Here is a 72,089-nt window from a genome sequence, read left to right on the forward strand (position 1 = left end):
TTACTGATTTAACATAAGACCAGAACTTCCTAGGATTTTCTGTCAAGTCGGTACATAGAATTTTACTTTCGAATTCACTGAACGTTTCACGCATAGCCCTCCTTACGCTAACTTTGACATCGTTTAGCTTCTGTTTGTCTGAGAGGTTTTGGCTGTGTTTAAACTTGGAGTGAAGCTCTCTTTGCTTTTGCAGTAGTTTCCTAACTTTGTTGTTGAACCACAGTGGGTTTTTCCCATCCCTCACAGTTTTACTCGGCACATACCTGTCTAAAACGCATTTTACGATTGCCTTGAACTTTTTCCATAAACAATCAACATTGTCAGTGTCGGAACAGAAATTTTCGTTTTGATCTGTTAGGTAGTCTGAAATCTGCCATCTATTACTCTTGCTAAACAGATAAACCTTCCTCCCTTTTTTTATATTCCTATTAACTTCCATGTTCAGGGATGCTTCAACGGCCTTATGATCACTGATTCCCTGTTCTGCACTTACAGAGTCGAAAAGTTCGGGTCTGTTTGTTATCAGTAGGTCCAAGATGTTATCTCCACGGGTCGGTTCTCTGTTTAACTGCTCGAAGTAATTTTCGGATAGTGCACTCAGTATATGTCACTTGATGCTTTGTCCCAACCACCCGTCCTAAACATCTGAGTGTCCCAGTCTATATCTGGTAAATTGAAATCTCCACCTAAGACTATAACATGCTGAGAAAATTTATGTGAAATGTATTCCAAATTTTCTCTCAGTTGTTCTGCCATTATGCTTCTGAGTCGGGAGGTCGGTAAAAGGAGCCAACTATTAACCTAGCTCGGTTGTCGAGTGTAACCTCCACCCATAATAATTCACAGGAACTATCCACTTCTATTTCACTACAGGATAAACTACTACTAACAGCGACGAACACTCCACCACCGGTTGCATGCAATCTATCCTTTCTAAACACCGTCTGTACCTTTGTAAAAATTTCGGCAGAATTTATCTCTGGCTTCAACCAGCATTCTGTACCTATAACGATTTCAGCTTCGGTGCTTTCTATCAGCGCTTGAAGTTCCGGTACTTTACCAATGCAGCTTCGACAGCTTACAATTACAATACCGATTGCTGCTTGGTCTCTGCATGTCCTGACTTTGCCCCGCACCCTTTGAGGCTGTAGCCCTTTCTGTACTTGCCCGAGGCCATCTAACGTAAAAAACCGCCCAGTCCACAACACAACCCCTGCTACCCGTGTAGCCGCTTGCTGCGTGTAGTGGACTCCTGACCTATCCAGCAGAACCCGAAACCCCACCATCCTATGGCACAAGTTGAGGAATCTGCAGCCCACACGGTCACAGAAGCGTCTCTGCCTCTGATTCAGACCCTCCACTCGGCTCTGTACCAAAGGTCCGCAGTCAGTCCTGCCATTGATGCTGCAGATGGTAGGCTCTGCTTTCATCCCGCTAGCGAGACTGGCAGTCTTCACCAAATCAGATAGCCGCCGGAATCCAGAGAGGATTTCCTCCGATCCATAGCGACACACATCATTGGTGCCGACATGAGCGACCACCTGCAGATGGGTGCACCCTGTACCCTTCATGGCATCCGGAAGGACCCTTTCCACATCCGGAATGACTCCCCCTGGTATGCACACGGAGTGCACATTGGTTTTCTTCCCCTCTCTTGTTGCCATATCGCTAAGGGGCCCCATTACGCACCTGACGTTGGAGCTCCCAACTACCAGTAAGCCCACCCTCTGCGACCACCCGGATCTTGCAGACTGAGGGGCAACCTCTGGAACAGGACAAGCAGCCGTGTCCGGCCGAAGATCAGTATCAGCCTGAGACACAGCCTGAAACCGGTTCGTCAGACAAACTGGAGAGGCCTTCCGTTCAGCCCTCCAGAATGTCTTTCACCCCCTGCCACACCTCGAGACGACCTCCCACTCTACCACAGGTCAGGGATCAGCCGCAATGTGGGCAGTATCCTGGGCAGCCACAGTCGTAGTCCGATCGGGGGATGCGTGGGACAGGCTGGCCGTCCCCGACAAACCCCAATTCGGACCCCCACAGTGATGCCCATTGGCAACAGCCTAAAGCTGTGTGACCGAGGCCAACACTGCCTGAAGCTGGGAGTGAAAGGATGCCAACTCAGCCTGCATCCGAACACAGCAGTTGCAGTCCCTATCCATGCTAAAAACTGTTGTGCAAAGAATGTCTGAACTACTCTACAGAGAGCACAAACAAATTGATACAAAATTTAAATGGTTATTAAAATACAAGATTGCCTAGTAAATGCAGTAATTCTGCTACTTGCGCACTGCTGACACACTGCTCGGCAGCGGAAGGAGACTACGTGATTTTACACTATTCGGGTACTAAAACGCGATTCTACAACTCTCAAATACTATAATACATGCAGTCCTTCACAAATCCCCACATGAAGAAATCAAGCAGCATAATGTGGGGTGAACGTGGTGGCCAGACAATGGTTCCACTATGTCCACTCCAACGATTTCGAAATTTCCTATCCAGGACCTAGGAAACAGCCATTGACCAATGCTGTAGAGCTCTATCTTGTTGAAAAATGATGCTGAGTTACAAGTCTTGTATCTGAGGGTATACAAACTGCTCCAACATGTCCAGATACACTGACTCATTCACTGTTTGTTCTGCAAAGAAGAACGGTCCAACAATCCTGTCGTGCATTATCCCGCACCAGACATTTAGTTTAGGGCTATCACGAACATGTTCTATGACAATGTGCAGGTTTTGCGAATGCCAGATCCAAACATTATGCCTATTAGTTCTTCCTCATAGATGAAAGGTTGCCTCATCTGCGAATAAACATCTTTCCAGGAAGCTGGCACCCATATCAATACGCTGCAGTGTATCCACAGCAAATTGTTGTTGGCATGGTTTGTCATTCGGTGTCAGATGTTGCAGAATGTGCACTTTATAAGCTTACATACATAGATGCTGGTGAACTACATGATGAAATGTTGATGAGGTACATCAAGCTGCCTAGATGCTTGACGAATTGACTTACATGGGCTTCTGAGAAACGTTTGTCTGATGTCCTCCACTGTCTCTTCTGAAACCCTATAATGTGCACTGCCAGAATGTTTCAGAACACTTCCTATTGCCAGAAACTTCTTATACCATTCCTTAATTGTTTTCACATCAGGTGGATCACATTCCTACACACAACGACAATTTTTTTGCAGACTAATGGGCAATTTAGTTTCTGCAAACCACACTACTGCTGTGGAGTCACCATTTTCACTTCATGTGATCATACTGCACTTTTTGGCACAGGAATATAAATTCTTTGAGATGCTCTACAATGTGGTGCATTTTTCATTGTCAAATCTACTGTGGTTTTTCTTTACTGGGCCCTTGAAATCGAGGAGGTTTGAGTGGGACACCCTGTTCTTTGTTCACGAAATGCAGGAGGATGAGATATACTTGTAAAAGGGCAGGAGATACATGAAGACTTCAGTTAGATTACATCATGGTCAGGCAGAGATTCCAAAATCAGATACTGGCTTGTAAGGCGTACCCAGGAGCAGATATGGATTCAGATCACTATTTAGGAGTAATGAAGAGTAAGCTGAAGTTTAGGAGACTAGTCAGAAAGACTCAATATGCAAAGAAGTGGGATACAAAGTACTAAGAGATGAAGATCATCCCAGATTGTTGTTGTTGTGGTGGTCTTCAGTTCAGAGACTGGTTTGATGCAGCTCTCCATGCTACTCTATCCTGTGCAAGCTTCTTCATCTCCCAGTACCTACTGCAACCTACATCCTTCTGAATCTGTTTAGTGTATTCGTCTCTTGGTCTCTCCACCGAGCGAGGTGGCACAGTGGTTAGCACACTGGACTCACATTCGGGAGGACGACAGTTCAATCCCGCGTCCAGCCATCCTGATTTAGGTTTTCCGTGATTTCCCTTAATCGCTCCAGGCAAATGCCGGGATGGTTCCTTTGAAAGGGCATGGCTGACTTCCTTCCCCGTCCTTCCCTAATCCGATGAGACCGATGACCTTGCTGTTTGGTCTCTTCCCCCAAAAACACCAACCCAACACTTGGTCTCCCTCTGTATGATTTTTACCCTCCGTGCTGCCCTCCAATACTAAATTGGTGATCCCTTTATTCCTCAGAATATGTCCTATCAACCAATCCCTTCTTCTAGTCAAGTTGTGCCACAAATTTCTCTTCTCCCCAATTCTATTCAATACCTCTTCATTAGTTATGTGATCTACTCATCTAATCTTCAGCATTCTTCTGTAGCACCACATTTCGAAAGCTTCTATTCTCTTCTTGTCCAAACTATTTATCGTCCATGTTTCACTTCCATACATGGCTACACTCCATACAAATACTTTCAGAAACGACTTCCTGACACTTAAATCTATACTCGACGTTAACAAATTTCTCTTCTTCAGAAACGCTTTTCTTGCCATTGCCAGTCTACATTTTATATCCTCTCTACTTCGACCATCATCAGCTATTTTCGTCCCCAAATAGCAAAATTCCTTTACTACTTTAAGTATCTCATTTGCTAATCTAATTCCCACAGCATCACCCGACTTAATTCGACTACTTTCCATTATCCTCGTTTTGCTTTTGTTGATGTTCATCTTATATCCTTCTTTCAAGACACCATCCATTCTGTTCAACTGCTCTTCCAAGTCCTTTGCTGTCTCTGACAAAATTACAATGTCATTGGCGAACCTTAAAGTTTTTATTTCTTCTCGATGGATTTTAATTCCTACTCCAAATTTTTCTTTTGTTTTCTTCACTGCATGCTCAATATACAGATTGAATAACATCGGGGATAGGCTACAATCCTGTCTCACTCCCTTCCGAACCACTGCTTCCGTTTCGTGCCCCTCGACTCTTATAACTGCCACCTGGTTTCTGTACAAATTGTAATTAGCCTTTCGCTCCCTGTATTTTACCCCTGCCACCTTCAGAATTTGAAAGAGAGTATTCCAGTCAACACTGTCAAAAGCTTCCTCTAAGTCTACAAATGCTAGAAATGTAGGTTTGCCTTTCCTTAATCTATTTTCTAAGATAAGTCGTAGGGTCAGTATTGCCACATGTGTTCCAACATTTCTACAGAATCCAAACTGATCTTCCCTGAGGTTGGCTTCTACCAGTTTTTCCATTCGTCTGTAAAGAGTTTGTGTTACTATTTTGCAACCGTGACTTATTAAACTGGTAGTTCAGTAATTTTCACATCTGTCAACACCTGCTTTCTTTGGGATTGGAATTATTATATTCTTCTTGAAGTCTGAGGGTATATCACCTGTCGCATACATCTTGCTCACCAGATGGTATCTTTTTGTCAGGGCTGGCTCTCCCAAGGCTATCAGTAGTTCTAATGGAATGTTGTCTACTCCTGGGGCCTTGATTCAACTTAGGTCTTTCAGTGCTCTGTCAAACTCTTCACACAGTATCGTATCTCCCATTTCACCTTCATCTACATCCTCTTCCATTTCCATAATATTGTCCTCAAGAACATCGCCCTTGTGTAGACCCTCCATATACTCCTTCCACCTTTCCATCTGAGCTCTTGATATTCATGCAAGTGGTTCTCTTTTCTCCAAAGGTGTGTTTAATTTTCCTGTTGGCAATATCTATCTTACCCCTAGTGATATACGCCTCTACATCCTTACATTTGTTCTCTAGCCATCCCTGCTTAGCCATTTTGCACTTCCTGTCAATCTCATTTTTGAGACGTTTGTATTCCTTTTTGCCTGCTTCATTTACTGCATTTTTGTATTTTCTCCTTTCATCAATTAAATTCAGTATCTCTTCTGTTACCCAAGGATTTCTATTAGCCCTTGTCTTTTTACCTATCTGATCCTCTGCTGCCAGATAATATGTTAGTTTCGCATGTTCAAGGTCTAGCCTGATCTGCTTGAAATGAGATCTTAATTGTGGCCTGGTGGTATGAGTGTGCCATGGTGCTCTTAAAAGACAGACAGAATACTACTGCCATGGCGCAAAAAGGTAAAAAGGGAATACGTGCACACGTGCACTGCACAGCATGGGGAATGCAAACAAGATGTTCTCGCCTCACCACTGCAAAGGCAGGCTGCCCCTAGATCTCAGGTGTAAATATCATCATATCTTTTTGTGGTATCATAGACTAGACTGATACCACCCCACTGACGTTTTAAAGCTGGCAATGGAATTGCATTTTTCCATTAGATGCCAATAGCAGTCACGCGGTTCTTTCAGACCCAATGGTGTGTGCCCACTGAGCCGTGCCTCCAGTGGCTCCCTACCATGTGCTCCTTCTGCTGCCACAATATAGGACAGCCTACAGCCACCAGACAGTCCACTCACACTTAGAGCCACTTCTTTATTTGATGCTGTGCACATGTCACCTAGTTGCAGCTCTGTCTCTATCAATTGTGCTTTAGTTCAGAGAGCCTCATCCTTGTTGCTGTTGTATGAACTGGATTCTATCTCTTTCTGCATTATTTGTAATGAGTCTTTGCACACTTGGAGAAATATAAGTTAAGTAAATCTTCTGTTTGTTGTGTTAATTTGTTTGCTAATCATTCCTGCTCCTGTACAGCTTTCGTATGATGATAGTTGACACAATACTCTGTCGTGAAGCTCTCCTTATCATTGTGTATGAATTCATACACAACAGTTTGACGATAAGTGCAGCTGGGGTACTGAGCCAAATGCTTTTCAGAAATCAAGAAACATTCCACCTACCTGACTACCTTAATCCAAAGCTTTCAGTATGTCATATGAGAAAAATGAGAATTGAGTTTCACATGATTGATGTTTTCAGAATCCATAATGGTTGGCATGGAGGTCATTCTGTTCAAGAAATCTCATTTTTATGTTTGAGCTCAGCATATGTTGCAAGATTCTATAGCAAATTGATATTATGGATGATACTTTTGGGCACCATTCCTATTACCCTTCTTGCATTAGTATATGACCTGTGCTTTCTTCCAACTAAGAGGCACAGTTTTTTGTTCACGGGATTTACAATGGATTATAGCAAATACAGTACAGAATGTGACAGAAATTTCATCAGGACTCGGAGCTTTGTTCATTTTTAATGATTTTGACTGTTCCTCAATCCCACTCACACTAACATTTAGTTTACTCATCTTTTCAGCATTATGAGGATTAAATTGGTGCAAGTCTCCTGAGTTTTCCTTTGTAAATTAACACTGAAAAACACAGTAGAGCATTTCAGCTTTTGCTTTGCTACTCTCAGTTTCGGTTCCTGTCTCATTTGCTAGGGACCGTACACTAACTTTGGTGTCACTAACAGTCTTTGCATATGACCAGAATTTCTTTGGGTTTTGTGAAAGATCATTTGACAGTATTCTGCTATGGTAATCACTGAAGGTTTCATGCATTGCTCTCTTGACAGCCAAATGCATGTTATTCAGCATCTCTCTACCTGTAGTCCTATGCTTTGTTATACATGTATTATGTGCTAGTCTGTGTTTCTTTAGATGTTTCTTTATAGTGACTGTATACCATGGAGTTTCCCTCCCATTATGAACTGTTCTACTGTATATATATGTATCCAGTTCATGGTCAATTTTTTTTAAACTTGAGCCATAGTTCCTCAACTTGAGCCTCCCTTGTGCTGAAAGTTTCAAGATCCTCATTAAGATATAACTAGTTTTAGTTGTCCTTTGCACTTTGGTAATCATCGTTGTCATTGAAATGAGTTTTGATATGCACATCCTCAAGTGTATTTATTGTCACTAGATCAAGCATATTTCCGTCATGAATGGAGTTCCAAACTATTAGTTATGTCTCACAGCACATCTTGTCTGCTCACCACTAACAAAACTATAATTTTCCCATTTGATTGTCGGGTGATTAAAGTCTCCACCAATGATAACCGTATGATTGCTAATGTACAGGCAAAGCTGAGATTTTCTTAAAAGATTTTGGTTACATCAGGAGATGAATCTGGTGGGAAATAGAAGGAACCCAATTGCCGTTTTATGCCCACCCCTGATACTGAGTCTTGCCCAAACAATCTTGCATGCAGCTTCTGTTTCTATCTCAGAGGATTTGAGTTGCTTGTCTACTGTGACAAATACACCACTTTGATTGCCCGTCAAGTATATATTCTCTTGATATATACTTAATGTTCCCCAAAAATCACACTGTTATCAATTTCAGGTTTCAACTAGCTTTATGCACCTTACATTACTTGAGCTTCACTGCCTTTCAGGAGAACTTCAAACTGTTGCACTTTATTGTGAATGCTTCTGCAGTTACCTGTTAGGAGTTCAATACTCTCACTATTGGGGGCATTCTTTTGGATCTTACACTTACAATTCTAGATCTCCTACAGCTCTCATTATCTGGACTGGATGAAGAGTTGCCTAATCTAAAAAACCCTAGTATGCAGACCACACACAGTCAGCTGCTTGGGTAGCAGCCTTGATGTGTAGTGCACACCTGATCCATTTATGGGGACTCTACTGCTCTCAATCCTATGGCACAAGAACAGGAAGTCACAGCCTAGCTAGTTATAGAACGTTTAAAGTCTCTGGTTCAGTCCTTCCACTCAACACAGACTCAGGGACCATAATCCATTCTGGAAGTAAAGTTGCAAATTGTGAGCTTCATTGAAACTTCATGTATAAGGCTGTTTTCAACCTTCTTTGCCAGTCACTGAAATGATCCAAGTATGGTCTTGGAGCCAAGACAACAGGCATCATCTGCCGCAAAGTGCACCACAATCTGCAGTTGGTTACTCCCTGTTCCCTCAGTAGCTGCAAGAACATCTCTTCAACATGTTGGATGATGGCTGCAAGCATACACGCATGCACCTGGTGTTGTTTCCTGCCCCTTGCTGTCATTTCCCTAGGAGGTACCATTACTCATGTTTGAACTGCAGGTGATTAATAAACCCTTACCCTTATGCATCTGAGTCCTCCTGACACAGGACATAACAGGTTTCCTCAAAACAGATGAAGTGAGTCTCACTGGTACAGTTTCAGTTTCAGTGACAGATGGCATCTCGAACTTGTTCATTACGGGGATCAGTATAACACCCTGAGTCTTCCCTGGTCACTGTCTGCCCTGCACAGGATGCCTAGATCTACCACTGACACACCACTAGCAGTAAGAGGACAAGTAATGACAGATCCTGTAATTCCTGCAGAAGAAACGTAATCCACAGCAGAGAATAGTACTAGAGGTACCTTTTGTACCAGTACTACAGGTAGCCTACATGACTCTTGAGAACTCTTCCAACACATTGTTTCACAACAGTTGTTAATCATTTGACTGATAACAAAGGATTAAGCAGGTTTTGATCTATATTTGGCAGGAATTATAGAAGTAATTTAAAGCTGCTTGAGTCTCGTCTGTTTGGTATGAAACTAACTTGCCAGGTTGCAGAACAAAATACTGTACCTCACAGATTTAATAAGGGGATGAAAATGGCCAGCTAGGACTGGCTGAAAGGATCTTAGCCATTGCGTCCTGACTTATCGTTTAGGAAGCAGGGAGCTACTCTTTGGCTCATGTGATGGGATTCAACAAAGACTAAATTGACAAATTTTAGCTGGCATATGGAAATATCCTCAATAAAGGGGGAATATCACTTACACATATTCATAATATGGGTGAATCTGCATTTTAGACTGCATATAACCCTCACACAATTTTTGCGCTATATGGGAAAAAACAGGTGGGGGCATTTAAAAGTACTGAAAGGGTGTTGCAATTTAAGATGGTTGTGTCTATGAATCATATAGGTAACTTTGTACCTCCAGCTTTAATCTTCCTCAGGAAAAACTGGAAAAAGGAATTAACTGGTGGAGTACCTATGGGAACTCCACATATAGTGCAAGAAAATGGCTCGATAACTGGAAAATTTTTCTCACATGACTGCATCATTTATTACTTTTGTTAAGGCAAACAAAGAGGATAAAGCATTGCTCATTGTTGATGGCCACTCAAGTCACAAACACGTTGAGGTGCTGAAATGTGCCAAAGAAAATGGAATTTTTCTATTTTGCATACTGCCCATATGTCCTCACTGACTTCAAATATTAAGCATGTCCATTTTTTGGGCTCATGAAGACCTATTACAATGAAGAAGTTTCAAAGTCCCTGAAAACAAATAGTTACCCAGTGGCAAATAAGTGAGCTCTTTGCTAATGTATATGGTAAAGCAGCATGTACGGCTAATGCGAACAGTGGATTTGCTAAGGCAGATCTTCGGCAATTAAATGTGGATGCTACTGAGCAACATCTGTTTGCTCTTAGACCAACAGGTCTAAGCCTGCACAGTCCGGACAAAATTCACCTACAGCTAGATGCAATAATGAATGTCAAGAGCAGAATTTTTGTGGATGTTCATACATGTTTTGGGACGTTTTGCTATCCGAAGAGGAAATTGTTTCCACAACCAGCTTTCAAAGCTCTAAAAGAGATATCCCTAAAACACTCAACATATCAGTTGACAAAATGTTTCCATTTCCTTCAGAAGACTTATGCTCATCAAGGAAATACAAAACAACTCAGGTTTCTTCAGGCTTTCTGAACACCAATCCCAAAATCAGGCTTCTAGAAGAGAAAGTGCACCAGAAAAAAAAAAAAAAAAAAAAAAATTATCTGAGAAACATTAGTCATCTAGACAAGCTCAGAAAAGAATGAAGTTTAGCATTGCAGATGCCTATAAATCAGATATCAGTGCAATTGAAGACGTGTGTTTTTGTATATACTGGAATGATATAGCTTTCCATTCAAGGCCAGGGGAATCATGGATTAAGTGTACTACACATAAGATGTGCACTCATAGTTAGTGAGCTGATGTCACAGCAAGGGTTAAGGATTTTATGTGAGATCTTTCTAAACCATAGAAACATATGCAAGAATATATATTACACATTCAAGTGGTTTTTGCTTAGTGCATTCACATTTTTTCTGCAAACTGCAGACAGCGTCATTTTATAATCATAGTACAATGATGTATTGGCATAGTTTCTTTTCTTATTTTTTCTTAATGATGCAGTTTAATGTTTTAATGATTTCTAATTATTTTTGAGCACATATCTTCTGAGATTTTAGAAACATGTGCATAATAAAAATAATGATGAAAGTTTTATACAAAGAAAAGGTATGCCATTTTACGCAATTTTCTACGGCTAGTGTCTGAACGTTCTCAAAAGTAAACTATTGCTTATGTAATTATGCATTGAAATTAGAAAATGATTATTCTGAACAGGGACAGGCTTACTATTCTCAAAAATTTTAAAAGAGCACAAAAAGTTCAACATTACAATTCACAATAAATGTGTGATAAAATCAATGAAATATTACACAGAAGTGAGGTGAATAGTACAATATCTGAATGTAGAGTTTCAAATTAGCTCATGAATCTGGTACATGCAATCTCACACAAAGGAAAATTCTGACATCAGCTTTTACAAATAAATTTAATTAATGAAGACGTCGGCTGTGAAAGCTTACATGTTATGATTAGCTGATGTCGTAATGACTTCTACATTGGTGTGCCTAAGATGAATACTGCAGTGTCAGTTTATCTAAGTAAAAATCATGCACCAGCAGCAAAGCACATCTTCTGTCTGGAGCAGCTAACAATGCAATCATCAGAAAATGTAGTGGTGGCTAATAAATCTCAGATTAAGAAAAAGTAGAAAAGTTCTACAGAGTGCACCAGGGAATTTTATTTAGAAGAATACAAGAGAATTCACAAAATTGAAAAATTTTTAGGCTTCAAAAGTGTGTAGATACTTTGATGGATTAAACTCATTTAAGGTGTGTGCATGTAAGATCGAGAAAATGTTTAGAGAAACTGGTGTACTAGCCGTAGTAAACACATACATTCTAAAAGCGATATTATCTGTTAAAAGACTGCAGCCCAACATTTGTTCTGATTTGTATCAGTACAGTACCAGAAATAAAGAAAAATTTTACATCAGTAGCCACAGAATAGCGCTCTATGAAAAGGGTCCACAATATGCAGGTTTAAAGTTAGCCAACACACTGCCTAGTAAAGTTATGACCCTACCCAAAATGAAGCTTAAATTTCATCTAAAGAAATTTTTGTTTCAAAATCCATTTTAAACATTAGAATAATACCACACCTACATGCAGAATAAGAAGTGCTTCGAAAAAACATGCAATTAGTGTTAAGCAAAACCATTTTTATTTGTAATTTAAACATTTTGTTTATCAATGATGTATTCAGAAGAATGTATTATTGTGCTATGTATCAAGAATTGTATCCTGTTTTTATACACATGCAATGAATCATTTAATGTTAAATAGAGCATTATTATTATTATCTTCTTTCCTTTCTCAGACCCTAGGTCTGGTTAAAAATGGAAAGTGACGCGGACCTTGATCAAGCGTGACTTCCTTTTAACTGTACGGTATATGTTACATTGCATTTAGGAACTTTCGGGTAATTGAACATGCATCAATAATTACAGATTTCTGTAGTCGTATTTATACGTTTGGATGTAGCTGTATTGCATTGGTGTACTCGTGGATATTGTGTGGTATGACTCCTGTAGTTGATAGTATAATTGGTATAATGTCAACTTTATCCTGATGCCACATGTCCTTGACTTACTCAGCCAGTTGGATGTATTTTTCAATTTTTTCTCCTGTTTTCTTCTGTATATTTGTTGTATTGGGTATGGATATTTCGATTAGTTGTGTTAATTTCTTCTTTTTATTGGTGAGTATGATGTCAGGTTTGTTATGTGGTGTTGTTTTATCTGTTATAATGTTTCTGTTCCAGTATAATTTGTATTCATCATTCTCCAGTACATTTTGTGGTGCATACTTGTATGTGGGAACGTGTTTTATTAGTTTATGTTGTATGTCAAGTTGTTGATGTATTGTTTTTGCTACATTGTCATGTCTTCTGGGGTATTCTGTGTTTGCTAGTATTGTACATCAGCTTGTGATGTGATCTACTGTTTCTATTTGTTGTTTGCAAAGTCTGCATTTATCTGTTGTGGTATTGGGATCTTTAATAATATGCTTGCTGTAATATCTGGTGTTTATTGTTTGATCCTGTATTGCAATCATGAATCCTCCCGTCTCACTGTATATATTGCCTTTTCTTAGCCATGTGTTGGATGCGTCTTGATCGATGTGTGGCTGTGGTAGATGATATGGGTGCTTGCCATGTAGTATTTTCTTTTTCCAATTTACTTTCTTTGTATCTGTTGATGTTATGTGGTCTAAAGGGTTGTAGAAGTGGTTATGAAATTGCAATGGTGTAGCTGATGTATTTATATGAGTGATTGCTTTGTGTATTTTGGTAGTTTCTGCTTGTTCTAGAAAGAATTTTCTTAGATTGTCTACCTGTCCATAATGTAATTATATATAAAAACAAAGATGAGGTGACTTACCGAACGAAAGCGCTGGCAGGTCGATAGACACACAAACAAACACAAACATACACACTAAATTCAAGCTTTCGCAACACACTGTTGCCTCATCAGGAAAGAGGGAAGGAGAGGGGAAGACGAAAGGAAGTGGGTTTTAAGGGAGAGGGTAAGGAGTCATTCCAATCCCGGGAGCGGAAAGACTTACCTTTGGGGGAAAAAAGGACAGGTATACACTCGCACACACGCACATATCCATCCACACATACAGACACAAGCCTATAATGTAAGTTTTTATGTCAATAAATCCCCTTCCTCCTTCCTTTCTGCTTAATGTGAATCTTTCTGTTGCTGAATGTATGTGATGTATTCTATATTTGTGGCATTGTGACCGTGTAAGTGTATTGAGTGCTTCTAGGTCTGTGTTACTCCATTTCACTACTCCAAATGTGTAGGTCAATATTGGTATAGCATAATTATTTATAGCTTTTGTCTTGTTTCTTGCTGTCAATTCTGTTTTCAGTATTTTTGTTAGTCTTTGTCTATATTTTTCTTTTAGTTCTTCTTTAATATTTGTATTATGTATTCCTATTTTTTGTCTGTATCCTAGATATTTATAGGCATCTGTTTTTTCCATCGCTTCTATGGAGCCCCTGTGGTTATCCAATATGTAATCTTCTTGTTTAGTGTGTTTTCCCTTGACTATGCTATTTTTCTTACATTTGTCAGTTCCAAAAGCCATATTTATATCATTGGTGAATACTTCTGTTATCTTTAGTAACTGGTTGAGTTGTTGATTTGTTGCTGCCAGTAGTTTTAGATCATCCACGTATAGCAAATGTGTGATTTTATGTGGGTATGTTCCAGTAATATTATATCCATGATTTGTATTATTTAGCATGTTGGATAGTGGGTTCAGGGCAAGGCAGAACCAGAAAGGACTTAATGAGTCTCCTTGGTACATTCCACGCTTAATCTGTATTGGCTGTGATATGATATTATTTCATTTCGTTTGGATATTAAGTGTAGTTTTCCAATTTTTCATTACTATGTTTAGGAACTGTATCAATTTAGGATCTACTTTGTATATTTCCAATATCTGTAGCAACCATGATTGAGGTACACTATCAAAAGCTTTTTGGTAATCAATGTATGCGTAGTGCAGTGACCTTTGTTTAGTTTTAGCTTGATATGTCACCTCTGTATCTATTATCAGTTGCTCTTTACATCCTCATGCTCCTTTGCAGCAGCCTTTTTGTTCTTCATTTATAATTTTGTTCTGTGTTGTATGTGTCATTAATTTCTGTGTAACGACTTAAGTTAATATTTTGTATATTGTTGGTAGGCATGTTATGGGGCAATATTTTGCTGGGTTTGCTGTGTCTGCTTGATCTTTAGGTTTCAGATAAGTTATTCCATGTGTAAGTGTATCAGGGAATGTGTATGGGTCTGCAATGTAATTGTTAAATAATTTAGTTAGATGTGAATGTGTTGAGGTGAACTAGTTTAGCCAGAAATTTGCTATTTTATCATTTCCAGGGGCTTTCCATTTGTGCGTAGAATTAATTGCTCGGGTGACATCATGTTGCAAAATTATCACTTCAGGCATTTGTGCTATCGTCTTGTATGTGTCTGTTTCTGCTTGTATCCACCGTGCATGTCTATTATGTTGTACCGGGTTCGACCATATGTTGCTCCAAAAGTGTTCCATGTCTGTTATGTTTGGTGGATTGTCTATTTTAATGTGTGTGTTAACTACTGTCTGGTAAAATTTCTATTGGTTTGTGTTGAATGTTTGGTTTTGTTTCCTTCTGTTTTCACTTTTTTGGTATCTTCTAAATTGTTTGGCCAATGCTTGTAATTTCTGCTTCTTTTCATCTAATTGCTCTATCACTTCTTGCTGTGAGATTTTACCTAACCTTTTTCATTTTTTGTCTGATATTTCATTTCTTATAAATTGTGTTAGCTATCCGATGTCTTTTCTCAGTTTTTCTATTCTAATCTGTAGCCTGTGTTGCCATGCTGGTTTTGTGGGTTTCTTCTGTGTGTTGGTTGGTTCTGATCTCTGCCTAGTGTGTATATTTAGTGTAGTGAGTGCTCCTACATAAACCAGTAGTTGTAACTCTTCCATACTTGTATTTTCATTTATTTTGTTGTGTATGATTGTGTTGATAGTTGTTATTGTTGTTTCAACTTGTGGGTTATTTGGTGGTCTATGCAAGAATGGTCTAATGTCTGTATTTGTGTCTTTGTATTCTATATATGTCAACTGAAATTTTTCTTCTAATTCTTACATGTGTGTCACTTCATGTTCTATTTGTGCTTGTTCTGGTGGCTGTCTTAAGATTTCGTTTTCCTCTGATTGTTTAATTGATGCGTGTTCTTTGTTTGTTTGCTCTGGGGTGTTTGAGTCCATTACTGTAGTTTCTTCTTCTTCTGATTGCACATTATTTTGTTCCAGTATTTGTTGTACTTGTTGTTTGATGTTTTCTAATTCTGACTGGGGTATCCTGTTATTTTTTATTATTACATGGATCTGATCAGCTAGTCGTTGTTCTGTTATTATTATTATTATTATTATCATTATTATAAGGAAAGAGTAAACTTTAACAGCATAATAAAGAAAATAAATGAGTGAGTGTGGTGCTGTGGGAATTACCAAAAGGTGAAAGTGGTTAATGACAAATATTTTGCCAAAAGATTTTTGGCTTTTGTATTGGTGGACTGCCTGCTACAAAGAATAATTAAAAATATATAGCAATTGAAAGTCCAGGATAGACTAATAATAACATTATGATTATGATAGATTACTACTAACCATATAGAAGAGACACTGAGTGAAAATGATTGTCTTTTTATTTTTAAAGTTGGAAGGCCTACAGCAGTCCTTTAAGACAGTGGTATTCACTTTACTTCAAGAATGTGGGGACAAGGAAGATAAGACCATTGAGTGGAAGCATAATGTATTTGACATGAAACGAAATGATCGTATGGCATTGTTGGCCGGGAGGCCCCATTCGGGGGAGTTCGTCCACCATATTGCAAGTCCTTTTTAGGTGGCACCACATCGGCAACTTGCAAGTCAATGATGAAAATGATGATGAAGGACACACAACACCCAGTCCCCTGCCGCGAATCAAACCTGGGCCCCCTGCATGATAGGCGGTAATGCTACTGCTATGCTACGGAGGCGGACAATGTATTTGTCTTACTGAGTAACTAGTAACCCTGTGGAAATATGTATGAAGGAGGTCATCAACAATGAAGTAACTGAGAGCATGAGTTGTGCCGTACGAAGTAATGAAGATGGAGCAAGTGACAAATTTGCTAACAGAAAAAGTTCAGTTTCCTCCTTGAGATGGTCGCATTGTGGATGCAGTGAAAAAACAAAACTTGTAGAACTTGAAGTTGAAGATCTTGTTCGCGTTGAGGTGAAGCAAAAATCTAAAGAAATTTTTTCAGAAATATCAAATGTTTTTGATTCTGGTTCCAGATGCCAGAGACAGTGGTCATATGTATGTGAGTTGCATTTGCATGAATGTATGTATGTTGTCTAATTTTGACAAAGACCTCGTTGGCTGAAAGTTAATTGTGTGACAGTCATTTTGTTGCGTATTTCTTCAACTTGGCATCTCCACTATATGGTGAGTAGCAACTATCCTTTTCATTACATTGTTACATTCCATCCTGTATTTCCATCATTTTAGGTACTGAATGAAATGCATTTGACACACACTCAAGAGAGCAATGTGTGATGCCTTGAATAACTGCTGTAGCAGAATATTGTCAAGTGATATTTCATAGAACCCAAAGAAATTCTAGTCGTAAAGGATGGTAGTGGCAACAAAGTTAAAGTCCAAAGCCCAGTGAATAAGACAGGAGCCGAAACTGAGGGTATGATTCTTTACAAAAGAAAACCCAGGAGAATTGTCTCAATTTAATCCTTGTACCACTGAAAAGATGAGTGAAACAAGTATTAGTGGTATTGGAAAACAGCTGAAATTGTTAAAATTGAACAAAGCTTCAGGGCCCAATGGAATCCCTGTCAAATACTATACTGAATTTGCTGCTGAGTTAGCCTCTCTTCTAACTAAACTCTATTGTAGATGCCTCACACAAAAAATCATGCGCAGTTCTTGGAAAAAAGAACAGGTCAAATCCAACTACAAGAAGGGTAGTAGAAATGATTCACAAAACTACTGTTCAATATCTTTGCCATCGATATGTTGTGGACCTTTAGAAAACATTCTGAGCTCAAACATAATTAGGTATCTTGGACAGAATGACCTCATCAATGCCAACCAGCATGTATTATGAAAACATTCATCATGTGAAACCCAACTCGCACTTTTCTCACAGCATACTGAAAGCTTTAGATTGAGGCAATGAGATAGATGCTGATTTCTGAAAAGCATTTGACTCATTACCACACCTACACTTATTGTCAACAGTTTGATCATATGGGGTATCAAATGAAATTTGTAGCTAGACTGACGACTTTTTGTTAGCTAGGATGCACCATGTTATCTTGGATGGAGAAGTAACTTTGGGTGTGCCACAGAGAAATGTGTTGAGGATCTTGGTGTTCATGTTGTATATTAATGACCTTGCAGACAATATTAATAGTAAAATCAGGATTTTTGCAGATGATGCAGTTATTCATCTATCTGAACGAAGCTGCATAAATATTCAGTCAGATATTGATAAGATTTCCGAGTGGTGCAGATATTGGCAACTTGATTTAAATGTTTATAAATGTAAAACTTCACACTTCACAAAATGAAAAAATTGATATCCTATGACTATAACATCAATGAGTCACTGTTGGAATCCCCAAACTCATACAAATACCTGGGTGAAACACCTCGTACACATAGCTTCAGTTGTGGGTACAGCAGCTGGTATACACTTCAGTTTATTGATAGAATAGTGCAGAAGTGCAATCAATCTACAAAAGAGATTGCTTACAAATCACTTGAGTGACTGGTTCTAGAATACTGCTGAAGTGTACGGGACCGTCCCACGTAGGACTAGGGCTAAGGGCTAAGAAGATGACATAAGATCAGAGAGGAACAGGGTGCATATTTAATTCTGCCTAAATATGCACCCTGTTCCTCTCTGATCTTATGTCGTCTTCTTAGTCAAACCATTAAGATTTTTTTGACTCAAATAGGATACTTGCAAGTTTGTTGCTTTAAATGATGATGCATTTTACACATTTCAATGTAGCTAAAAAGAAAAGGAAAAAAAAGTAGGGGGGGGGAGTTTACCCGCATAATGTCCGTCTTCCACGTTGGTGTGTATTTTTTAAGGCTAATAATTTCACTTGTATTTTATATTAAAAAAAAAGTTTTCTTGCTAGAAGTTCTAGCTCTGAACGATGCACTATTGAGTGTTATATGGGCAGCCTCTTTATCTGAAATTACAGTCCTGTGTTTTTAACGTTCTTGTTCTAGTGGTATATGATACGAAAAATCTGTTTATGTACTGCATCTGTGTGTTGTATTATACACCTTAATTCCTCATTTTAAATTTACCGCCTTCATTTATATTTTACTTCGTCAAAATTTTAGGGTAAGTTATGCACAGGTGTTGCCCCTAGTAATTCCATCTTATCAATGTTTTATGTGCATTACATTTATAAAGTTTTAGTGGGTATGTTTATCCAGTTTACGGTCTCTTATTCTTATCACTGCTGGGTCGCAGTGCCACCTCTTGAGGTGATTCTGTATTAGGCTTCAGTACTGGCACACGATGCTGTGGCGCATTATGCTTACTACCTGAGTTACTGTTACTCACTCCTGTGAACGGGAACACGTTATGGAGATCTTGGTGCCTCTTGTGTCCCTCTAGAAAAGGTAATGATTTTACTATTTTATATTTCTAGTTTATACTGAGTTGAACGAAGGCAATGTTGGCTTGATATATTTGACAATGCCCTTTGGCTACACTGACTAAAGGATTCGTCTAAGAAATACCAAATTAAGGTATTTGCTCTTTCAATAGGTGATCTGTTTATACATGCTTATAGGTTATCCACGTCTGCACAACGTGATCGCGGTTCTTAAATAGATGTATTTGTTCTCTGTTTTCTCTGTAGATAACCTGAAGATGCCTAAATAAGGCAAAACGCATCGTTGAAAAATAATAATAATAATAAAACAAATAAAATTGCTACCAAGACTGTTTTTAACCAATATTGTTAAGCACTGGTTTGCTGTATGCCACATATGGATTGGAAGAATTTCTGTTAGGCAAGGTCCAATATTGGTCTTTGGTTGAGTCTGGTAGGGTTGGTGGCAAAAAGATGTTTCCACTGTAGGGGCTGGGAGAAGGTCTTTAACAATTCCTACATGACTGAATTTGGGAGTGCGGCAAATGGTGAGGCCTTTGGAAAGGACTGATATTTCTGTGGGGCTAAGGCTTCTGGAGGAAAGGTTTGTGACTGTGTTGCACGCCTGTTTAGGCTCTGGATTCTGTGTGGTGGTGGGAGGGAGCTTTGGAAGGTGTGGTAAGTGTAGTAGGTCTGTGAAACAGGGTTTGTCAGCTATCTACATCTACATTTATACTCCGCAAGCCACCCAACGGTGTGTGGCGGAGGGCACTTTACGTGCCACTGTCATTACCTCCCTTTCCTATTCCAGTCGCGTATGGTTCGCGGGAAGAACGACTGTCTGAAAGCCTCCGTGCGCGCTCTAATCTCTCTAATTTTACATTCGTGATCTCCTCGGGAGGTATAAGTAGGGGGAAGCAATATATTCGATACCTCATCCAGAAACGCACCCTCTCGAAACCTAGCGAGCAAGCTACACCGCGATGCAGAGCGCCTCTCTTGCAGAGTCTGCCACTTGAGTTTATTAAACATCTCCGTAACGCTATCACGGTTACCAAATAACCCTGTGATGATTGGATCTTCTCTATCTCCTCCGTCAAACTGATCTGGTACGGATCCCACACTGATGAGCAATACTCAAGTGTAGGTCGAACGAGTGTTTTGTAAGCCACCTCCTTTGTTGATGGACTACATTTTCTAAGCACTCTCCCAATGAATCTCAACCTGGTACCCGCCTTACCAACACACACTTGATAAGCTCTAGCTTAACTGGGAGAGTGTATTTTAGATTCTTTTGGCTGTTGCACAGCTAGTATATGATTGATGAACATTGTTGTGATATGAGGTGACTTGAGGATGTGGATCTGCAGAGTGAGGGACTGGACATGTTGAAGGTGATGAGAGTGAATCACAAGTGTTGGTTTAAAGGACGAGTTTTGCCATTGTTCGACATTTTTCATAAATTAACTATAATAACATTTTGGATCAATTGCAAATTACGTGCAGACCAAGTTTTGTTGGATTTAGTTCAGGTTTTTACCAAGGTGCAGATTTGTAAAAGCAATGGAGGGTGCAAGCTCAGTATATTACTACTATTTATTCCTAATGATCAACTTGTGTTAATTAATTTGTGACAATAAATTCGTGTCCTTTACAATGGATTTAATAACATGGAAAGGTGGATTGTGATTCTGAAAGTGAATGTATTTGGTTTTAAATAAACTCTGGAACTGTTCTTTCTCCAAGTTTTCTTCTCACCAATATTATATAATGTTGACCAAAACTGTGTATTGATCGTATTTGTTAGGACACACAGACATTGTTAGGAACAAATACCAGCTACAGATGTGAGCTCCTGTTCTAGTGTACTAGTCAATCAGTCCTCTTTCTACATTTGGATGAACTAGCATACTAAATACTGGCAAGGAACTTATATAATCCTCCGATTCTTCTTCCTGCGGTAACGTTCTTCTCTGTAACTGAGATTACCACCAAGTCATTGCTCTCCACAAATTTTGGAACCATGGAATTGTTACTGACATCATAGTTTTTAAATCAAATCTGATTATATTAAGTATGAGAGCAGGAAAAATTAGATAAGTTAGAGGGAAACATTCCACGTGAGAAAAATATATCTAAAAACAAAGATGATGTGACTTACAAAATGAAAGTGCTGGCAGGTTGACAGACACACAAACAAACACAAACATACACACAAAATTCAAGCTTTCGCAACCAACGGTTTCTTCATCAGGAAAGAGGGAAGGAGAGGGAAAGATGAAAGGATGTGGGTTTTAAGGCAGAGCGTAAGGAGTCATTCCAATCCCGGGAGCAGAGATTGAGGCTTGGTGGATAACAGGAAGAGAGGATATATTGAAGGGCAAGTTCCCATCTCCGGAGTTCGGATAGGTTGGTGTTAGTGGGAAGTATCCAGATAACCCGGATGGTGTAACATTGTGCCAAGATGTGCTGGCTGTGCACCAAGGCACGGTACAGAAGCAAATAACCAGACCCACTTCCTCATCCCCTCAAACCCAGAACCTCTCACAGAAGAACCCCAAAAGCGCCCCACTTGTGACAGGATACTTCCCGGGACTGGATCAGACTCTGAAGGTGGCTCTCCAGCAGGGATACGACTTCCTCAAATCCTGCCCTGAAATAAGATCCATCCTTCATGAAATCCTCCCCACTCCACCAAGAGTGTCTTTCCGCCGTCCACCTAACCTTCGTAACCTCTTGGTTCATCCCTACAAAATCCCCAAACCACCTTCCCTACCCTCTGGCTCCTACCCTTGTAACTGCCCCTAGTGTAAAACCTGTCCCATGCACCCTCCCACCACCACCTACTCCAGTCCTGTAACCCGGAAAGTGTACACGATCATAGGCAGGGCCACGTGTGAAAGCACCCACATGATTTACCAACTGACCTGCCTACACTGTGATGCATTCTATGTGGGAATGACCAGCAACAAACTGTCCATTCGCATGAATGGACACAGGCAGACAGTGTTTGTTGGTAATGAGGATCACCCTGTGGCTAAACATGCCTTGGTGCACGGCCAGCACATCTTGGCACAGTGTTACACCGTCCGGGTTATCTGGATACTTCCCACTAACACCAACCTATTCGAACTTCGGAAGGTGGGAACTTGCCCTTCAATATATCCTCTCTTCCCGATATCCAGCAGGCCTCAATCTCCGCTAATTTCAAGTTGCCGCCACTCATACCTCACCTGTCAGTCAACAACATCTTTGCACTTCCACCTCGACTGACATCTCTGCCCAAACTCTTTGCGTTTAAATATGTCTGCTTGTGTCTGTATATGTGTGTGTGCGAGTGTAGACCCGTCCTATTTTCCCCCTATGGTAAGTCTTTCCGCTCCCGGGATTGGAATGACTCCTTACCCTCTCCCTTAAAACCCACATCCTTTCGTCTTTCCCTCTCCTTCCCTCTTTCCTGACGAAGCAACCGTTGGTTGCGAAAGCATGAAATTTTGTGTGTGTGTTTGTGTGTCTTTTTATTGTGCCTGTCTACCACCGCTTTCCCGTTTGGTAAAGTCATGGAATCTTTGTTTTTAAAAATTACATTATTAGGGGCTAATGTACCAATGGCCTTGCCGCAGTGGTAACACCAGTTCCTGTCAGATCACTGAAGTTAAGTGCTGTCAGGCTGGGCTAGCACTTGGATGGGTGACCATCTGGTCTGCCAAGTGCTGTTGGCAAGCTGGGTGACTCAGCTGTTGTGAGGCAAACTGAGGAGCTACTTGACTGAGAAGTAGCGGCTCCAGTCCCGTAAACTGACAGGGCTCCAGTCTCGTAAACTGACATATGGCTGGGAGAGCGATGTGCTGACCACATGCCCCTACATATCCGCATCCAGCGATACCTGTGGGCTGAGGATGACCTGGCAGCTGGTCGTTGCTATTGAGCCCTCCAAGGCCTGTTTGCACAGAGTTTAGTTTTAGGGGCTAATGTTGTATCCTCAGAAACAGCCACGAAAACAGGAAATTGCAGAATATCCTAACAGCTTACATGTAATGAGATTAGTTTTTTAACTGAAAATTAAATAAACTGATAACAAGTGAAGATCATTGCAAAGTAGTTTCAAAGAAGCATGAAATGACATAAGTGAAATTAGTATCATAAAATGTAAGAACCCAATTGTATGTATAAAATATATTACTTTATTTAATAGCTCTGGAACACTACCAAATTTCCAAGATGTAAAAGTCCATAAAAATAAATTAGTCATGTGACACACACACCTAATGATATTTGCACTGACAAAGTTTTCTGCAACTCAGGTTGTACAAAAAGATTATACACAGTTTTTCTGCGGTATCACCTACCAATACTAGCCCAAAGGCATCATGAGGTCAGCAACAGAATTGCAAGTTTCCATCAGACACCAGTAGCAGTCATGCACGATCTCCAGCAGCTCCGTATCACGAGTGCTATCTGCCGAAGCAATATAGGCTGACCAGCAGCAGCCAGACACCCACTCACACTTGGATGCTCTCTTCTATGTGAAGCTATGCAGACACTGCCTGGTCACGGTTCCAATACCACCATTAATGCTTAGTTCAGAGCGCCTCTTCCTTGCTGACATTTAGAGCGGGACTCGTATTTATTGCTGTATCATTTGTAATAAGTCTTTGTACACTACAATTTAAGTAAATCCTCTGTTTACTGTATTATCTTGTTCACCAATTGTTTCTCCTCCAGTTCACCTTTTCTATGACGAGTTACCACACCGCTCTGTAGCCCACCTTTCCTTACCACTGTGAATGAAGTCATTTTGAAGATCAGAACTCATGGATTACAAATACTTCTTAGAATTAAGTGCTTTATGAAATAAGGTAAAAGAAATTATGTAACTCACTTCTAGTAGTAAATAAAATTTTCTTTCCATTTCACAAATACAGAAATGGAATTTCTGAAGTAATGATCCACGAGTGATGAAATCCATAACAAAGTAACAAACCTTTAAGTGTAGGGCTCATCTTAGTTTCTGACCACCAGAAAGTCAACAACTGTGTTATACAAGATTACATTATAAAATTCCACTGGCTGGGTATTTACTATATATTTGTGTGCACACCCCACCTGTATGTGCATGCCCAATATCCTAACAGTCCCTCCTAACAAGACAAGCACACATTACAAACTGTATGTAACTAAATTACAAATAATACAATGAATGGGCACAAAATTCAACAGCAGCATCCAGGTGAATGCCAACAGACTGACCTGGAAATTGTTGGAAAGAAAATTATATTCGTCTCATTAATGAATGAAGTGTAAATTAATGACATCACCATTGCATACAGATGATAAAACAGTTTTACCATTGCCATCTTATTTTGTACCTACAAACTGTAAGGACAAGAAACCAGAGATTGTAGCACTTATGGAAATATACAACCACTTCTCCCATGTTTTGTTTGGGAAAAAATGGTACAAAAGTAACTACTCTATGCCTCAGACTGTGCTTTTGTAATATATAAAACAATTTTAATGCAAAAAAGGCTCAAAATGTTACAATAAAGACAAGAAGTACCACCCAAGAATGAAATTCTAGAACTGTAGATAAGAATTAAACAACAATTTTTTTAAAAAAAAAAAAAAGAAAGAAAGATATAGATGAGGGGGCTGACAAGACATACCATATATCAGGAGATACAAAATAGTGGTTCTGAAAGAACACACAATCTAACATGGATAAACAAATGCAAGAAACAGGAGGTCATAATGAAATTTCCACCTAAATTTCTAGTGTAGGGGGTGAACCAACTTTGCTATGAAGAGTCAATCTCCGACTGGATGGTTCAGAAGTTGTTCGTGTCTATGAGAATAGCACTAATGATTAAAGAATTAAAATACACACTTGTATGCAAATTGTTATGTTAGGCCAGGATTACACTACCATATTTCTCTGCCAGAATTGGCATGTCAAATATTTATGTCAAAGAAATTTGATGGTGTAACAGAGAACTTTGTCAAATATTACCTTCCATCAAAGAAATATGATCAAATCTAGGACCTTGCCATAGATCTGATCATAAAAGTCACTTGTCTTCTGTTCACTGCAATGTGAAATGTAATCACTCAGAATACAAGCATCACTGCAGCAATCAGGTGCCAGTAGTTTGTTCGTAAACATGGCTGCAAAGTTTAGTTGGTGTGTGCCACTGACTACAAAATTAATAGAAATATGAAGCTGATGTGGCACTTCACAATGTGAGGCATCCTGAGTATAAAAATAGATTGGGAAGACTAGCGAGCTTCACAAAAAATTGTGGTCATTAGCCGTGAAATATGGCCAGGCTGCTCAGCAGATGATATAAAAAAGAAAATTAATGGCATCCACTCAAGCTACTCTCAAGAGAAAGCAAAAGTCCATATCAGCACACTTATTTAATTTGTGTGTGTGTGTGTGTGTGCAAGTAATGTTTACATGACATACAAATGTTTTACATAATTTTGTTCACTTAAGATACTTGAAGCATACAATAATGTTTACATAACATACAAGAAATTTACATTTTTTAAATTATTATTGTACATGCTTAAAAGCAAAAGTATATCCAGTACACAGGCCATTTACAGTCCACAGCTGTGCCAGTTCCCTCTACTGAAATTCCAGGACCAGGCCACAGTGGTCTGTATGTAATGTAGAGGATACAGAAAGTGGCAGTGAACAAGGAACACACACTTTTGAAGAAATTTTTGAGGTAGGTGTATTTTTTTTACATTTTACTTTACGAAATGTGATTGTCTTGGCAGGGCACTTTCCCAGCATGAACTGCTCTCCCGTGTACTTGATGTCCAGAGGCTGCTTGGAAAACTACTGGTCCCATTTGCTGTAGGTACACAGTGTTTTGTCACTCAAGATACCTGCAGTTCCCTGCTATGGTAGACACCGTTTCCTGATGAATGTATATGTGTTTTCTCCTCTTGGCTAGCAAGTTATGCAATTTGCAAGCAGCTAGTGTTATTGTAGGAACTTTTTCTGGACATAGATTAATGGTAGTAAGAAAAATCCTGAAACGACTGGCAAGAATGCCAAAGGTGGCTTCGAATAGTCTCCTTATTTGACAACCAGTATTTGAAAAACTTTTCTTCCATAGTGATTTCCTTCATGGGGTATAGCTTCATAATGTTGTAGTGCAGAGGAAAGAAAAGCATCATGTGCCAGTGGAGTTGTAATATTTGTGTTACCTAGCTTTCTGCCTTCAGGAATGTTCAGAATAGATCAGTCAATGAGACTCTCCCATAGTTCACTTTTTGAAAACACTCCAGCATCACAAACACATCCATTAGTTCCTACATCAACATACAAGAATTTGTATGTAGCATCTACCATGGCAAACAAAATTATGCTCTTAAAGGATTTATAATTGAAAAAGTAAGAGCCAATATCTTGTGGACTTTTGATGTGAATATGTTTTCCATCTATTGCTCTTATAGAGTTATAATAGTTCCACTTTTCCTCGAAATCATTTGCAATTTGTTCCCACTCTTCTCTGCTTGTGGGTACCTATAAACAAAATTAATATATGTCTAAGATAATATGTAACAAATGGTTTTCATTTTTATATTTATAGCATGAAGTAGAGGCTCAATATTCTTCAGAAGATAAGATGGAAGTTGCCTACAGTGAGCCACAGCCACAACCACAGCTCCAGCAACATGAACAGCTTCTCACAAAGAAAAGAAAAGTATCACCAGACGTTCTTCTGGAGGGCGCCAAAACATTGAGAGCAGTGGTCAATATGAGCAGAAACCAGTCCCACCCTGCCTGAGAAGATAGAGTGTCTTTGCCACCCACATCACAGATGAACTGTGGGAGATGGATAATATGGGGAGTGAGGTTTTTTCTAGGGGGCACCATGTATGCAATAATCATTTGCTGATGGGCAGGTGGGATATGCTGTAGGCGACAATTCCACAATCACAGCCACAGCCATCCACCTCTGGATACATTCAAGCAACTTTTCAGAAAGCCAGAATAGAGGAGAAAGACACACTTTAATATAAAAAAAATTCTGAGCTCTCCATCCTACTATGTCTACTTTTGAACTCCAGGTGCATCAAGTTAAAAAGTGTGTCATCAGTTTCGTACATTTCTATTAATTTTGTAGTTTTTGGGACACAAACTGTATTTATTACATTGTTTAAAAATAAAAATAGTTCTTAATGCACATAAATTGTATCGAACATTTATTTACCTTCACATATTGGTCCTTTAGTGCTTTATAAATTGCTTCACACATTTCAGGGATTATTTTAGTTAATGTGCATTGTGGTATTTGAGTGCTGTATTGTAAGCTCTGTCCTGTAGCAAGAAAATGGAGAATTACTGTGAGCCTGTCGCCTGCAGATACAGCAGTTCTCAAGTGAGTATTCTGCATTGTGATATGGGGAGTCACTTCACTGTGCAAATACTGAAATGTATTCTCACCCACTCTTAAGAAATTTATGTATGACTTGACAGCCTCCACTTGCAGCTCACATAACAAATTCTGCTGAATGCCTTTATCATCTTGTAAAAGCGACAGCTTCACCCAAGTACATTTCCTTTTTGTCCTCTGCTTCTCTTCCAAATATGACCTAGTGCAATTGTTGTACAAGCAACTGCTGTGCATAATAACAAGCAGTTTTTGTCAGCCATCTTGAATTTTGACAAAACATACAATGACCGAGAAATGTCATTTTATAGTGCTACGTCAAAAATTTTTGTCAAAGAAATTTTATGGGTGTTCAGTCATACTTCTTTGTGAAAGAAATATGATTGTATAATACTGGCCGAACAGGGTGTTACATACGTAAATCTAGGAAGGTACCATGCACCTCACAGTAAATAATTCTGTTCCTTTAACTACCAAAACTCAAGCTATACAGCCTCAATACTTATTGCAATCCATTACACACTTTTACCAGTGTGGCTGTAATCACAATAATTTCTTACATTTTAATAGATTCTTCCCCTTCGTATTTTTTTCAGTATATGTATGCTTATTATTTTTTTCTGCGCATATTGGTGATTCATTTACCATGTAAGTTATCGGTTTTTATAAGGGAAGTACACAATAAAACATTAAATGCCAAACCAACCTTGTTATTAATGAAAGTGGATACAAGATAAAACTCTTCCAAATAAATCATCGTACAAGTGAGGAATCTGAGTAAGCACAGAAATATAATACAGTTACATAAAATCATGACTTTTACTCATTCTATAATATGTGACACAATGTTCAAAATATACAGTGAAAAATCAGAATTTGTGATAAAGCAATGGAAAACTCAGGACAGAAATATGACAATGTACTATGAATGGGATAGACTGCTCCTCACAATATAGAGGAGCTGCTGAGTCACAGACAGGCACAAGAAAAAGACTGTTATACATGTGAGCTTTTGGCCAATAGGCTTTCTTCTAATGAACAAAACACACACACATTCACAAAAGCACAACTTGTACATTGAAAACCACTGTCTCTGGCCAGGCATCAGACCACATAGGTTGTGTGCATTTGTGTGTGTTTTCTACATTAGAAGAATGGCTTTTGGTCGAAAGCTCACATGCATAGTAGTCTTTTTCTTGCACCTGTCTGTGACTCGCCATCTCCTCTATACAGTAAGTAGTAACCAGTCCTCTTTGTAATATTGTTTTTTAGAATTTGTGATAAGTTCTGCAGCAGTCGTATGTCAATCAAATAATAATAAAATGGTAAGGAAAAGAAAAAAACACAAAACATAGCAAACACATCAAATTATGTGCTTTCAAAGTTGCCTGTAGTAGCAATGACTCCAGCAAACTTTATAGGTATCTTAAAATCTGTAAATAAAGATATCATTCAGTCATCACTGGTTGAGAAATACCATTTTTCACCAAGCATGCAGAAAATTTGACAGGACCTTTGGTATAAAAGTGTTCTTTTCAGTGCAATAACAGAAGTGCTCTCATTTTTCAAATAAGCAGTTAAACACAGCAGGAATGTAGTGGAGCATATCAGATGTGATTGCTCCTCTGCCCTTCTCAGCAAAGGCACGTGAATTACAGTCACGTATTAGCTTACAAGCAGCATATGCTGCTACAAGACCAGCTTTTTCTGGTGGTGCAGTCTGTGATGCCCAGTATAAGAAAGTAGCTAAGCTCCCTGACAGCAAGTCTCCCTGGCCACCACAGCGCCTTGGTGAACCACCAGCTTTCACAGCCCAAACACATCCTTCACTAGAAGTTATGGTATCTTCTTGTCCCTTCTGAAGAATTGCTGAAAATTGCCCTAGTTCTTGAGATAGACATTTTGCCTGAACCGTTTTGTCTTCTTCTGACCCAGATGTCTCACAGAATGTTTTCACCAGTCGAGGGAACTCTACTACATTAGGAGTAACCACAAGTATTCCAGGATAATTTCGCAGAATATCTGGGTACTTTCCAGCGAGGAAGAGGCCATCTGCATCCACAACAAGGGGCTTTTTCTCTGAACGCCATGCTTCGACAATTCTTGCTGTTGAATCCAAAATTTTTGGATTACGACCTAATCCAGGACCAACAACCAACACATGAAGGCGTTCCAACCACGGAAACACCTGATCTGGTGCATCTGGAGCATCAAGCACTGGATGGACAATCAAATCTGGGCTGTAATTATAAAAGAACAGAACCTCAATTTCAGCATCATGTTTTATAGAAAACAACTTTTCCTTTAAGACAGTTGTACATTTACACATCCCTAATCAGATAAAACATATGTCTTGATGTTGTCAAAAATGATGTATGCTTCAGGAATATATGACACAAGTGCATGAACTAGATGTATGCAAACAAAATGAAACTGACAAAACAAAATACAGTGCAGCAGCATTGTATTTAACCAAGTTACAGCAATTCAAACAGTCACCTAAAGAGGTTTTGATGTGAACATCACCTAATGAAACTTCGTGGTAGATTAAAACTGTGTGTCAGACCACGAATTGAACTCTGGACATTTAAGTTTTGTGGAAAAGTTCTCTACCTACTGAGTTGCCCTGGCACAACTCACGACCCATCTCACAGCTTTACTTCCGCCAGTAGGTAGGAGATGATGTAACGGCAGATATAAATCTGTGAGGATGTGTTGTGGGTCATGCTTGGGTAGCTCAGCTGGTAGAGCACTTGCTCGCGAAAGGCACAGGTTCTGAGTTCGAGTATTAGTCTGGCACATAGTTTTCATCTGCCAGGAAGTTTCACATCGGTCCACTCTCTCGTCAGTCCACACTTGTTGTAGAGTGGAAATTCATTCTGGAATCATATAATCAATTTGTAAAATTATTCTAAGAAGTAAGATGTAGTTGTAGATTTCAGTTATTGCCAAAAATTTATACTTTATTCTTACAATAAATGTCTAGAAGTATTTGTGAGTGTCATTATATCATTATAAAATTAAGAATAAAGGGCAAATAAAATTTATTTTCCATCATTGAGATGAAGTTTTTCTTCTACTGTACACTTTATTTATGTTTAACTTTCACTTGTCAGTCCTACGTAATCTCTTTTTTTACATCGACCAACACGCTGCTTAACTAAGAAATAGCAACTTTCACTGTTGTCCGGATTTCAAGTTAAAACTGCATGCTCTCTAGTAACTTTTAATACAACTGAGGAAGCAGGAGCTTTTCTCCAAGTAGCAGCTTTTGTTCTAACTTACTAGGTTCCACTCTGCTGACAAGCACAAATGGCAGCCTACTAAGAAAGTTCATTTTTTTTTCGTTTATGGGAGTTGCTTTTCTTTCATTAATTTTTACTTTGATTCATTCCACACATATGAAGGTGCTCCTTGATGATGGAATCCATGAAACACAGTGAATGAACGAATGAACCAGTTAATTAATGAAGAAGAGAAAGAAACAAACAAAGAAAGAAAGGAAACATAGCTACGTAAGTCAGCTTTCAGTTTGGAGGAATGGAAAGATATAGCACTGCCAGTAAGACCACAACTAGTGAAATACTGTGATGTTTAAACCAAGCTTTAGATTCAAAACATACATACTTATCACAGTTCTTTAATCACGAAAAAAAGTGTTTGTAATGTTCGAATTAAGGCTTAATTTACTGCTAATGCTATCCCTTACGGTTCCAAAAGGGGTTTCTAATATTAATCAATGCTTAGTCAGCTCTTGTTCTTATGCAACAATCATAACTTGCAGACCAAAGTGATGATTGAAGGGATTGCCGTGTTAAGAAGAAATCTACGGATACCAGTGACTATGCTGGATCCCATTTCAAACTGGAAATCTATACATCTGGAGGTGTTTTTTATTTTGACTTTTTTATTTTTTTAATGTACAGTACTTCTTAAACGTAACCATCACACAACTTCCCATAATCTACCATCATACACCCAGTTCTCACCACGAATGTACTTTCTGTATGTTGTCTGATCTAAAGGACCAATAAAAACATAATACAACAAAATCTCATCTCAGACACAAAGGAAGAATTTGGGGCTCAAGTGTGGCACTGTTGTACTCCTCCCCCCGCTCCCCCAAAAAGAAAGTTGCTATGTTGACAGACTCACCTGTAGTGTGGCCCAAGGTCAATGTTAAGTTGGATGGTGATAGTTTGATAGCAAGGTGGTGAAGACAATCAGTGTGAATATAAAATATAGGTTATGTTAACATCTGATCTGTATCAAAGCCCTTTCTCTATTAACCCAAGGGATGAGATGGGTATGAAATGGGGTGACAGGTAAAAGTGTTTGAACGTGATGTGTTGGCATTTATTTCCTGTATTTCCTTGATCCAGAATGCTATAAGAGTGCAAAACATAATGTATCTCTTTTTCAAGTTGCTCAAAGGATCGACAAGGTTGTGAGAATGGGCTCTGCAGTCAGCAAACAATATTGTCAGAGTGTCCATACATGGGAAAAAATGCTAGTTACGAAAACAAATTCAATATTACTTTGTCTATTCTATACTTCACAGATGCCATAAGCAGCAAACTCTTCATTTGGGATTTTTACATTTTTAAAGAAATTCCGTAAGCAGTATGTTGTGACCTTATGCCTAGCACATAGAGATCAGTCACAATCTATGATGTGGCTGGATTGGTTGGCAGAGCATCCTTCCTTGTTGTCACCAACCAAGATAGGCATTAGGCCTACTGACGCACCGAGCAGATACTTTTTGGTCCTATGTGCCACCTTATTTGATGATAAGGCTTTACCAACACACTCTAACCACAGAATTGACTTTCTATTAATATACAACGTCAATGTTTCTGAGAATATAATAATTGCTAATCTGAACATTTCTCACATTACTGAAGATGGCAGTATTAGAGGTACAAAAGGACCATACCTCAGAAAGGCAAGCAGATTCATCTCAAAGACGCTATTCCAAGAAGAAGAAGAAAACACCCTGGCAAATTTTAATCACAACGTTCACAGACTCTCCCATCAATATCAGTCTAGAAGGAGCTGTAACATCAACACAAGAAAAATTATAAATATAACACATGAAAGAGTATAGAAATGAAAGGAGTAAAAACTTAAAAGGAAGCTGTTTGATTTGGATGAAATTGAAATGATAACTAATCTTCTGCAGTAAGTCTTTCTTAAGATGAAGACTGCTTGGTATATTCTTCATGGAATTCTGTGACTGTGAAAGTGGAGGAGGAGGAGGAAATTAATGTCCTCTTGACAGCGAAGTCATTAGAGATGGAGCACAAGCTCAGAAAGGGGAAGGAGCAGGACGAAAATTGGCCATGACATTTCAATGGAACCATCCTTGCATTTGCCTGAAACAATTTCAGAAAATCACAAAAAACCTAAATCAGAATGGCTGGATGTGAGTTTGAACCTTCACCCTCCAAAATCCGAGTCCAATATGCTAACCACTGTGCCACCTTGCTCGGTGTGAAAATCGTAAGGGTGCTATTAGTAGCTAATTTACGATGGCTGCAGTATCACTAATATTCTAGAAGTTACAGTTACACACCAACAGTCAGGGAAACCCAGGTCGACAGCAGGTGCTTTTGAGAGACTGGAGTCAGTCAATAAAAAGTGGTCAAGGGTGTAGTCAGGTTGCTGCTCAGACACATGCACAAAAATTTAATTCTGAAGCACACTTAGTTTGTGATAAGAAGTAGTATTATGAAGTGTGATAGTGACTGGGAAGCAATTCTGTGAAGCTAAGTGTGTGGAATTGTGAGCCTGGAGAAGCCTGAAGTTAGCAGATTGGTACATGCATGGCAGCCATTTGTAACTTGTGGTAAACTGATTTTTAATAGGCAACCACATGTGAAAGTTGGACATTGGACGAACTCTCAAACAATTCTGGATGAAGTAACTAAATAACATCAACATTCTTACTGAGAACTTGGTGAAAAGTAACTGAGTGTGTGGCTAAGCAGGATAAGTGACATTGGACTGAGATGGACTGATAAATGGCAATAAACTTACTACATGCAAAATAATAAACTGCATTTAATTTGACAAACTTTTATAATTTCAGAACAACTGTTAAATTTATTTCAAAATATGAAAAGGATGCAGCATGCAGGTTGGTTTGGGCAGTGCCTACGTATCTGCTAAAGCAAATTACTTCCACTAATTTGATTGGTGCAAACTTGAGTAGATTTATTTTTCAAAACAAAAACAGTCATGGGATGTTTACAAATTCTATGACCCACAATTTACAGACAGTATGTTGCTGTGTTTTGCAAGGCATGAAAGGTGGGATTTATATCTTGTTATAGAGACATTTGAGTGAAAGAACGAAATTTGTGCCACATGACAAAGAAAGTGTTATATTAAAGACTAATGGATTGAAATTAGCTAAACCAGTTCCATTAAGACCGGCTTAACACACAAATATGATGTTTCTCCATTGTGATCACAGCACAATTTCCATCTTCTATACATTCCTGTCTACTGCTAAGATATACACTGAGTAATTATCCATCCATTATTTGAAAAAAGCATCTTTTTGGTATTATATGTATGTTAGCTCACAGAAATACTAATCAATGACAAGATTGCTGAGTATTTTGTTCTATATATTGCTTTGTGTGTTGCCAAGTGCCTACATGCCAGCCAAGTCAGAAGAGTCATGAAGTGTTATGAATCAAGTAGTGCTGGCTAGAGCTTATACGCTTATGCCTGTAACAACAATAGAAAACATTTTCATGTATCAGTAATGCAACTGATTATGTTTTTTGTGTATGTTGCAATTTATTTGCATTCTCTGGATTGTGTCACACTATTGAGTGTTTACATAATGGAAATTCTGGGATGGTATGGCATCGATATGAAAAGCATAAATTGTTTCTCACAACATAGAGTTGATGACTGTTAGACAGGCTAAATGATAAAAGGACTGCTAGGCATTATTTAGCTTGTGTGTGCAGGTTAATGCAGTGAGACATTAAGTTTATTGCACAGCTGAAAAATCTATGAACAGAAACTGAGATATAATTTACTCCTTTTCATACTCATTAACGTTTCAGTTGCTGGCCCGTTACCAATACAATTAACATAGTAACATGTGGACTGCAAGTGAATACGGTTCAATGGATTTTCCAATACTTTTCCATGCAAATTTAAGCTGTGGGACTTCAGGTACCACTAATTCCACCAGGGACAAGGAAATGACCCCACGCTGTTGTCTGTTCTTTTATTCAATAATATTTGTCACACCTATTGAACGAGAGGCACTGTAACTAACCAATGATACCCGAAACTGCCATGTTTACGTTCGCTTATTACCTGTAGGATTTTATAACAGGTGCTGCTTCTTTACAGCAGAAGACATGGCTTAGATCGCAACCCACTCTGAAAGCCGAGATTGCTGCGAAGTATGGTGCTCCCGTGTATTCAAGAGAGCCACCAACAACACCTATCCTCCCAGATGATCCCTTGTGTCCGTCGTCCCGTAGTGATGGAACAATTGCCTTTGCGGCTTTCATCGCTTCTACTGCTTCCGTATTTGCCATATTTTTAATTTGCCGGTATTGACAATTTAAGCAGGAATTAATGCTTATGGATCGTTTCAGGACCCAGCAGAGCTTCTTCATGCAATCTAATAATACAAAAACACAGTTCAAAGAAATGTTGTTTTCGAACTCCAAAAATGATTCAACACTGATTAAGCTATCAATACATATCAAAGTTACGTTTAGCAAGTCATTCTTGTAAACAGTACACTACATAAGGAACGTAAACAAACTTCCCTCTTAAGATCGTTGTAATATCGGTGTTCTATCGATAATATCGACATGTTGCGAGTTTATTCAACCGCATGAAACAAGTGCAAATGTATCGTGTAAAGAGCGGGCATTCATAATAGAAAAGATGAGCTAAATAAGGAAAACAAGTTGTTATAACATTGTGGTTAATTTTTATATAATTAATTTACCAGTATTTTAAATGTGAGAAAGCCAAACAATTATCAAATATTTTTATGCTTTTCATGGCTGTAATTTTGTAAAGGTATTAAGAATATTAAATGACTGAAATTGCCTTGACAGTTTCATGGTGGTAGGTGAAGAGTATTTTCTTTTACTGTAATATGTTATCTCAGTTGAAAGTTAGACATATGATTATAAGACGTACTGCATACAAGAAAGGCATATAATGACAAAATTTGACTTCGTATTTCACAGTCAAAGGATTGTCCAGTAATGCTACAGAAGATATATATATATATATATATATATATATATATATATATATATATATATATATATATATGTGTGTGTGTGTGTGTGTGTTTCGAACTGCTAAAACTCAGCATAACTAATCCACTTATAATTAAACCAATTAAGAATCTTAAAGTACGCTGAGTACTGTAGAGTGTATAGAATATTGGGTCACAATTGCTTCACTTTGTATTTAATCATTGCTTGTTCATAAAATGTCACTAACTTCTTGCTTCTAAAGTACTCTTAGAGTTTCCCAACAGCAGAATAACTACACCTACTTGGTAGTTGTATCTTTGTCCTAATGTACACATATTGTAGTAGTACAAAAACATAAGCTAGAAGAATTACAAAAAAGCTTCAGATATGACACTACACAAATTCTGTATAGTTCAGGTGTGGTTCTTACTTTAGACTTGGGTAATGTGCAGAATTATTTTTCTAATTTATGAGACTTATGGAGACTAATAAAAATGATATACATCTGAAAGCAATTGAAAGAAACCTAACAAGTAAAAAACGAATGCCGAGCTCTTACATTGTCTGGTATTTCCTGGACATATTTATTATATATTTATTATAGGCTGATGCTGAGTACAACAAAATAGCAAATAACGGAATACTGTACTGTAGGGTTCTTGCAACTAATGAAGTCGTTTTTGCTGGGGCCAAGTATTAGAAAATAATTTTCCAAATGTAAACACCTAGTGCGAGAGTCATAGCTGGGCACACAAATGTGAAACAGCAGTGACTTGGTTAAATTATGTAAGAAACAACTTTGAATATATTGGCAAAATACTTTTAAACAATATTCCCCATGGCATAATGGAATTGAATAAAAGAATTAAAATTGTTGTAGAGTATAGTTAAAAGGAAAACTTTCTATAATACAGAAAGCTTCATAGGCAATTTAATAGTTTGTTCTTGTATAACAAATGTGACTTCACGACAAATCAATTTGTGTATAATTGCATACAATTTAACTGTAAATTGTAGTCCTTATGAAATTAAAGTGTCTTGTCTTTCTTACATTATGCAGTTAATTTTTTCAAATAAATTGACATATAAACAAAATTAGCAACATTCATAAGTATATCATAAGACTTTAACAAAAGCTACATGTAGTCCATAGCAACTTTTTAAATGTTCTACAACAATTTCGCAAATTTTAATTTGAATTACACTGTAGCTTTCAACAAACATACACTCCTATTACACTGGTGCCACAGTGAAAGTTTTTTCATAGTTAATTAAACTACTGACAGTGAGGCTGTTGCAAATAAAATACACTATTGAAAATACAGTTGTCCAACTTTATTTGTTGGTTTTCCATTTTGTAGGAATTTTATTAAAATCTTATATGTTGTTTTTTAGTCAAGTATTAATATGCTCAAATTACAGCTCACTACACCTTTCACTTACCAATAGTAAATTCATCACAATTTCTACCTATAGATCATTGCTGTTTTATCATAAAGTCTTGTATTTAATCGACTTACTTCATACTTCTCTTTCCCTGAAGTTTTCCTGTGTTTTACTACATTTCAGGTAAACTTCTCTATTACATGAGAATTTCTTCTGCATTTTTCATGATTATTTCTTCTGCTTCCTCATAAGAACTGAAGTACAGGTCTAGCTACTATTCCAACTATGAGTTTATTAATACCTGAGTTCTTATATTTCAGTTAAAGCTGGTGGTATAATAAAATGGTGGTGACCTGTGACTCTGCTACAATAGATGAAAGGGCACAGTAACAATACAATAATGTTAGGATGGTAACAACATGTGATGTAGTGAAGGAGGTGAGTATTAAAATCAGAGATTAGGAGAAATGGATTAGTGTGAGAGTAAAGACATGTTGATAAGTGGATTGTGTAGTGAGACAAATTTCTTCAATGAGCACTATATAACAGTTGCTGATAATATGAATGTGTCAGATTCAGTAAATGATTATCTTACAGATGCATATAAGATAAATGTGTTAAGAAATCAAATGGGATGTAATTACTCTGCAACACACTATTGGAGACCATGGGTCTCTTGTACGAAAATGATCAGAAAATATTTTGTCAAATTCAGGTTCATCCTGTATACAGGGTGTCCACAATTAAAGTTCCACTCTCCAGAAAGAGACACAGTACTCAGAACGACATCAAATTTGAATAGCATATTATTGATGCAGGGCGAAACGTCATGGAACAAATAATAATAATAATAAAAATAATAATAATAAGAAGAAGAATTAACGAAGATATCATCAATAGATGGCACTGTAAGAGTCAGAAATTGTGGGACGCATACTGACAGATGTGTAGCACTTGGCTGTTCCTCAGTACACCTGACGTACCCAACATAGCTGTCTCCATGAGGGATCAGACACTGCTGTTAAAGTTCTTTTACAGGAATGATAACTGTGACCCAGCAGCCCTGCAGAATCTCCAAACACTCAGGTGATATGGATGGCCGCGATGTAGAGCAGTGACAACAGATAATTCTAGAATTTCCGAAATGCCTCTGCAGCAGCCACTGTGCATTGTGCAGGGGAGCACCAAGCTGCAATAAAAATGATCCTACCCATACATCCATGCTGTTGGAGGGTTGGAATGACGTTGGTACACCAAAGCCTCTCATAGGTCTTACCAGTGATGGTACATGTAACAAGACGCACAGGATTCAGCTCTTCGAAAACAATAAGACACTACGATAAATGATGCCAGCAACTCACATCACACAGTCACCTTTGTAGAATGAAGTGCTGCTGCTAAGGATCTTGATAAAATGAACACAAAATTCGAAAAGACAGGTTCTTTTGAAGTGCAGTATTGCAGAGGGAAGAAAGCAGTTAATTCAAGATCTGTAAAAGATGTGGCCACAGCATTGCAGAATGAGTTGAACAGTGGTGTTGCAAAAAAATAAAAAAAAACAGTGAATGGGGCGTTGCCCAAATGTTGGACATGCTTCTGAGCACAATGCATACAATCCTACAAAATATCCTGCTTTGCTATCCATACAAAGTCACCCATGTTCTTGAATTTCTCTCTGCTGACCTACCAAGAAGACAAACGTTCCCTCTGTAATTTCTTGCTCACATGGAAGTGGACAATGAATGATCATGGAACATTTTCTTGAGAGACAAAGATAGTTTCCACCTCCAAGGATATGTCAATATGCAAATTGCATACTACAGGCAACATAAAATCTACACATGCATAAATCAGTACCACTTCATTCTACAAAGGTGACTGTGTGATGTGAGTTGCTGGCATCATTTATCGTAGTGTCTTATTGTTTTCGAGGAGCTGAATCCTGTGCGTCTTGTTACATGTACCATCACTGGTAAGACCTATGAGAGGCTTTGGTGTACCAACGTCATTCCAACCCTCCAACAGCATGGATGTGTGGGTAGGATCATTTTTATTGCAACTTGGTGCTCCCCTGCACAATGCACAGTGGCTGCTGCAGAGGCATTTCGGAAATTCTAGAATTATCTGTTGTCGCTGCTCTACATCGCGGCCATCCATATCACCTGATCTTAATCGGTGTGACTCCTGGCTATGTGGTTACCTGAAATATGATGTGTTCAGTGCTCCAATTATGAATGCAGCCGAGCTGAAGGACGCATTGTGCAACGCATTTCATTTACATATACATCATACTCCGCAGGCCACGTAATGGTGTGTGGTGGAGGGTACTTTCGGTACCACTACCTGATCCCTCCAACACTGTTCCACCCGCGAACAATGCGTGGAAAGATTTATTGTCGGTTAGCAGCTGTACGACCTCTAATTTCTCGAATTTTCTCCTCATGGCCCATACGCAAGAAATATGTGGGGGGAAGTAATGCGCTGTCTGACTCCTCCTGTCCCGAAATTTCAGTAGTAAATCTGTCTGTGCTGCACAACGCCTCTCTTGTAACGTCTGCCAGTGGAGTTTGCTTAGCATCTCTGTAACGCTCTCTCGCCAACTAAACGATCCCGTGACGAAATGAGCCTCTCTTCGTTGGATCTTCTCTATCTCTTCTATCAGTCCTATCTGATAGGGATCCCAGATAGACGAACAATACCCAAGAATCGGGTAACAAGCGACTTATAGGCCACTTCTTTCATGGATGAGTTACATTTCCTTAAGATTCTTCCGATGAATCTAAGCCTGGTGGCTGCTTTTCCCACTATCTGTTTTATGTGGTCATTCCACTTGAGGTCGCTCTGGGTAGTTACGCCTAGATATTTTACGACTGGCGCTGTCTCCAGCTGTTTGTCACCAATAGTGTAACTGTATGGTAGTGGATTTCTTTTCCTATGTATGCGCAATATGATACATTTATTTACCTTCACAGACAGCTGCCAGAGCCTGCGCCATTCATCAATGCTCTGCACATCATTCTGCAAATTATTACTATCTTCTGGCGTTGCTACTTTGGTATAGACAACTGTATCATTTGCGAATAGCCTTACACAGCATCCGGCGCTATCTACTAGATCATTTATATACATTGTAAGCAGCAACCGTCTTATCACATTTTCCTGAGGTACTCCGGATATTACCTTTACATCTGTCAATTATGTTCCGTTAAGAGCGACGTGTTGAGTTCCGCCCGCAAGAAAGTCTTGAATCCAATCGCAAGTCTGCTCCGATACTCCGTAAGCTAATATTTTTTTCATTAAACGGCAATGCGGGACGCTGTCAAATGCCTTACTGAAACCATGAAACACGGCATCAACCTGAGCGCCGTTGTCCACTGCGCTGTGGATCTCATGGAGGGACAGAGCGAGCTGAGTTTCGCAGGACCTCTGTTTGGGGAATCCATGTTGATTTTTATAAAGAAGATGTTCATGTTCTGAAAACGTCATAATTCTTGAGTATGAAACATATTCCATAATTCTACAAGAGACTGACGTTAACGATATAGGTCTGTAATTGTGTGGATCTGTCTTATGGCCTTTTTTAAAGACAGGAATGACCTGCGCTTTTTTCTAGTCATTAGGTACCTTTCGTTGCTCAAGCGATCTACAATAAATTAGTAGTAGAAGGGGAGCAAGTTCTTTCGCATAATCTTTATAGTATCTTATAGGTATCTGATCTGGTCCTGACGCCTTTCCACTACTAAGCGATTGTAGCTGCTTGCCGGCCGGAGTGGCCGAGCGGTTTAGGCGCTACAGTCTGGAACCGAGCTACCTCTACGGTCGCAGGTTCGATTCCTGCCTCGGGCATGGATGTGTGTGATGTTCTTAGGTTAGTTAGTTTTAAGTAGTTTTAAGTTCTAGGGGACTGATGACCTCAGAAGTTAAGTCCCATAGTGCTCAGGGCCATTTGAACCATTTTTTGTAGCTTCTTTTCAGTTCCGCGATCGATTATATCAATATCTTCCATTTCGACGTTCGTACGACGATTGAAAGGAGAGACAGTGTTACGATCTTCCGAGGTGAAACAACGTCGGAAGACCGAATTCAGTATTTCGGCCTTCTCTCTGTTATCTTCCGTTTCGGTGCCGGTGTGGCCGGTGAGAGAATGAATAGATGATTTTGATCCACTTACTGATTTTACTCTTACGGTTTTTACTCAGGTTGGTTGACAACGTCATACTTTCAAAATCATTGAACGCTTCTCTCATTGCTTTCCTTGCGCACATTTTCGAATAGTTCAGTTTTTGTTTGTCAGCTAGGTTTTTACTTCTCTTGAATCTGAGATGACATGCTCTTTGTTTACGTAGCGCTTTTCTAACACGACTATGAAACCATGGTGAATCTTCTCCATCCCTTAAAACCTTATTCAGAACATGCTTGTCTAGGGCATATTGCAACGATGTGTTTGAATTTTTTCCATTTGTTCTCCACATCATCGTCCTCATCACCGAATATTTGATGCTGACTGCTGAGATTTTCTGAAATTTGTATCCTGTTACCTTGCTGAGCAAATGTATCTTCCTACCTTTCTTAACATTCCTTGTGGGACACGTCGTCATCGATGCTGTCACAGCATTATGATCACTGATACCTTCCTCTACCTTCGCATATTCGATAAGTTCAGGTCTGTTTGTTGCCAGGAGGTCTAAGACGTTAGCCTCACTAGTTGATTCTCTATTTGCTCTAGATAATTTTCGGAAAAGACATCCAGAACAATGCCACAACAGTCCCTGTCTCTGGTACCAGTTTTGATGGCACAGCACTCCCAATCTATACCTGGCAAGTTGTAGTCACCCTGTATTACAACGACATGGTCAGGAAAATTACTAATGATATCGTGCAAGTTCTGTCTGAAGTGCTCTACAATCACAGATCCTGACCCAGGTGGTCTATAAAAGCATCTGATAACGATTTTTGACCGTTCTTTGATACGCAATTTCACCCAGATTAATTCACATTCGAAATTCGTGATAACCTCGCTAGATTTTATAGAATTTTTTACTGCAATAAACACGCCGCCACCATTGGCGACTAACCTATTCTTACGATAAAATTCCAGTCCGAACTTCACTGACGTCTGGTTTCAACCAGCTTTCTGTTCCCAGTACTATCTGTGCATTGTAACCTTCAGTAAGCGATACTAATTCTGGGGCAGCCCCATGTGGACGCCACCCCAGTAGCCGCTTCCTGCGTATAGTGCACGCCTGACATAATAAGGGGAACCCTACAATTCTGCACCCGATAGCGGAGGTCGAGAAATTCGCATCCGATACCGTCGCAGAGTCGTCTGAGCCTCTGACTTAGACCTTCCACTCTGCTCCAGACCAGAGGACCGCCATCAACCCTGGGCACGATGCTACAAATAGACAGCGCAGCCTGCACCCCTCGTGCGTTACTAGTTGCCTTCACCAAACCAACCAGCCGCCGAAGGGAACCGAGGATGGCCCCAGAACCAAAGCGACACGCGTCATTCGAGCCGACATGTGTCACTACATGCAGCCGGTTGCAACCAGTGGGCTCGATAGCCATCGGCAGGGCCTCCTCCACATCACAGATGAGACCTCCTGGCAAAATGGAATTCTTTTCCGCCTTATCTGCTGTTTCCGTGAGGAGCTCCATCACCCGCCTAACATTGTAGCTCCCAATGACAAGCATACCCACCCTCTGTACTTGTCCAGACTGGGCAGGAAAATCGACCGCTGGCCCAACGGAAGACACATCCTGTGCTGGCTCAGAGTTATCATCATCACTGGTTAGCACCTCGTAACTGTTGCTAAGATGTAGGGAGCCATCCGCACAGTCTGCTCCCTCTTTCGCCTTCTGCCCAGTGAAACGCGAACCAACCACTGTCTGCCACCCACTATGGAGTGAAGACGGACCGGTCAGATGTTGCGTATCAGAAGCCGCAGCAACGTCCGGGTCACCAGGGATTCCAGTGGCACCAAAGGTGTCGCAGGTCTCGTCACTGGCGCCCCGACGTCACCGCAACTTTGAGCATTAGCTAGAAGCTTGTCGACGGCAGCCAACGCAGCTTACAGCTGGTTAGGGACAGCAGTCAATTCTCCTTGTGTCCGCTCACAACAAGCACCGTCCCTAGCCATATCGTACTGTGTATAAAATAGATATAAGGTCTCAAATGGCACTACTGAGTTTGAAATGTATACAAGATATACCAAAGGAGAATAAGGTAACACTAAAATCTGCTGTGCAGATTTCTCACTGTACTCTGACACCGCAAGCTATTAACGAGAAATAAATTTCTCAACTAAGATTGATGTATTTACAGATGCTTGTTATTAGAAATCTGCGCGAGATAAATATTCAAACTAGAATGCTCTGATCTAAACTGTATACTGTCTACTAGCACAGAAATAAAGCTTAGTGGCGTGACGGAGTTTCTGGCGAGGGGAAAATTTATACTAGGAAGTCGCCCTGCACAAGGATATTCACAAGGCTCACGCAAAAACAAAAACTACGATTAATTTTCTATCCACTAGTCTACCCAGTAAAATATGGACATGTAGTTTACTTTGTTGCAGAAGCATGTGAGAGAGAAAACAAAGACTAAATTTATTTGCTGTTCATTAGACAAGTGCTGCTGCTGTGCATCCTCTCGGCTCGTCGGCTGCTGCTACACTGTGACCCCAGCATTCTGAATGTGACCCCCAAAACACTCCAATATGTTGTGAAACATGCTGTTTCTCGATTTCAGCTTGGGGCAGAAAACGTTGGACTGCATGCAGAACATTATTTTTAGCGGTTTTACGCCAGTCAGAAAACGGTATCACTTTGTTTTTATACGGTATTTTGGCCACAACACACTTAAAAACTAGTTTTTACCTTGCCGTGGAGGATGGACTTACCTAACTAACAGTGCCACAACTGTTGATCGCCTATCATGTGCAGTCATGCACACTGAACAGTACAGATGGTGCAATATGCAACTCAAACTATAGTCATCATATTGAAATTCATCTGTCATTTGTAACCAATCCCATTTACAGTAAGATGCTTACTGCGCCGTCTATTTACAAAATTTTCGTTAACTGTTTCGTTCCATAACGTTTCCTTCTGCATCATTGACTCCATTCTGAGCAGTGGTCCTCTTTCTATAGCGTTTTGAATTTGGAACTTTAATTATGGACACCCTGTACATATTGCTTCGGCCAGCATAGTTCTGTTGAATGAACAGACTTCTTGGATTTTAATCGTTGCATATTCTTGGCTGGATACAATTTTGTCATTGGTTTCAGGAACATTGAATGGGAAGGTTGTGCAACCATGCTCATGTGATTTTGGCCCTACTATGAAAGTGTTGTTGAAAATAGTAGCATGTTTTACTCCATCTGCAATTGTGAAGGCCTTAATTTTAATTCATTTTATCATATTACAGGTGTTTGCAGTCTATTTTTAATATGTCTTCTGACACCATGTTACATTCTGCTTTACTTTCACATATTGAGTGCATTATCTCTTTATTTATTGAGTGGCAGCTACCATCATCTCACTCACTCTGAGTAAAGTACAGAGAGTATTTGCCCCATGGTGCAGGTAGCTAGTTAAGTCTGTAAGATATGCTGTGGTCAGTGATACTCGTACCTTCTATCCCCAAGAACTCTTTCTGAAAACTGATCAAAATTCAAATGGATACAAACCAGTCTTCAGTTTTTCATGCCCTATCCCGCAGATTCTACTTTCCTTTGAGGAGAGAAGGATTTCTTCAATTGGCAGATAATGACTTTTATGATATACCTTTACCTTGACTCATATTTCTACTCTCTCACACACTGAAATCTCTAATTTTTTAATGACTTCAAGTTCTGTGATTTCAAGTAATTTCAGTGCATGATTTTAGTTCTTACACTCTGACTCCAAGCCAGTGCAAACAGTTACAGTATTCATCAAGTGTTTTGGCTGCTGTTAAAAGATGGTGTACATTTATTTCCATATTTTCTGTCTGAACAGTTTAACTGCAACTGTCACAACACTGAAAAATCTGTGCCGCTTATAGTAAAGATTTTATTTCCATTTTTTGCATAGATGCACTTTAAGCAAGCTATTTCAAAGTCTGTCTACATTATAAAACTTTATAGTTCATTTCTTTGTACCTCAATACTGCAGCGTGCCACCATCATTTATCTCTCTTTTGGAATCCAGTTCCTATCTTTCTGTAAACCTTCTAAAGATTTCACAAACAAAAGTAATACTTCATTTGATCTTGTTATTATTATGGTAGCAGCCTGTATAAGTCATTCTGATTATATTAATGAAAATTTTATATTGAGTTCATCACAAGGTTTATAGGGATATCATTGTCATTTACACTACAAGTCTTATGCTCTTCTGGTGAGATTGCATTAGCTATCTGATGACAATTTTCCATTGTGTTAAACTTCTGACAGTGCAACAGTTGATAGGCAAATTGCTACCTGTGAAGTGGACACAGATGAGTCTTTCCAGAGTGTATGCACCAAGATGGGCTTACAAATCGTAGACATAAGGCTGTTAAATTTAGTTTACAGTAGATTTTCATATTTTCTGTCAGTTACTTCCAAAATACTTTTTAATTCACTGAGATGCAGTAGTGCTGCAATCCAAACCATATTTTTAAGTTTAGGTTGTATGAGATACTAAATGAGTATCATAACTGTACAAATACCTGTATTCCAACTGATTACCTTTTCTTTTCATGTGACATTTCACTTGTCGCAAAATACCTACCTGAAATAGTGAACCTGCTTTTCTCTTTCTTAAAGCTCATTAATGTCATAATGTTTTTATTTCTGTGCTCTGCCTGATGCTTATCTTGTCGCAATTGCGATTATTATTATTATTATTACCACTTCTCAGTTACTTTTGTGAAAATCAGTCACAGATTAGTTTTAAACATCTTGCATGGCATTCTGAACATAACAAAGTTCGCCACTAGCTGGGTTCCTGAATTACTCACAGTTATTCAACAAGGTCATCGGCCTACAGACAGAAGATGAAATGTTGCGGATAAGCCAGGACAAAACAGATGACTTCCTCAGTCGCCTTGCCACCTCAGATTAGCGATGCATATCACACTATGATCTAGAGACATGGGAGCAAAACAATTAATGGTAACACTAATCAAACCCCAAAACGACGAAAACCCAACTATCAGTATTTTTTAAGTTAGTATTAAGTGGTGCTAACAGATTATGCTCCTAAAGGGAAATTCTTTACTGGAGCATACTACTGAAACCTCCTGAATTGGTTACTGGACCCTTTCAAGGCGAAATATCGTGGAAAGCTGTCCAAAGGGGTGGTTTTAGTCCATGATAATGACCTAGCGGTTTCTGTAAGGGATACAGTTACATATGCTGTTTCTTTGGACTATTTACATCAACCATTTCTCCGCTCCCCTTGATTTCTCCTCCAATGGAACTCAGTGACTTCTTCTTTCCTCAGTTGAAGAATTGATTATATGGTAGGCTTTTCTAGAGCGACAATGAGGTGATATTCGAGGTGGAAGGTTTCCTAAAGAGCCAAAATACAGACATTTACAATCAAGTTCTCTGTCAAGGCATCCATCGTTGGGAAAACAGGCCACATTAAAGAGTTTATATAGAGAAGGACTGATCATCGCATTTCATGATACAACTTGATTTATTCGAGGTTATACTTAAAAATTTGTTACTATCCCTCAAACTCGACCATGTGAGGATTAAGGAGTAAAATAAAATTCTTTATACCGACCTGACAGAAAATCCTAACATGTATTGGTCTTACATTAAATTAGTAAATTAATCACAATTATCTATGAAATTGTGGCATATAAAGGAATGATGATGCAGAGATGGTCGAAACACTAATTATATATTTCCAAAATTGTGGCTCTGAAGTACATCATGCTGCAATTATGCTTCCTAATTATTGCACAGATGTCAAAATGACAGATACGAAATAAGTGACCATGGTTTAGAAAAGCAGCTGAACAGTAGAAAGGTCATTGGACCTGAAGGAACACCCATGCAAAAACTCCAACATATACTACAATACACACAACTTTTATCTTTGCACTAAGAAGAAACAGTTTTGTTGCACTTAAAGTGTATAGCTACTGTAGTATACACAAGTTTATTTTTGAAATAATGCATAAGTTTCTTTTGTTTCAAACTTGTGTGACGTTTGAGAGTAGTTTTATCATGTAGATATTTCACCAAAAGTTCAAACGGAGTTGTATCTGGCTGTCCACAGGACCCCTTGGTGACATAGAACCCATAAAATGTCGTCCTGGTGCATTTCAGAAGTAAATTTCTATTCCAGTGATTCCTAAGTTAAAAGCAAATTTCAGAACTAAACTGCTTTTTTGTACACTCAAAACTGTAGCCTACTTATTACTTCTCTAAACAAATATTAGACCTCAGTTGTTGGAATTGGAAACAGAGTCACTTGAATTCCAACAAAGCTTTCCCTTAAACAATAAGTTCCCTCATTTTTAGCATTGTTGTTAGTACCAACAGTGCCTTCCTGTGGAATATTTTTGGCGCTATTCAGTATAGCTTGGGACCTTGTGAGTGTAGGTTTAGTTATGTGTCTTGTGTATTATCGATGTTCTTAATACAATATTGGTAAAAGACAAAGAACGTACAGTTTTAACCATGATTGGGAGGTTAGCACTTTTTTGTCGAATTAAGAGGGAAACCGATGTGTTTATTGTGTAAAAGTAATTTTTCGGTTCCCAAGAAAAGCAGTGTAGAACGTCACTGCTTTGATAACTTACATAAACATAAATAGTGATTTTCCTGTTAATTCTGAACTATGAAAACATAAAGTTAGACACTTAAAATCTAACTGATCACAAATATGGAGTTTATTTTTCTAGAATGGCTCTAGTTTTATAGATACAGGGGTGCTGAAGTTTATATTTTTACTGAATAAGTGATACATATATTTTTCATGTTCTATTCAAAATTTTTTTAAAAATGTTAAGAAAATCGGGATGGATTTATGCATTTAAGGGGTACTGAATCCAGACATCACACCATTTTTATCAGATAGGCTCTAGTTTTTTAGATATTTTACTGAAATATATGAGCAATGCAAAGTCTTAGAGTCTAATCTATTCACAAACCACGTGGAAAAATAAATCAAAGTGCTGTAGATTAAGTACATGAAAAGCTACAGTTAATTTAGTTCAGCTAAAAATACACTATTAACAGCTACCTTGTTTACAACGTGTATTTTCTCTTTGCTTGCAACTAATGGGGAAGATGCAAGCCTTCTGTGAAGCCGAGCAGTAATTTGCAAACTTGATATTACTTCATATCGATGTTCCATTACACAGATTTGTTGGTGAAACCTCTTACCATGTTCATGCTAAACGCCCCAAAATCTTTATCGAATATGTCGATAGCACTGTTCAAAAATGAAATTTCTATATGAAAGAATATACCCAATCTTTACGACAATAATTTTCCTTTTTTAGGTCCCATTTTTGTACTGTATGAAGTTTGTTACGTCCTTATATCTGTTTTTTAGATTTTGTTTCTTTGTTATGTACGGAATTCCACTGAAATAACACATGAAAGCTTTGTTTCATGCAGTTATAAGATATGCAAACTGCAAAGTAAGGTGACGACCACGACCACATTCTCAGCTATATGGATCAGTGAACACGTGCTCTGTACAAGGAGATTAGAATAATGGGTGTAAGCATTATGTGTGTGAGTGCTGACATCAATTGATGTCTCTCTGCCATATTGGTGTATCTTAGAAGTCTGTTTCTCTATTTATGCCCTGTATTAATCCTACCCTCTAATGTTAATGCATTGAATTGACATTCAATTCTCAGCGTGTACTTTGCAACTGTATTTGTTAGGTTGTTTTAAGAGAAACCGAAGATCAGAATTGTAATATGAACACTTCAGCAAGGCACACCAACATGGCGGAGGCAGGCTTCACTTTTTTTTAGTGAAATGGTGTCTCCGTATATGTGAACCTAATAAACGATCATACAATTTGTCAAAATTTGCTATGTTTGCCATACATTTGACCACATATAGCGATGTTTCGCATGTATGTCAAACATACAGTGTATCTGACACCTTTGCCACAAATTTTGGTTGATGTAAAAAATTTGGTAAAATGGCGAACATTGTTTGTATTGATGTTTTGCAGCGTCTGTTTAGCGAAAAATACTTTTATTGCGACTTATCTCACTGTATTGTGATTTTCCACAACTGTGGAAACTACAGTGAAGGATAAAAATAAAATATCATTCGCAGTTATCAAACTGTTGCAGGGGTCATAGCTTTCCCAGCCATATAACTTGCAGGAAGAGGTTAAGAAGAAAATCAATGTTCTACACAATACACATGCAATAAAATAAAATACTCTTAAGTTCTTCGGTTCTTCCAAGGACGATGCAGGCTATATGTTCCCATGGTGTGGTATTTTATTGAACTGTTATTAGAGGAGCAGGCAAATGGAAATAAATGTTCGCATACATGTGTCTTCTTTATCACTGTAAGGGCGAAGTAGCTCTAAACAGGTTATTGAAAGTTTAACTGCCCATTCGCAGAAAGTTCTCTGTGTAACATTTCCTTCAACAAGTTTTTGTGTGTGTATTTCTCTCTCATTTTAAATCATTCCATGGACCAGCGCCTTGCTTTTTCTTCTTCTTCTTTGAACACAATGTCAGGGATGCTGTATCTGCGTTTGTAGCCATTCCACCAAGTGAAGTGGTGCAGTGGTCAGCACACTGGACTCACATTCTGGAGGAAGGCCGTTCAAACCCAAGTCGGCCAATCCAGACGGTCATCCAGAGGGTTTTCTGTGATCTCCCTAAATCACTCCAACAAATGCTGGGATGGTTCCTTTCAAAGGGTATGGTTGATTTCCTTCCCCATCCTTAACACAGTCTGAGCCTTTGCTCCGTCTCTAATGACCTTGATATCGATGGGAAGTTAAACCCGATCTTCCTCGGTTCCTTGTTCCTTTTTTGTAGTGTCAAAATACAGCATAGACGAATAGCATCAGATTCAAAAGTGGGGCTAAATTGACAAACTTTGTTGGTAGGCGTACAGGTTAGTTTGATAAATCCGTGGCCAAAGAAGAATAAATTTGTGAAACAAGTTCGATTGTTTATGAGGTCCTTGAGACCGTTTGCCTTTTAGACCGCTCCTTTGTGTACTGCAACTTATACTTGAGTTTCTGAGTTACTGTGTGGCACCAAAACTGCTGTTTTGGTTCACAGATGTATTAACAGCCCTCACAGTTTTTGGATGTAGGAAGTGAACATTGACACAAGCAGTGAAAAAAGCTTATTTGCTATAATTCAGGTGCCATGTAGAAGACCAATCAAAAGCATGGGTTCCTCATGTTAGTTTTACGACATCTTCAATAGCTCTAAACGCAAGAAGGAAATGAAAGAAAAGTTTCCATACGTTCTGCAGTGACGGCCATTCGGCGTGAACCCACAAACCACGTACCAGACTGCTACTTCTGCTTGGTGCCTTCGCTCAATAAAGGATTTAACAAGACAGAGAAGAGCAAAATACATTATCCTACTAGAACCATTGCGATGCGACAGTGTGGAGTACGTCTTCTAGTTCCCGATCCTCCAGCAGCCACAGCAATAAATATTTCCAGTAACAGTGAAGATTAGGCCAGTCAGATACATGTCATCCTTCTATATCTGACGATCCCACCTTTTGACCAACATCATCTAGCGAAATGCACAAAATCACGCAAAGTGAACTCAGTGATCTTGTTAGAGACTTTGATTTTCCAAAAAATAAAGCTGAACTATTAGCTTCTCGTTTCGTGGGGTGGAAAACTCAAACAGTTTTTTAACACGACAAACGTGACGACATACTATATGGACGTTGAAGGTTTGATGTAAGAACTCAGTATCTTACACAAAAAGACTACTGGAGATTTCTCATACACAATTCGAAAACTAGTTCGAAAGCTGTGCTGTTGAATAATGTCAACGCGCTTTCTTCCGTCCCAGTGGCATATGCAGCCCTATAAAATGATAGTTACATCATGATGAAAGATATTTTACACAACATCGATTATGATAAGCATCAATGGGTCATACGTGATGGTAGTCATCGGTATGCTTACGGGCCTACAAGGTGAGTACGACAGTACTGGTGCTACGTTTGTTAGTGGTGTAGTCTTGCAAAGATTTTATATTACGAACTGAAAGACTGGCCACGACGAAAAGCTTTATTGTCTGGAGAGACAAATGTCTCATGAGGGCCACTTTTAAACCCCAATAAACTCCTTTTAGCACCACTACATGTGAAGCTAGGCTTGATTAAGTCTTTTTCTCAATAGCAGCGAATAAAAGCAACGAACGATCATTCGAATATTTGCTCGAAAAAATCCCTGGACTGGGTACTGAGAAGATCAAGCAGGGGCTAATCATTGGTCCACTAATATGATAGATCTTTGGAAACCATCAATTCTCAGACCTGATGAGTTAACGGCATGGCAATGATTTCAGAAAGATTCGTCATTGTTCTTGGGCAATAGGAAGACTGAAAATTACACTGAACTTGTGAACGACCTTGTATGTGCCTATGACTAATTAAATATGTCATTAAAAGTGCACTTCATTGCTCACATTTATCAGGACCTGCAACGGTGTGGGAATTTATCGCTTCAGTCTGATAAAAACACTGATATTTTCGGCATAAGGGAGTTGTATTTATTTATTGGAATGGTCTTTCATGATTCCAGGGTTGAGGAGGAGTTGCAAAACTAGGGGAGAAGACATATTTAATACAGTCTTGAAATTTGCGAAAGGTAGTACTGTTCCATTCTATAAACCTACTACTACAAAAACAGATAAGGCTCGCTCAGTGACTGAGAAGATTAATGAATTTTTTACTCGCTTTGCTAAAGATTATTTATTTCCAAAATTTCTTTCTTGTATTGTATTATTCAACAGTAAACTTTATATGCAAAGGTTTTAAAGTTTGACCATGCCATAAAAGTTGTAATTCATGAAGCAAATTACGTCTGATCACTTTCTACACATCACCAGTTGTTCAGAAATCTTTTGAAAATATCAGATTCTGAGCATGATGACATAATTCTCCATGCAGACGTAAGGTGGCTCAGTGGGAGGAAAAGTTTGGAACGATTCTATAGTCTTCTTGACGAGGTAAGTAATTTTTTTAATTATTTTCTGGGCAGTACCGCCATGAGCCTGACGAGATACCATGGCCCCTAGATTTGGCTCCTTGGAAGATATCACCTCAAAATTAAATGAGGTCAATCTCCAATTCAAAAGAAGAATCGCAACATTTCAGCCATGATAAATACAGTACAGTAGATTAAAATTATGGATGTTGTACCTGTGATTATGATTATCAATAATCTGTTTGTTTCAACTGACATTACTACACTTGGAGGCAAAATACGTGAAATCTTTGGAAGTTTAATTTTGAAGAATTACAAATGGAAATTTTAAATCTTGTAGATGTATCTTTGAAATCATATTTTATAACTTCTAGCAATTTCTGGACCTGGGGGGCAGGAATAATATCCCCTGATCGTTAGTGTTGGTTTGAAAACTTATTCTTGTTTGTGAGGTCACATTTTCATCTATGAGCGTCAATAATAAATACCGATCCAGCCTAACAGACTCACATCTAGATGATGCATTTAGAAGAGAGTGTTCCAGCTACACACCAGTTTTTTTCTGAATTTACAGCGAACATCTAGTGTCAAACTTCACATTAATTACGTAAGTCGTAAATATATGCAGTTTTAACTATAATTCTGCCAACTACTTTTACAGCCTTAGACGCTTGTAGTAGTAGTAATAGTAAAACTGAAATAGTGATTGTCATGGCGGCGGCACCAACACCACCATAGGCACGAGTTAAATGCGCTCGTGCACAGAAAAATTTGAACAACACTGTTGTAGGTAAACCATTAGTTTTTCCAGCTGTGCCCTTGCCTCTGTACGAGGCATTACTTCTTCCCTTGAAACGCCTCTTTGGGTTATCTACGTCGCCATTGCCGTCGTTCTCAGTAATACAGTAGGACAGCAGGCGGCAATAGAAATTTCGTCGTCGGTCATCAAGAAGCAACCACTGATACTGTCATTCTACAATGTGGCATCTACGTCACTATCGTCTACATCCGAACACCCGGCAATGTTTGCTAACATTTCGAGGAATTCCAGAGATGTTGACAGCTTAACTAACTTCAGTGGTCGTACTGTTTTCCATGAGTTCAGAATGGATAGTCTGGGAACTTGATCCTAAGAACATGGAGCCATAAAAATCACATCTCTCATATTTACTAATTTCTATACAGGAATCACAGCGACTTATGCCTCTACTTCAATTAACATACCTAGTATCTGTCTTCTGTTTACCGTTTGATGTTCTACAGTATCTTGATTCATCGGTTGTAGAAGAGCCCTTATGTTATGAGGGGAAGACGTAACTCTCATACCACCACTGGTGAGCTGTTGTACTCGCGCATGTGACGGAGCACTGTCAATAAACAATAATATGGACTTGGACGGAAGGTCCTCTTCTCACACTTCGCACAAAATCACCATGAAACCAATTTATGAAAATGCTACTGAACATCCACGCACTATTGTGTGATTCGTAGGCAACTACAACTGTCAAACAGGAGCGATTAACATGTTTTAATGCACAATGATGTTTTGATTTTTCTATCAACAGGAGCAGGAATTTGTGTCATCCAGATGAACTGTTACAAGCCATAATCGTCCCTCGATGTTTGTAGCTATTATAACCTCTTGCCGAGACGTCTAATTTGGAATTCAGCTTCTTACTGGGTAGCATCCAATAAAAAACTTCAGATTCATCTGCATTATAAATATGGTTAAGCTTTCAGAGGAAAGCTTTCCGTCTTTCCAACAAACCTTCACTGGCTGTGAAGTGACGACCGCCATCGGCTAGCTTGCTGTTTAAGTTTTTAATAATTAACTTTTCGTATAAAATTGGACACAAGAGTTTTGTAATTTTTAGTAACTCCCTTAGGCATGGCTCGCAGCAATTGTTGAATGTTGCTAATAGACTGAGTTCTTTTTCCATGTTTAGCTGAAATTTATATTTTGTCTTCAAAGCTCTCAACACAGAAAATTTGATTCCGCAAAGGTGGGATGTTGAAAATGGCAGTACTATACGAAATGATCTTGTTTTCACCGCAGAAAACTCTACAGTCCGCACTGGACAAAATTCAAAGAGCACTTTTTACTAATTAGTCTCTTGATTTCACCACTTTATGTGAACTCTGTGAAAACTTCTTCTTCGTCAAATGAGAGACCTTGGGGAGTATTTTCTAGCGCTTTCTGTAGGGCAGAGAGAAATAGAGGGCCATCGATTCACGTTTTGTCAATGTAACGGATCGGTGCTGCGAAACAGCAAGAAATTTTCTTATTCTTGGTTATTTGTATGGTTTGTTAACTATGGGCGAATGATGCACCTATGTCAGGGGCTTGCCGGCCGAAGTGGCCGTGCGGTTAAAGGCGCTGCAGTCTGGAACCGCAAGACCGCTACGGTCGCAGGTTCGAATCCTGCCTCCGGCATGGATGTTTGTGATGTCCTTAGGTTAGTTAGGTTTAACTAGTTCTAAGTTCTAGGGGACTAATGACCTCAGCAGTTGAGTCCCATAGTGCTCAGAGCCATTTGAACCATTTTTTGTCAGGGGCTCAGACAATGGACAGGAATGAACAATCCATGAATGTAGAAAACACCACTTTCAACAAATAGTTACGTTTATTTTAAATGGCACATGTACGTTTTTTCCGCAGAAGTGATAACTAGAGATGCAAGTCGTGATGCAGACTGTTTTTACTCTTCTAAACCTCATTCATTTCGAAATACATAGACTTTTAGTATGGCAATGGCGTCATAGTTTCTGCAGTACAGAGCTAGGGTTGGCAACAGCCGAATTCCGAAATGAGATTTTCACTCTGCAGCGGAGTGTGCGCTGATATGAAACTTCCTGGCAGATTAAAACTGTGTGCCCGACCGAGACTCGAACTCGGGACCTTTGCCTTTCGCGGGCAAGCGCTCTACCATCTGAGCTACCGAAGCACGACTCACGCCCGGTACTCACAGCTTTACTTCTGCCAGTACCTCGTCTCCTACCTTCCAAACTTTACAGAAGCTCTCCTGCGAACCATGCAGAACTAGCACTCCCGAAAGAAAGGTTCGCAGGAGAGCTTCTGTAAAGTTTGGAAGGTAGGAGACGAGGTACTGGCAGAAGTAAAGCTGTGAGTACCGGGCGTGAGTCGTGCTTCGGTAGCTCAGATGGTAGAGCACTTGCCCGCGAAAGGCAAAGGTCCCGAGTTCGAGTCTCGGTCGGGCACACAGTTTTAATCTGCCAGGAAGTTTCAGCCGAATTCCGGACAGTCCAGACACCCCGCATTACGGCATTACAGTGGAAACGGTGGCATCATTTCCAGTCTAAATATTCCAGAAGGGATAAAGTTTAGAGTAGTGAAACTAAGTCTACCGTCACTAATTGTACCTCCTGTTTTCGTTTCGGTAGACGAAACATTCAAATGCGATTTAAGAAAAATGTAACTTTGTGTTGAAGGTGATGTTCGTTTATTTGTCTCAGCCCTGACATAGGTGCATCCATGGTCAATTGCATTTTTCATATTTTGTTTCATTTCTGAAAAATGTGAGGTAGAAAAGTTAGTTGGGACACACATATATTTATATGAGGAAAATGAGGTGGGGAGGAGCGATCAAAATTACTACTGAAAATTGGGTTGTGAGTACTGAAAGGTTGAGATAAGCTGCTGTACCACAGTGTGCTTTTAATTATCTTAGTATTAAGTACTAGTGTACTGATATGACAGTATGTATGACAATAGGCTTCCTCTAATCAAATCAATGGAAAATCTTTAAGCTGTGACTTTGTAGTATTCTTTCCATATCACTATTTCATTTCCTCACTTCCATTGGCGACTATGGACTGGTAATTGTTCAATACTCCACTCTTCATCTGCACAGTTTCAAAATATGAAAATGATAAAGTAATAATTTTTAATTTGTTAAAGGAACGACCTGTACTGGATAAGGTCAAATTAGGAGGAAGGAGGGGCGATTATACTCTAAAATCCTATGAGTAATTACAAGATGGCAGGGTGATTGTTTCTGTGTAGTGTGGAATCTGGGGATGGGATGTGTGTAGAGAGAAATCACATGTGAAATAAAAGAAAGAAATCAGGCTGTAATAATGGAAAGGGATTCAAAGAAAAGAGGAAGGAGAGCCGTGATTTGGGTAGGGATAGGAAAGTTTGGGTAGAGCCTTTAAAGGAATATACATCAAGACAGATTTCATGACCTGGGCATTGTAAACCTGGCAATGTTTTGTTGAGAGATTATATGGAGCGAGAGTTGGTGAAGAGTCTGTAGGTGTTCAGTCAAGAGAACAGAAAGGATTCTGATGAGCTGGTGTGGGATTATGAAGAGGAAGGGAAGGGAATTTGAAAAATAAGGCAGAGTGCATGGCATTCAAGGAGTTTTGAGGAAGCTTTACAACCAGATGTATGTAATGAAACATCATTTACTTGTCTCCATACATGGTCTCGTGGTACATAAATTCCACATGGTGACAAGATAGCACTGTTACCTGTAGGTACAACAGCGGGACATAGTGGCACCAAAAGAATGAGGCTAACCAGATGATGACTGCCCAGTCGAGCCTGTGACTTCAATTGTTGTCAGTGATAGTACACAACGGAAGAGGTAGGGATGTTCACTGGGGCCATTAAATTTTATGATCCTATGAAACGTGGAGTTCTGCGAGATTCTGACGAAGATATCAGGAAATTGACAGTATGGAATGCCATTATACAGAATATTTTTTAGCATGAGAGAATATGGCGTTATTCAAGAGCAGTGGAAGTTATTAACAAATAATTCGCTTCACATAAGTAGCTAATCAAAAATGAGGACAGGGCCAGCGAGATTTCTCCAGAACACCAGCAGAGGAAACATGATTCAGATATGCTTTGACTGTTGAGCACTTTACTACTTTGCCTCATATGAAACAGTTCTACTGGATGTTCAATACACCTTGAGGGTACATAACTACTATCAATGTAACTGCTGTCAGATGCTGGGCCTAATTTGATCTGACCACAACTCATAGATGTGCAACACCTGGTGTCTGCTGCTACTAACTTCTTCCACACGAAACCTGTATGTCGCACTTGTTCAATCTCTGAAGTGAGCTAATCATCATTTAGTAATGATATGCAAAAAGAACCTCAGTCAATCTTATTTTATCCCAAAGTCATTATTGATTACCACCAAGAAATGTAGCCCTGGGGTTTTTGTTAGCAGGATTGACATGTTATTGTTTGTAAAAATGTTGGTTTCTGAAGGAAAGAAGTTCAATATTTTAGTTTAGGCACTTTTGAGCAAAGCATTAATTAACTGTTAATGGGTAACTATAATCAATTCAATTGTGATCAAAAACAGAAAAAATTGAAACAAATACAATTATAACATAATGTGTTTATTTGGATGGCCTTATTATGCAGCAGCTAGTGTACAGAAACAATTATTTGTAGTTTTTCTGTGTTAAGCATACTGCTTATTAATAGAATAAAATAGTGGTGACGCTGAACGTTTAAAAATATTTTTCAGAATTGCACCAAAGATATATGAGTATTTGATTAGAATTTGTTTTAATAAAGGTGTCACAGATTTTGTAAAACACAGATTTTGTTTATTTTTTTCAGTGCTCAAAGTCACACACTATTCAAGATCACTTAGAACATGAAATTATTTTCCTATTCTCTGAAAATCCTAGCTATCATTTTTCAGTGACACATCTCCCACAAGCAAGGGCATATTTTGTTGTGTACGAATGCAGTTTTCAAAATAACATGTTTAAAATACCTGAGTACAGTTACTGATTATTTCCATATAGTAGTTTCCACAAGTTCAAAAATAGGAATTCTCATGTATTCTCTCGCCATAGCTACAAAAATAAAAACAATAATTGTAATCATATATGAGATACTAAGAAGTACCATACTTACATATAACTTGATAAATAGGTAATTAACTTTAATTAAATATATCTGATAAATAAAACTGTGTGTAATAATCTATCATCATTGATCAACTTATCAGTCAGAGAGGATAGATGGGAAAAAAAGGACAAGTGTTCAAAGTTACCTTGTGAAAGGCAAATCTTCGAATTTTATTTAATAGCAACATCCAGGAATAAACAAAATTTCGTAGGCCTTCAGTACAATTAATTTTTTATGTGTAGTTTGTCAACAAAGTCTCATTTACGATTTTTGAACGTAAATTGCTGTTTATATGATGTGAATATTTTCTAAGTTAGAAAAAATTCTGTTTCCTTACTTTTTTCTTTACTTGTTTGGTAGATAGCGTAATATCATTTTGACAGTTGCACAGTTTAAAGGAATCAATTGTTTACTATTTTAAAAGCTATTATCCAGTTAACAAAGGGCAGTCATGAATTTAAAAAGATGCTGTATCACTGTTTAAAGTCACAGTCCCATTCAAAGACACCCCATTTTACGGTAGTAGAATGAAGATCGAAAAAAATAATATTTTTATTTATAATGTATCTTCCGTAGAGTTCTGAGGCGAGCACACTTTGTTGGTTCGAAATGCCAGAAACAATTGCATAATTAGTCCACCTGATTACTACTTGCCAGACTGTGGTGAGTTATTCCTAATTGACAAATAAAATCAACAGAAAATTAACTTTTGGTGTGGCACACGTTCACATAATTGCATTCATTCATATGTTCTTAAAACGACGTGTCTTGTTCTCTAGAACACGTCAGAACGCATGCCTAACACCTGCTGTAGTCTTCTCAGGAGCTGATAGTAGAGATGAGAGGAATACATGGATTGCAGATTGATAAAAGCATACACAGCAACGTGTGAAGAAGGATGCTGTATTGGCAGCTGTTAAAGTACGAATTAATGAAAAATGGGGACAGTTGGGTCATAAACTGCAATGGCATCCGAAGCGAGCTGCAAAGTAATAAAAATGGGCCGGCCGCGGTGGTCTAGGGGCTCTAGGCACTCAGTCCGGTACCGCGGGACTGCTACGGTCGCAGGTTCGAATTCTGCCTCGGGCATGGATGTGTGTGATGTCCTTAGGTTAGTTAGGTTTAAGTAGTTCTAAGTTCTAGGGGACTGATGACCACAGATGTTAAGTCCCATAGTGCTCAGAGCCATTTGAACCAACAAAATGTTTTAGAATAGAATAACAGTGTTGACTGTAACAGCAGATTAAGTAACAGATATGAACCTGAAATCGAGTCTCTGCATTGCATTGCAATGAATCCCATGTGTACCGTGTTGAGAAAGCCAGGACAGATATGTTTACTAAATGGCGATGACAGCTAACTTCTGCAGGAGGTGAACAACACCCAGCAGACATGTTCACCAGAGTGTGGCAGACAAAGTGATAACTGCGATTATACGCACCAAACATCATCAGTCAGTACCTTCCTCTATTTTCTTGAAATATGCACATTTGATTCCGATATCGTTCAGTTAGTAGTAGACATAAACACTGGTCAGTGACCACATAATTAACGATAAAAATTTTCAAGGTGTATGTTATTTTCCTTTCAGGTTGTAGAATTTCATATCGTAGTAATATTATGTATCAGTCTGTCTCCTTTGAAGTATCTGATTACTTGTAGTGTGTATAAAGTTGGTTCTTACTGAATGCAAATGTGCAATGCTTACTTTTCTGGTGAAAGGGGCAGATGAATGCAAACCATTTGCAGCTGTTGCAGGGTTGCTTCAACATGTGCGACAGCAAACCACAGTAATTTGAAAAGCTGTAAGTTACAACAATAGTAAATTAGAGTTGAGAAAATATGAAGGATTCGAAAGAAGTCTTAACGAAAAAATGACGGAAATGTTGGTCTTGGAATATTCTGAAACTAATTCATCTTAATCATCTCTGTCAAGTGTCAATCTGTTTCCAGTTGTCGAGAATTCACTTGGAAGTTCAATATTTACCCATCACCGTTCTTCAGTGACAATGTCTGCCAGCTAATCTGTTCTTAGTGTTGGCTGTATGAACCTGTATTCATTGTGGGGAAAGGCAAAGGAACACCATATGCAGTAGCTTAGCAAAACACTGTAATGGGTTTTGGTTCTCTTTAAAGCTGTTGTGGTGGTGTGAACGCGTTACTGTAAAACGTATGAAAATGTAGCAGTAAGAATAACAGTATTATTTGAAAGAAAGAAATAATCTCTGATAATTCTTATTTATGCACTGCCGAGCCCGACTGCAACGAATTATTTTGTCACACCTTATCACTACAAATAAATATTAAAATGCTGTTTCACTAATTCAGTAAGTGACACTGAAATGTATGCACCAAATAGTTAATATATCACACCACAACTTCTCCCCATAACAACACTGGTGTCGTAAATATTTTTATTTAAAGTCACTGATAAACAAATTACTCTGAGAAAAATTAATCTTACGCACCAGCCACAAAAATTATTTCATTTATGTAAAGCCTAAGATAATAATAATGAGCGTATGGCACTGGTGGCCGGGAGACCCCTCGCGGGACGGTTTGGCCGCCGCTCCACAAGTTCTTTAACGCCACTACGGCGACTTGCGAGTCAATGAGGATAAAATGATGATGAAAGACACACAACACCCAGTCATCTCGAGGCAGAGAAAATCCCTGATCGCGAAGGGAATCGAACCCGGGACCCCGAGCGCGGGGAGCGAGAACGCTACCGCAAGACGACGAGCCGCGGACAGCCTAAGATTATTCTACTGAAAAAAAAAATCCTGTGGGTTCTTGTCCTTGGAGTTCAAATATTGCAGTATCGATCGAAAGAATTAATGTCGGATTATTTCTGCAGTTTGATATTGCCGCTTCATACCCTCACGTAATGGAGGAAGACTAAACACAGGCTGGACTGCAGCAGAAACCAAACTTAAAAAATCATAGTTGGTTATCTAGTGAGAAATAAAAGTCCGTACGCTAGAATTCCATTTTGCAAATTGTACATTATATTTTTCTTTCGATCACTTACGTCTACATTTTATAATATTTAAAATAACAGACCTCAGCTTATCTTCGATCTTATCCGCTTCATACATCATAGAGAACAATAGAAGAAAGAAAGTTTCACAGACAGTATATTGTCAATACATTCTTTTAGCGGCATTATCTTATGTTATATGGTTATTCTTCGTAGAAAACTGGTTACAAAAATAATAAAACATTGTTTTTGGAAATTATTTATACTTCATTATACGATCATTACAACACTATAGAGTTCGAAGCTACCTGAAATTCGATACAAGTTGATGATTGCTACACCTTGATGGGACATATAACTATCATGCCTCACATTTCTGTAAAAAACGGTTTAGAGTAGCAGGAATCCCATATTTAAATATTTGCTATGTTTTTCTTTTTCTACTTAATAATTTTTATACGCTATACATGAGACATACTGCTGATGATGTGCTTCAGTGTGATGTAGAAATCATACTTGGAGGTGCGCGTTGCATTTTGTAGGAGTAGGCTGTGGGATGCAATAGACTTCCCCACAATCATTACATCACGTTTCAGACTCATTCTTAGTAAAACAAAAACAAAACCGTACGGCAAAAACACTTGTTACTGTCACAATCTGCGTATCTGTGACTCATTATTACATTCACTTAGAACCGATCCAGAGTAACAATGGTGATTGTTTCGTTGATCCCAGCACTCACTGAGCGAGCATTTATAATACCTTTTGACTGATAACAGCAGTTTCTAAATCAGGTGACCGCCAGTTGGTTGGGGACGTTGAGCTCATTGGCCCACTGAGTACTATTCGAGTAGAGTAGACTTTATATCGGCACCAAGCTTCGTCCTCTCCTACCTGAATTTTGAAACATACGCCTAACATGAACCATGGACCTTGCCGCTGGTGGGGAGGCTCGCGTGCCTCGGCGATACAGATGGCCGTACCGTAAGTGAAACCACAACGGAGGGGTACCTGTTGAGAGGCCAGACAAAGTTGTTGTTCCTGAAGAGGGGCAGCAGCCTTTTCAGGAGTTGCAGGGGCAACAGTCTGGATGATTGCGTGTTCTGGCCTTGTAACAATAACCAAAACGGCCTTGCTGTGCTGGTACTGCGAACGGTTGAAAGCAAGGGGAAATTACAGCCGTAATTTTTCCCGAGGGCATGCAGCTTTACTGTATGATTAAATGATGATGGCGTCCTCTTGGGTAACATATTCCGGAGGTAAAATAGTCCCCGGATCTCCGGGCGGGGACTACTCAAGAGGACGTTGTTATCAGGAGAAAGAAAACTGGCGTTCTACGGATCGGAGCGTGGAATGTCATATCCCTTAATTGAGCAGGTAAGTTAGAAAATTTAAAAAGGGAAATGGATAGGTTAAAGTTAGATATAGTGGGAATTAGTGAAGTTCGGTGGCAGGAGGAACAAGACTTTTGGCCAGGTGAATACAGGGTTATAAATACAAAATCAAATAGGGGTAATGCAGGAGTAGGTTTAATAATTAACAAAAAATAGGAGTGCAGGTAAGCTTCTACAAACAGCATAGTGAACACATTATTGTGGCCAAGATAGGCACGAAGCCCACGCCTACTACGGTAGTACAAGTTTATATGCCAACTAGCTCTGCAGATGATGAAGAAATTGATGAAATGTATGATGAGATAAAAGAAATTATTCAGATAGTGAAGCGAGACGAAAATTTAATAGTCATGGGTGACTGGAATTCGAGTGTAGGAAAAGGGAGAGAAGGAAACATACTAGGTGAATATGGATTTGGGGTAAGAAATGAAGGAGGAAGCCGTCTGTTAGAATTTTGCACAGAGCATAACTTAATCATAGCTAACACTTGGTTAAAGAATAATAAAAGAAGGTTGTATACATGGAAGAATCCCGGAGATACTAAAAGGTATCATACAGATTATATAATGGTAAGACAGAGATTTAGGAACCAGGTTTTAAATTGTAAGACATTTCCAGGGCCAGATGTGGACTCTGACCACAATCTATTGGTTATGAACTGCAGATTAAAACTGAAGAAACAGCAAAAACGTGGGAATTTAAGGAGATGAGACCTGGATAAACTGACTAAACCAGAGGTTGTACAGAATTTCAGGAAGAGCATAAGGGAACAATTGACAGCATTGGGGGAAAGAAGTACAGTAGAAGAAGAATGGGTAGCTCTGAGGGATGAAGTAGTGAAGGCAGCAGAGGATCAAGTAGGTAAAAAGATGAGGGCTAGTAGAAATCCTTGGGTAACAGAAGAAATACTGAATTTAATTGATGAAAGGAGGAAACATAAAAACGCAGTAACTGAAGCAGGCAAAAAGGAATACAAACGTCTCAAAAATGAGATCGACAGGAAGTGCAAAATGGCTAAGCAGGGATGGCTAGAGGACAAATGTAAGGATGTAGAGGTTTATCTCACTAGGGGTAAGATAGATACAGCCTACAGGAAAATTAAAGAGACCCTTGGAAAAAAGAGAACCACTTGTACGAATATCAAGAGCTCAGATGGAAACCCAGTTCTAACCAAAGAAGGGAAAGCAGAAAGGTGGAAGGAGTATATAGAGGGCCGGCCGCGGTGGCCGTGCGGTTCTAGGCGCTCCAGTCCGGAGCCGCGCTGCTGCTACGGTCGCAGGTTCGAATCCTGCCTCGGGCATGGGTGTGTGTGATGTCCTTAGGTTAGTTAGGTTTAAGTAGTTCTAAGTTCTAGGGGACTAATGACCACAGCAGTTGAGTCCCATAGCGCTCAGAGCCATTTTGAGTATATAGAGGGTCTATGCATGGGCGATGTACTTCAGGACAATATTATAGAAATGAAAGAGGATGTAGATGAAGATGAAATGGGAGATACGATACTGCGTGAAGAGTTTGACAGAGCACTGAAAGACCTGAGCCGAAACAAGGCCCCGGGAGTAGACAACATTCCACTAGAACTACTGACGGCCTTGGGAGAGCCAGTCCTGACAAAACTCTACCATCTGGTGAGCAAGATGTACGAGACAGGCGAAATACCCTCAGACTTCAAGAAGAATATAATAATTCCAATCCCAAAGAAAGCAGGTGTTTACAGATGTGAAAATTACCGAACTATCAGTTTAATAAGTCACAGCTGTAAAATACTAACGCGAATTATTTACAGACGAATGGAAAAACTGGTAGAAGCCGACCTCCGGGAAGATCAGTTTGGATTCCGTAGAAATGTTGGAACACGTGAGGCAATACTGACCTTACGACTTATCTTAGAAGAAAGATTAAGGAAAGGCAAACCTACGTGTCTATCATTTGTAGACTTAAAGAAAGCTTTTGACAATGTTGACTGGAATACTCTCTTTCAAATTCTAAAGGTGGCAGGGGTAAAATACAGGGAGCGAAAGGCTATTTACAATTTGTACAGAAACCAGATGGCAGTTATAAGAGTCGATGGGGATGAAAGGGAAGCAGTGGTTGGGAAGGGAGTGAGACAGGTTTGTAGCCTCTCCCCAATGTTATTCAATCTGTATATTGAGCAAGCAGTAAAGGAACAAAAGAAAAATTCGGAGTAGGAATTAAAATCCATGGAGAAGAAATAAAAACTTTGAGGTTCGCCGATGACATTGTAATTCTGTCAGAGACAGCAAAGGACTTGGAAGAGCAGTTGAACGGAATGGACAATGTCTTGAAAGGAGGATATAAGATGAACATCAACAAAAGCAAAACGAGGATAATGGAATGTAGTCGAATTAAGTCGGGTGATGCTGAGGGAATTAGATTAGGAAATGCTACTTTGGGAGCAAAATAACTGATGATGGTCGAAGTAGAGAGGATATAAAATGTAGACTGGCAATGGCAAGGAAGCGTTTCTGAAGAAGAGAAATTTGTTAATATCGAGTATAGATTTAATTGTCAGGAAGTCGTTTCTGAAAGTATTTGTATGGAGTGTAGCCATGTATGGAAGTGAAACATGGACGATAAATAGTTTGGACAGGAAGAGAATAGAAGCTTTCGAAATGTGGTGCTACAGAAGAATGCTGAAGATTAGATGGGTAGATCACATAACTAATGAGGAGGTATTGAATAGAATTGGGAAGAAGAGGAGTTTGTGGCACAACTTGACGAGAAGATGGGACCGGTTGATAGGACATGTTGAGAGGCATCAAGGATCACAAATTTAGCATTGGAAGGCAGCGTGGAGGGTAAAAATTGTAGAGGGTGACCAAGAGATGGGTACACAAAGCAGATTCAGAAGGATCTGGGTTGCAGTAGGTACTGGGAGATGAAGAAACTTGTACAGGATAGGGTAGCATGGAGAGCTGCATCAAACCAGTCTCAGGACGGAAGACCACAACAACACGCCTAACAACAGAAACACAATACTATACTCTCCAAGATCTAACCACAGTTATCCATATGAAATCGATACACCTTTGTCACTTGACAAGAGGTCAGACGAAGCAATGAAAAACTTTCCTCCATTATGACCTTGTCCAAAAACCGCGATACAAGTATCTCACATTATTCTCGTCACTCGTTACCTCTTGAATGACAAAACTTAATTTTTTGGTCTGATTTAAACGGAAGTGAAGCAATCGATATTTTTGTTCGCTGTGTTATGAAATTTCTTCAATGGTTATTCCAACGCGCCTTGTCCAAACTATTTATTGTCCATGTTTCACTTCCATACATGGCTACACTCCATACAATTACTTTCAGAAACGACTTCCTGACACTTAAATCTATACTCGATGTTAACAAATTTCTCTTCTTCAGAAACGCTTCCTTACCATTGCCAGTCTACATTTCATATCCTCTCTACTTCGACCATCATCAGTTATTTTACTCCCCAAATAGCAAAACTCCTTTACTACTTTAAGTGTCTCATTTCCTAATCTAATTCCCTCAGCATCACCCGACTTAATTCGACTACATTGCATTATCCTCGTTTTGCTTTTGTTGATGTCCATCTTATATCTTCATTTCAAGACACTGTCCATTCCGTTCAACTGCTCTTCCAAGTCCTTTGCTGTCTCTGACAGAATTACAATGTCATCGGTGAACCTCAAAGTTTTTATTTCTTCTCCCTGGATTTTAATTCCTACTCCAAATTTTCCTGTTGTTTTCTTTACTGCTTGCTCAATATACAGATTGAATAACATCGGGGAGAGGCTACAACCCTGTCTCACTCCCTTCCCAACCACTGCTTCCCTTTCATCCCCATCGACTCTTATAACTGCCATCTGGTTTCTGTACAAATTGTAAATAGCCTTTCGCTCCCTATATTTTACCCCTGCCACCTTTAGAATTTGAAAGAGAGTATTCCAGTCAACATTGTCAAAAGCTTTCTCTAAGTCTACAAGTGCTAGAAACGTAAGTTTGCCTTTCTTTAATCTTTCTTCTAAGATAAGTCGTAAGGTCAGTATTGCCTCACGTGTTCCAACATTTCTACGGAATCTAAACTGATCTTCCCCGAGGTCGGCTTCTACCAGTTTTTCCATTCGTCTGTAAATAATTCGCGTTAGTATTTTACAGCTGTGACTTATTAAACTGATAGTTCGGTAATTTTCACATCTGTAAACACCTGCTTTCTTTGGGATTGGAATTATTATATTCTTCTTGAAGTCTGAGGGTATTTCGCCTGTCTCGTACATCTTGCTCACCAGATGGTAGAGTTTTGTCAGGACTGGCTCTCCCAAGGCCGACAGCAGTTCTAATGGAATGTTGTCTACTCCCGGGGCCTTGTTTCGACTCAGGTCTTCCAGTGCTCTGTCAAACTCTTCACGCAGTATCGTAACTCCCATTTCATCTTCATCTACAACCTCTTCCATTTCCATAATATTGTCCTGAAGTAGATCGCCCTTGTATAGACACTCTATATACTCCTTCCACCTTTCTGCTTTCCCCTCTTTGCTTAGAACTGGGTTTCCATCTGAGCTCTTGATATTCATACAAGTGGCTCTCTTTTCTCCAAAGGTCTCTTTAATTTTCCTGTAGCCTGTATCTATCTTACCCCTAGTGAGATAAACCTCTACATCCTTACATTTGTCCTCTAGCCATCCCTGCTTAGCCATTTTGCACTTCCTGTCGATCTCATTTTTGAGACGTTTGTATTCCTTTTTGCCTGCTTCTTTTACTGCATTTTTGTATTTTCTCCTTTCATCAATTAAATTCAATATTGCTTCTGTTACCCAAGGATTTCTACTAGCCCTCATCTTTTTACCTACTTGATCCTCTGCCGCCTTCACTACTTCATCCCTCAGAGCTACCCATTCGTCTTCTACTAGCATAAGCAATTTCGGCAATCAGAATGGTATGGATGCTTGGTAGACTTGGCGCTAGAACAGCCTGTTCGAATATTCTGATGAACATTTATTGGTTTAAAAGCAAAAGTTGTATTTTGGCAGCTAGCGTTCAAGGTGTTTGTTCCTACATTTGTGAGGTACTACGTATACACACTGGCGGAAAAAGAAATCGTAGCACCAAGAAGAAGTTGTGCGACATAAACGAAAATTAGTAGGCGTGTTTCTACGTCTGAAAGATGATGTCTATTCAAATTTCATACCAATAACATAAGAGTGGCGCTAGTAGCCATTATGAGGATGCAAATCAGGTTTGCATTTAATACACGCAGTAACGATCTTCAGCCTTACCCACCTTTGAGATTGGACGTGGTTAGTTGATTTTAGTCGAGAACGCCTTTAAGGCTACAAAGACCCCAGTATCAACATCTCACTGATTTTGAAAGTGGTCTTGTAATACGGCTACGAGAAGCTGGATGTTCCGTCTGTGATATTACAGAAAGACTTTGCAGGATTGTGTCCACTGTACATGGTTGCTGGCACAAATGGTCAAAGAAACGTACGGTAGAGAGAAGATCGGCCACGTGACACTACCGAGAAGGAAGACCATTGTGTTCGGGGTATGGCTCTGTCGCATCGTACCGCATCTGCAACAGCAATTTGAGAAGCAGTTGGCACTACAGTGACACAATGAACTGTTACAAATCAGTTACTTCAAGGACAGCTGCGAGCCAGACGCTCTGTAAAACGCTTGCCCCTGATCCAAAACCATCACCATTTGCGACTTAAGTGGTGTTAAGCGAGAGGCCATTGAAGGGCAGGGTGAAGGCCTGTTTTGTTTTCTGATGAAAGCTGGTTTACCTCTGAAACACTGATGCCCGGGTGTTGGTTAGAGGGAGGCCTGTTGAACGCCTGCAACCAGCCAGTCTGCATGCTAGACACACTGAACCTACACCTCGAGTGATGGTCTGGGATGCGATTTAGTATGACAGCAGTAGTACTTCCGTGGCTATCCCATGCACCCCAACTGCAACTTTGTACGTCACTCTGGTGATTCGACCTGTTATGCTCCCATTCATGAACAGCATTCCAGGGTTTGTTTCCCAACAGTAAAACGCTCGCCCACGTACCGCTGTTGTAACCCAACATACTGTACAGAGTGTCGACACGTGGCCTAGGTCTGTTCGATCACTAGATCCGTCTCCAATCGATCACATATAGGATATCATCGGACGACATCTGCAGCGTCATTCACAAACAGCGTTAAACGTCTTTGTATTGACATGTCAAGTGCAAAAGACATGGAACTCCATCCCACAAACATCCGGTACCTGTACAACACCGTGCATGCACGTTTGGGTTCTTGCATTCGACATTCTTGCGGGTACATCGGTCATTTATGTATCAGTATTTCACATTTTCAATAGCTTATCTCACGCTTACAGTAACCTGTGATCTTGCCATGTTAATCACATAAATACGAGTATGTTACCTAGACATAAGTATTCCCGAAATTTCATTACTCTTCATTAATTTGTTTATGTTGCGACTTTCTTCCGTCAGTATAGTGGAGCAACAACCTGCAAACTTCCTGGCTGTAAAACTAAAATTACAAATAAAAGAACATTACGTATGTTTGCTACTTCTTTCCGTTCTTTAGATCTGCAGAAACACATGGAAATTACATGCGCTGGAATGCGCTGAGAACTCAGTGTCATACTATGAAATGTTAATTACGAAAGGTTCGTAAAGATCTATTATGCGAAACTTAAATGGACGCCTGCCCTTTGCGAGCTAAAAGTTGAAGGTCGGGCTGCGCGAAAGAATTTGCGCTGTCCTTACAAACATGTATCAGGTTACACTGTGCAACTTGCTGATGTGGTCGATAACACCACAAAGACTACGGGCAAGGTCGTAGAGGGTCCTTGTCCTTTAGCAGACAGCGCGATTACGTAGCTGGAACTGCACGTGACACTTCTCGCGGGCCATTAGTTTTATGCCGACTTGCTGCCGCATGGTCGCGGAAGGTCGAGGTCTAACGCGAGTTTTCTACGGGCTGATTTGCGAAAAGACAAGTACCACTGGGTTGTGTTAGCATTTCTGAAATCACTCCAATCTCCTACGTATTTCAGACAAACGCGCTATATTTTAAGTAATAAATACTTTCATCGTATTTCAGGCAGCATGAAAAAGTTTTCGTAGTACTTAAAAGCAGTACATGAGCACCGACATTTGCAAGGCTTTATTAATGTGAGATTTGGCTCTGAGCACTATGGGACTTACCTTCTGTGGTCATCAGTCCCCTAGAACTTAGAACTACTAAAACCTAACTAACCTAAGGACATCACACACATCCATGCCCGAGGCAGGATTCGAACCTGCGACCGTAGCAGTCCCGCGGTTCCGGACTGCGCGCCTAGAACCATTAGACCACCGCGGCCGGCATATGAGATTTATGTGAACAAAATACAAAAAAGATTTACGCTGTTAGTTATTGTGTGTGTGTATTGTGTTGTGTATTGTACCGGAGACCTAGAAACTACGGAGAGACTCCGTTCCGCCGTAGCCCTCAGTGGTTCACAACTCTACAACAGGCCATAGCAGTCCACCCACCCCACCGCCGCCACACACCAAACCCAGGTTTATTGTGCTGTTCGCCCCCCCCCCCTCCCCAGTGGACGCCCCCGGTAACGTCTCATACCAGAGGAGTGTAACCCCAAATGTTTGCATGGTAGAGTAATTATGGTGTACGCGTACGTGGAGACAGTGTTTGCGCAGCAATCGCCGACATATTGCAACTGAGACGGTTAAGGGGAACCAGCCCGCATTCGCGGAGGCAGATGGAAAACCGTCTTATAAACCCAGGCCGGCACAACGGACCTCGACACTAATCTGCCGGTCGGATTCGTGCCGTGGACCGGCACGCCTTCCCGCCCGGAAAGCAGCGCTTTAGACCACGCGGCTAGCCGGGCGGGCTTCCTTAAATATAATTATGTTATTTATTTGGTATATTAAATTTGCTTTCCGGCGAAAAATCATTGAGGTGATGTCAGATTTTTAAACACTGAAATGATTTTAAAAAATTATAATTCTGTATAAACTGTTGCGCTTTAGATCGATTGCTCCTGACAAATGTGTAATTCACCAATGATGAAATAAGTCCACAAACGTTACTGATGAAGCTCAGTGCTCCGCCACATAAGGAATTTGCACTTCGTGTAACTACCCGGAGTCATTTCTGGTGAGTGCACACAGTTAAATATTTCTGTACAGAAGTAATTATCCGTTCTGTCAATTTGTTTCTGCGACAGTAAAATGCAGAACTAGGTAGTGATGTTTAATTTATCTGTGTGTCAAACCGGCGAAGTTAGTTAGGTTTAAGGTACTTCTAAGTTCTAGGGGACTGATGACCATAGATATTAAGTCCCATAGTGCTCAGAGCCATTTGAACCATTTTTTTGTGTGTCAAACGTTACCTAAATGTGTACTGCTTTTAGTGCGTTGATTCTTGGTCTATGTTTCTAGTCGATAACATTTTGTCTCCGGCTGCAACAGACGTGTTCAGATAATTTTAAAACAATAATTTTCAGATAATTTTAAAATATCTCGAGCCATTTCCTCTAACTCGAAGAATGGCACCTGTGTTCCATTGAGTTGTTTAATTGACTGGAGCGAAAAATAAAGTCCAACTCTGCGTTTGGAAAACCAATATGACACATGCATACGATCTGAGGACGTTTCCAAGTAATAAATACTTCAGCTCTCACTTTCCTTTTAATCTTAACAATAAATTAGTTGAATCTGACGAATTGTCTTACAAGATCTCGATAACTGTGAGTCTTCGTCACGAAAATATAAAAGATATTATAACTTAATCAGACAGATTTTAATTGATCGCTGTATGTATGGCTCTTGAATGTTACATAGATTTGTTTACACATTAAAAGATCTGCAATCGGTTTCGGCGGCTGTTGGTCACAATGAGCTCAGTGAACGTTACAATTTTCATGAGTTGGAGGAAGACGCCATTCTGGTCTGCACTAATTTGAAACTCAAATTTTTGCAATCGTTGTCGTCAGATCGTGAAAATGGGTCAGTCAGAAACTTTACCGATCAGTTTCTTACCTTGAATCTCCACCAACCATAGTTCCTTGTACTTGTTTCACGTACTTGTGAAAATCTCTTTCAATGAAAAGATAATTAAACATGGTTATATTTTACTTCATTGCAAATACTGCACAGGGTTACGTCATGTTTTGTAATAAACAATGGAATTTTATGGTAACTTAGATTTTCATTACGTAAGTATCTTACCTGGCCACAAAATTAAATTTTAGTGTTGCTATTCTGCCGCCATTTTAAAGTCTGTAGGGCCATAATTTAACTTTAATTAAATATCCTTGCGTAACAACCAATAATTTACAGTCTTCATTTCGTATATACGTACATATACAGGTTACATATATCAAGGTGTACAACAT

The 72,089-nt window shown here is 39.3% G+C and overlaps 2 protein-coding genes and 1 pseudogene across 4 annotated transcripts; 1 reads left to right on the forward strand and 2 right to left on the reverse strand.

The window, feature by feature from the left end:
* Positions 1-22,797: 22,797 nt before the first annotated feature.
* LOC126475743 (5S ribosomal RNA) lies at positions 22,798-22,915 on the forward strand (annotated as a pseudogene).
* A 479-nt stretch (positions 22,916-23,394) lies between these two features.
* LOC126475184 (uncharacterized) lies at positions 23,395-28,136 on the reverse strand. Of its 3 annotated transcripts, XM_050102826.1 has the most exons (3): positions 27,658-28,136; positions 27,425-27,531; positions 24,788-26,733 (listed from the first exon to the last, which is right to left on the reverse strand). In XM_050102826.1, the coding sequence occupies exons 1-3, from the start codon at positions 27,839-27,841 to the stop codon at positions 26,449-26,451; spliced, it is 576 nt and encodes a 191-aa protein (XP_049958783.1). In that variant the 5' UTR covers positions 27,842-28,136; the 3' UTR covers positions 24,788-26,448. The 3 variants fall into 3 exon arrangements, 2 of the variants coding, with proteins under 2 accessions (XP_049958783.1, XP_049958782.1); XR_007586676.1 differs by lacking the exon at positions 24,788-26,733 and adding an exon at positions 23,395-23,974 and having other exon boundaries at positions 27,425-28,136; XM_050102825.1 differs by having other exon boundaries at positions 27,425-28,136.
* A 162-nt stretch (positions 28,137-28,298) lies between these two features.
* Positions 28,299-35,413, reverse strand: LOC126475183 (ATP-dependent (S)-NAD(P)H-hydrate dehydratase). The gene is made up of 2 exons (XM_050102824.1): positions 34,949-35,413; positions 28,299-29,844 (listed from the first exon to the last, which is right to left on the reverse strand). The coding sequence occupies exons 1-2, from the start codon at positions 35,254-35,256 to the stop codon at positions 29,163-29,165; spliced, it is 990 nt and encodes a 329-aa protein (XP_049958781.1). The 5' UTR covers positions 35,257-35,413; the 3' UTR covers positions 28,299-29,162.
* Between the last annotated feature and the right edge of the window lie 36,676 nt (positions 35,414-72,089).

Source organism: Schistocerca serialis, chromosome 4, assembly GCF_023864345.2.
Source record: "Schistocerca serialis cubense isolate TAMUIC-IGC-003099 chromosome 4, iqSchSeri2.2, whole genome shotgun sequence".
NCBI classification, from domain to species: Eukaryota; Metazoa; Arthropoda; class Insecta; order Orthoptera; family Acrididae; genus Schistocerca; species Schistocerca serialis.

Coding starts and splice junctions, on each gene's coding strand:
- LOC126475184 (XM_050102825.1), bottom strand. CDS start 27,841: ATGCACAGCAGTTGCTTGTACAACAATTGCACTAGGTCATATTTGGAA. Junction 26,734..27,424: donor TAAAGGACCAATATGTGAAG/GTAAATAAATGT, acceptor TTTTGTTTATAG/GTACCCACAAGCAGAGAAGA.
- LOC126475183 (XM_050102824.1), bottom strand. CDS start 35,256: ATGAAGAAGCTCTGCTGGGTCCTGAAACGATCCATAAGCATTAATTCC. Junction 29,845..34,948: donor CCTGTTATAAAATCCTACAG/GTAATAAGCGAA, acceptor TTATAATTACAG/CCCAGATTTGATTGTCCATC.